The sequence below is a fragment of the Ambystoma mexicanum genome, chromosome 14 (assembly GCF_040938575.1).
Source record: "Ambystoma mexicanum isolate Mex_15411 chromosome 14, UKY_AmexF1_1, whole genome shotgun sequence".
NCBI classification, from domain to species: domain Eukaryota; kingdom Metazoa; phylum Chordata; class Amphibia; order Caudata; family Ambystomatidae; genus Ambystoma; species Ambystoma mexicanum.
Genome location: NC_090940.1, coordinates 18,187,476 through 18,259,564, shown reverse-complemented (window position 1 = coordinate 18,259,564; position 72,089 = coordinate 18,187,476). Strand labels below are relative to the sequence as shown.

Here is a 72,089-nt window from a genome sequence, read left to right as displayed (position 1 = left end):
GTATGCAGTGGGGGGGAGGGGGGTCTCATATGCAGTATCAGTGTGCGGTATGCAGTGGGGGGGAGGGGGGTCTCATATGCAGTATCAGTGTGCTGTATGTTGTAGTGGGGGGTCTCATATGCAGAATCAGTGTTCTGTATGCAGTGATGGGGGAGGGGGGTCTTGCATGCAGTATCAGTGTTCGGTATGCAGTTGTGGGGGGGTCTCAGATGTAGTATCCGTGTGCTGTATGCAGTGGTGGGGGAGGGGGGTGTCATATGCAGTATCAGTGTGCGGTATGCAATGGTGTGGGAGGGGGAGTGTCATATGCAGTATTAGTGTGCTGTATGCAGTGGTGGGGGAGGGGGGTCTCATATGCAGAATCAGTGTGCTGTATGCAGTGGTGGGGGGGTCTCATATGCAGAATCAGTGTGCTGTATGCAGTGGTGGCAGAGGGGGGTCTCATATGCAGAATCAGTGTGCTGTATGCAGTGGTGGGGGGGGCCTCATTTGCAGAATCAGTGTGCTGTATGCAGTGGTGGGGGAGGTGGGTATCATATGCAGAATCAGTGTGCTGTATGCAGTGGTGGGGGAGGGGGGTCTTACATGCAGTATCAGTGTGCGGTATGCAGTGGTGGGGGAGGGGGGTCTCATATGCAGTATCAGCGTGCGGTATGCAGTGGTGGGGGGTCTCATATGCCGTATCAGTGTGCTGCATGCAGTGGTGGGGGGGTCTCATATGCAGTATCAGTGTGCGGTATGCAGTGGTGGGGGAGGGGGTATCATATGCAGAATCAGTGTGCTGTATGCAGTGATGGGGGAGGGGGGTCTCATATGCAGTATTAGTGTGCTGTATGCAGTGGGGGGGAGGGCGTCTCATATGCAGTATCAGTGTGCGGTATGCAGTGGGGGGAGGGGGGTCTCATATGCAGTATCAGTGTGCGGTATGCAGTGGTGGGGGAGCGGGGTGTCATATGCAGTATCAGTGTGCTGTATGCAGTGGTGGGGGGTCTCATATACAGAATCAGTGTGCTGTATGCAGTGGTGGCGGAGGGGGGTCTCATATGCAGAATCAGTGTGCTGTATGCAGTGGTGGGGGAGGGGGGTCTCATATGCAGTATCAGTGTGCTGTATGCAGTGGTGGGGAGGGGGGTCTCATATGCAGTATCAGTGTGCGGTATGCAGTGGTGGGGGAGGGGGGTCTCATATGCAGTATCAGTGTGCTGTATGCAGTGGTGGGGGAGGGGGGATGTCATATGCAGTATCAGTGTGCGGTATGCAGTGGTGGGGGAGCGGGGTGTCATATGCAGTATTAGTGTGCTGTATGCAGTGGTGGGGGGTCTCATATGCTGTATCAGTGTGCTGCATGCAGTGGTGGGGGTCTCATATGCAGAATCAGTGTGCAGTATGCAGTGGTGGGGGAGGGGGGTCTTACATGCAGTATTAGTGTGCGGTATGCAGTGGTGGGGGAGGGGGGTCTTATATGCAGTATCAGTGTGCGGTATGCAGTGGTGGGGGAGGGGGGTCTCATATGCAGTATCAGCGTGCGGTATGCAGTGGGGGGGAGGGGGGTCTCATATGCAGTATCAGTGTGCTGTATGCAGTGATGGGGGAGGGGGGTCTCATATGCAGTATCAGTGTGCGGTATGCAGTGGTGGGGGTCTCATATGCAGAATCAGTGTGCTGTATGCAGTGGTGGGGGAGGCTGGTTTCATATGCAGAATCAGTGTGCTGTATGCAGTGATGGGGGAGGGGGGTCTCATATGCAGAATCAGTGTGCTGTATGCAGTGATCGGGGAGGGGGGTCTCATATGCAGTATCAGTGTGCTGTAAGCAGTGGTGGGGGAGGGGGGTCTTACATGCTGTATCAGTGTTCGGTATGCAGTTGTGGGGGAGAGGGGTCTCATATGTAGTATCAGTGTGCTGTATGCAGTGGTGGGGGAGGGGGGATGTCATATGCAGTATCAGTGTGCGGTATGCAGTGGTGGGGGAGCGGGGTGTCATATGCAGTATTAGTGTGCTGTATGCAGTGGTGGGGGGTCTCATATGCAGAATCAGTGTGCTGTATGCAGTGGTGGCGGAGGGGGGTCTCATATGCAGAATCACTGTGCTGTATGCAGTGGTGGGGGAGGGGGGTCTCATATGCAGTATCAGTGTGCTGTATGCAGTGATGGGGAGGGGGGTCTCATATGCAGTATCAGTGTGCGGTAAGCAGTGGTGGGGAGGGGGGTCTCATATGCAGTATCAGTGTGCTGTATGCAGTGGTGGGGGAGGGGGGTGTCATATGCAGTATCAGTGTGCTGTATGTAGTGGTGGGGGGGTCTCATATGCAGAATCAGTGTGCTGTATGCAGTGATGGGGGAGGGGGGTCTTACATGCAGTATCAGTGTGCGGTATGCAGTGGTGGGGGAGGGGGGTCTCATATGCAGAATCAGTGTGCGGTATGCAGTGGTGGGGGAGGGGGGTCTCATATGCAGAATCAGTGTGCGTTATGCAGTGGTGGGGAGGGGGTCTCATATGCAGAATCAGTGTACTGTATGCAGTGATGGGGGATGGGGGTCTCATATGCAGTATCAGTGTGCTGTATGCAGTGGTCGGGGAGGGGGGTCTCATATGCAGAATCAGTGGGGGAGGGGGGTCTCATATGCCGAATCAGTGTGCTGTATGCAGTGGTGGGGGAGGGGGGGTCTCATATGCCGAATCCGTGTGCTGTATGCAGTGGTGGAAATGGAAACACTTAACTGAGGGATCCCTTTCTTCTTTTGGGCGCGAGGGCTGTGGGGGAAGGGGTGGGGCCGAGGGGTGTGGCTCCAGGCCAGGTCATGCAACACAGCATCACTTCATAGAACCCACGCCTGCTCATTTCCATATAAACACAGAGCATTATGGGAACACGAGAATGCCCACAATGCCTCCCCATTCAGCATGTCACGTGACTCCCTGCTGTGAAGGTCACTGCGCTCCAGTTGCCTCCTCTAAGGTTTCAGGAAGAAGAGTGCTTAGAAGCCTATTCACCACTGCTTCCGTGCACTCACCATTCATCCGTTCATTTGCTGGGGGGCTTCATGCCCCCTTCCCCCACAGCACTCAACGCACCCACACTTAGGAGCTTTCATCCCTCCCCACAGAGCGGTCTTTGCAAAAACTCGTGCACGTGCGCCAATCCCCCTTCCCCGGACCCCAGTACCCCCACTATCGCGCACTACCCCCGGTTTTGGAACGTATTGAAGGGTGCGGAGGGTCCCCAGACCCTGGGGGCCGTCCCATTGTCTTCCAAGGCGTGCTCCCCTCTGGGAAGATGGTTCAACCTGCTGTAAGCCTGAATGGGGGCAGCCCTTGGTAGCGACTCCGGCCTGTAAGGCAGGCAGGTATCTAATGCCATCAGGGGCCTGTTGGCAGCTGCACCCATGTCACATACGCCTGGCGCCATAGCAGTCATTGTGATCCTTCATAGCGCTAGAAACACGTCTGTACAGACGCCTTATAAATGACTGATCATCTCATATTGACTCCCAACTCATTCAGCAGCACTGGAGTTCAGTCCGGAAGTCGGTCGCATCCTGGAGTCATGTAGGGTCAGGAATCGGACTGGACTCTACTTCCTGTGGCAAGGGGCGGGCCCAGCAGCACGCGGCAATTCTTTCTCCAGGCAAAGGAGCAGGGTAGGATTTGGAGAGGTTGATGTTGTGGTAGGAGACATTCTATGCAAGGCGGCGCGGCAGAGGGGTGCAGCGGGGTCCCGTATTGCTCATACCGCACCCTCTCCCCAGCAGCTTATTCTCCTCGTGCACGGGCTTTGTGCTCGACCCGGTGATGCCAGTCACCTGCTTTACTCAAGGCCCAGGTGGAGCTTTATCTGAACACGCAGATTAGGCCCACCTGTATCAATACTCACTCAAGCACCTTAACTATCCATCTCATAAACAGACCCCCCCCCCGCCCCCCTGCCCTACTGGAGACTTTGAGGAGGACATCATTACACTACTATCAGACAATACTAAACCTTCCTCACAGATTTTAATACTAGGTGACTTCAACCTTGGACTCTCAGACTCGAATGACCATGCAGCTAAATCTTTGGCGGACTCTTTCACCGAACTAAACTTCACCCAAAGAATTAGTCAACCTACCCACGAGAAAGGAAGAACGCTTGACTGGCTGGCTGACCACAACTGTGCCTCGTCTATGACCTCCATTGAACCCCTCTCATGGACCGACCACTCCCTTATTTCCTTCTTTATTGATGTCAACCGACCATTCTCCAAAACTAAACCCATTGCCCCCTCTCCCCCCACCAAAAACAAACGCAATATCACGGCTGAGAAGCTGACACCCATCCTCATCCCAATACTAAACTCAGCTAGCTCAGAAGACCCTGAAACCTTCATAGACTTATTCAACAATGCCATGACCTGGGCCTTAGACTCTATTGCTCCTCTCAAACTCCGGAAGAGCAAGCCTAAAGCTCACCTTAACACCTAGTTTACTCCATATTTAAAAGCCCTCAGGCTTGAAAAAAGAAAATGGGAAACCATTTGGAAGTATTTGCCCTCTAAAGAAAACAAAGACAAAGTCACAGAAATCTCCACCTTCTATAAGGCAGAGATCATTCGAACTAAGCAAGAAACTTACAATCACAGGATTCAGAACGCTAGATCCACTACCAAGGAACTATTCGGAATCCTCAGGGAATTAGAATCTCCTATAGCCCCCAACGAGTCACTCCCTAAAAATAAAGAATGGTGCACAGGCATCCAAAATGCCTTAGTCAAGAAAATCACCACACTACAAAAGAAAATAGCGACCAAATGACTCAATATCAGCAGTACTGGGCCCACCCAGAAACTCCAAAAGAAACCAGCCTTAAAGACTCCAAGAATTAAAATGATAGCCTCCCTAAAGCCCTCAAAATGTCAAGGCGACATTTGCCCAGCACAAATAATCAAAGACGCAGCCAGAGACCTTGCCCCATTTATTACTAAACTAATAAATGCTTCCTTCAAGGCCTGACAGGTACCCACTAACCTCAAAGATGCCTGGCTACTTCCACTTTTAAAGAAAGCTTCACTCGACCCCACCATCCCCATCCTCGCCACCACCAACTACAGGCCCATAACAACGGTACCTTTTCTACTTACAATAATCGACAAAGCGGCATACATCCAAATCCAGACCTACCTTGAGACCCGCAACCTCCTTGGAATCAGACAATCTGGCTTTAGGCCTCTTCACGGAACAGAAACGGCCTTAATTGATTTGAAAACACAAATACACCAACTGAAAGACAAGAGACAATGCGCTCTACTCCTTCTGCTAGACCCCTCCGCCGCTTTCGACTTGGTGGCCCACAACATACTCTGTGAACATCTCTCGTTAGCAGCCAACGTTTCACGAGAGGCCGCAACCTAGATAAAGTCCTTCTTAAGTAACTGAATGATGAGAGTCTTCTCTCCTTCTGATGCCGCAGACCCATCCCCCATTACATGTGGAGTGCCTCAAGGTTCTTGTGTCTTCCCCAACCTTGTATAATGTCTTTACCAAACCACTATTTGATAAATTGGATCATCTGGGTGTCATCTACGCAAACTACGCCGATGACACCCAGATACTCATTCCGGTTTCTGGCAACTACGACCAAGACATTGCCCTACTAAACAAAATTTACCTCGTCATTCAGGCATGGATGGCAACCCATAGTCTGAATGATGAGAAGACCGAAATTCTAATTCTAGGCGCCCCTGCCAACATTAACAAACTTTACTCAAAATACCTATCCTTTATTATAGATGGAAATACCATCAAAACAGCAAAGGAAACTAAAACCTAAGCTTTTACCTACACCAACACTGAACCTTAAGAAACCAGTGAACGCAACGGCATCAGCTACTGCCTATTCTTGCAAGCGTATTCATGCCCGCAAAACATACCTCTCCACAGACAGTTGCATCACACTAGCGAGAGCTCTAATCCTGTCTAGGCTTGACTATTGCAATGCACTGTATGCTGGAGCAAATAAGCAAGTATTAAACAAACTTCAAACCCTACAAAATAACTCCCTGAGAACAGCTCTGAGCATCCCTAGGAGAGAGCACATCTCCGAAACCACAAGACAACGCAAATGGCTCTTAATCCAGGACATAATCTACTATAAACTATTCACCCGCTCGTATAAACGCCTCAACAATGCTGCTCTGCAGTACCTGAAAGACAAAATCATTATGAAAACCTTCGAGGAGACCCATAAGATCTGCCAATTCCTGCTCTATTGGTACCCCATGCTTCAACCTTAAAAGAGCCGGAGGCACTAGCTTCCCGGTGCAAGCAGCCCTAGTCAGGAATGCCCTCCCACTTAACCTTCGAACTGCCCAAACCTTCCACAACTTCAGGTCCAATACTAAACCATGGCTCCTTGCGATGGATACCAACCACCAGAACTCTGAGAGTACCTGAGCACATTATCCAACTGCTCCAATCCTTTTGCACTTACTGACTCTGCATTATCTTGAGCCTATGTATGTTCATAGTCTATGCCGTACTCATTGTTTGCCTGTTCATCCAGTATGTTATCTTGAGCCTATGCAGTTTTATACTCTATGCTGGACTCACTGTCTTGCATGTTCACCACAATGTACCTTCCCTTTGCCCCTGTCTAAGTTGTTTATATGTATCCAAATGCCATTTCACTATGCTGTACATTTGTATCCACCTTGCCCTCTCATTATGATGTATGTATGTATGCACCTTGCCCTCTCATTATGATGTATGTATGTAGCCACCTTGCCCTCTCATTATGATGTATGTATGTAGCCACCTCGCCCTCTCATTATGATGTATGTATGTAGCCACCTGCCATTTCACTATGCTGTACATATGTATCCACCTTGCCCTCTCATTATGATGTATGTATGTAGCCACCTGCCATTTCACTATGCTGTACATATGTATCCACCTTGCCCTCTCATTATGATGTATGTATGTAGCCACCTGCCATTTCACTATGCTGTACATATGTATCCACCTTGCCCTCTCATTATGATGTATGTATGTAGCCACCTGCCATTTCACTATGCTGTACATATGTATCCACCTTGCCCTCTCATTATGATGTATGTATGTAGCCACCTGCCATTTCACTATGCTGTACATATGTATCCACCTTGCCCTCTCATTATGATGTATGTATGTAGCCACCTGCCATTTCACTATGCTGTACATATGTATCCACCTTGCCCTCTCATTATGATGTATGTATGTAGCCACCTTGCCCTCTCATTATGATGTATGTATCCACCTTGCCCTCTCATTATGATGTATGTATGTAGCCACCTTGCCCTCTCATTATGATGTATGTATGTAGCCACCTTGCCCTCTCATTATGATGTATGTATGTAGCCACCTTGCCCTCTCATTATGATGTATGTATCCACCTTGCCCTCTCATTATGATGTATGTATGTAGCCACCTTGCCCTCTCATTATGATGTATGTATGTAGCCACCTTGCCCTCTCATTATGATGTATGTATGTAGCCACCTGCCATTTTACTATGCTGTACATATGTATCCACCTTGCCCTCTCATTATGATGTATGTATGTAGCCACCTTGCCCTCTCATTATGATGTATGTATCCACCTTGCCCTCTCATTATGATGTATGTATGTAGCCACCTTGCCCGCTCATTATGATGTATGTATTTAGCCACCTTGCCCTCTCATTATGATGTATGTATGTAGCCACCTTGCCCTCTCATTATGATGTATGTATGTAGCCACCTTGCCCTCTCATTATGATGTATGTATGTAGCCACCTGCCACTTCACTATGCTGTATTTATGAATCCACCTTGCCCTCTCATTATGATGTATGTATGTAACCACCTTGCCCTCTCATTATGATGTATGTATGTAGCCACCTGCCACTTCACTATGCTGTACATATGTATCCACCTTGCCCTCTCATTATGATGTATGTATGTATCCACCTGCCATTTCACTATGCTATACATATGTATCCACCTTGCCCTCTCGTTATGATGTATGTATGTAGCCACCTGCCATTTCACTATGCTGTACATATGTATCCACCTTGCCCTCTCATTATGATGTATGTATGTATGTATGTATCCTCCTGCCACTTCATTATGCTGTATTTATGAATCCACCTTGCCCTCTCATTATGATGTATGTATGTAGCCACCTTGCCCTCTCATTATGATGTATGTATGTATCCACCTGCCACTTCACTATGCTGTATTTATGAATCCACCTTGCCCTCTCATTATGATGTATGTATGCAGCCACCTTGCCCTCTCATTATGATGTATGTATGTAGCCACCTGCCATTTCACTATGCTGTACATATGTATCCACCTTGCCCTCTCATTATGATGTATGTATGTAGCCACCTGCCACTTCACTATGCTGTATTTATGAATCCACCTTGCCCTCTCATTATGATGTATGTATGTAGCCACCTTGCCCTCTCATTATGATGTATGTATGTAGCCACCTGCCATTTCACTATGCTGTACATATGTATCCACCTTGCCCTCTCATTATGATGTATGTATGTATCCACCTTCCATTTCACTATGCTGTACATATGTATCCACCTTGCCCTCTCATTATGATGTATGTATGTAGCCACCTGCCATTTCACTATGCTGTACATATGTATCCACCTTGCCCTCTCATTATGATGTATGTATGTATCCACCTGCCACTTCACTATGCTGTATTTATGAATCCACCTTGCCCTCTCATTATGGTGTATGTATGTAGCCACCTTGCCCTCTCATTATGATGTATGTATGTAGCCACCTGCCATTTCACTATGCTGTACATATGTATCCAACTTGCCCTCTCATTATGATGTATGTATGTAGCCACCTGCCATTTCACTATGCTGTACATATGTATCCACCTTGCCCTCTCATTATGATGTATGTATGTAGCCACCTGCCATTTCACTATGCTGTACATATGTATCCACCTTGCCCTCTCATTATGATGTATGTATGTATGCACCTTGCCCTCTCATTATGATGTATGTATGTAGCCACCTGCCACTTCACTATGCTGTATTTATGAATCCACCTTGCCCTCTCATTATGATGTATGTATGTAGCCACCTCGCCCTCTCATTATGATGTATGTATGTAGCCACCTGCCATTTCACTATGCTGTACATATGTATCCACCTTGCCCTCTCATTATGATGTATGTATGTAGCCACCTGCCATTTCACTATGCTGTATTGATGAATCCACCTTGCCCTCTCATTATGATGTATGTATGTATCCACCTTGCCCTCTCATTATGATGTATGTATGTAGCCACCTGCCATTTCACTATGCTGTACATATGTATCCACCTTGCCCTCTCATTATGATGTATGTATGTAGCCACCTGCCATTTCACTATGCTGTACATATGTATCCAACTTGGCATTTCATTATGATGTATGTATGTAGCCACCTTGCCCTCTCATTATGATGTATGTATCCACCTTGCCCTCTCATTATGATGTATGTATGTAGCCACCTTGCCCTCTCATTATGATGTATGTATGTATCCACCTGCCATTTCACTATGCTGTACATATGTATCCACCTTGCCCTCTCATTATGATGTATGTATCCACCTGCCATTTCACTATGCTGTACATATGTATCCACCTTGCCCTCTCATTATGATGTGTGTATGTAGCCACCTGCCATTTCACTATGCTGTACATATGTATCCACCTTGCCCTCTCATTATGATGTATGTATCCACCTGCCATTTCACTATGCTGTACATATGTATCCACCTTGCCCTCTCATTATGATGTGTGTATGTAGCCACCTGCCATTTCACTATGCTGTACATATGTATCCACCTTGCCCTCTCATTATGATGTATGTATCCACCTGCCATTTCACTATGCTGTACATATGTATCCACCTTGCCCTCTCATTATGATGTATGTATGTAGCCACCTGCCATTTCACTATGCTGTACATATGTATCCACCTTGCCCTCTCATTATGATGTGTGTATGTAGCCACCTGCCATTTCACTATGCTGTACATATGTATCCACCTTGCCCTCTCATTATGATGTATGTATGTAGCCACCTGCCATTTCACTATGCTGTATTTATGAATCCACCTTGCCCTCTCATTATGATGTATGTATGTAGCCACCTTGCCCGCTCATTATGATGTATGTATCCACCTTGCCCTCTCATTATGATGTATGTATGTAGCCACCTTGCCCTCTCATTATGATGTATGTATGTATCCACCTGCCATTTCACTATGCTGTACATATGTATCCACCTTGCCCTCTCATTATGATGTATGTATGTAGCCACCTGCCATTTCACTATGCTCTACATATGTATCCACCTTGCCCTCTCATTATGATGTATGTATGTAGCCACCTTGCCCTCTCATTATGATGTATGTATCCACCTTGCCCTCTCATTATGATGTATGTATGTAGCCACCTTGCCCGCTCATTATGATGTATGTATGTAGCCACCTTGCCCTCTCATTATGATGTATGTATGTAGCCACCTTGCCCGCTCATTATGATGTATGTATGTAGCCACCTGCCATTTCACTATGCTGTATTTATGAATCCACCTTGCCCTCTCATTATGATGTATGTATGTAGCCACCTGCCATTTCACTATGCTGTACATATGTATCCACCTTGCCCTCTCATTATGATGTATGTATGTAGCCACCTTGCCCGCTCATTATGATGTATGTATTTAGCCACCTTGCCCTCTCATTATGATGTATGTATGTAGCCACCTTGCCCTCTCATTATGATGTATGTATGTAGCCACCTGCCATTTCACTATGCTGTACATATGTATCCAACTTGGCCTCTCATTATGATGTATGTATGTAGCCACCTTGCCCTCTCATTATGATGTATGTATCCACCTTGCCCTCTCATTATGATGTATGTATGTAGCCACCTTGCCCTCTCATTATGATGTATGTATGTATCCACCTGCCATTTCACTATGCTGTACATATGTATCCACCTTGCCCTCTCATTATGATGTATGTATGTAGCCACCTGCCATTTCACTATGCTGTACATATGTATCCACCTTGCCCTCTCATTATGATGTGTGTATGTAGCCACCTGCCATTTCACTATGCTGTACATATGTATCCACCTTGCCCTCTCATTATGATGTATGTATGTAGCCACCTGCCATTTCACTATGCTGTATTTATGAATCCACCTTGCCCTCTCATTATGATGTATGTATGTAGCCACCTTGCCCGCTCATTATGATGTATGTATCCACCTTGCCCTCTCATTATGATGTATGTATGTAGCCACCTGCCATTTCACTATGCTGTACATATGTATCCACCTTGCCCTCTCATTATGATGTATGTATGTAGCCACCTGCCATTTCACTATGCTGTACATATGTATCCAACTTGGCCTCTCATTATGATGTATGTATGTAGCCACCTTGCCCTCTCATTATGATGTATGTATCCACCTTGCCCTCTCATTATGATGTATGTATGTAGCCACCTTGCCCGCTCATTATGATGTATGTATGTAGCCACCTGCCATTTCACTATGCTGTATTTATGAATCCACCTTGCCCTCTCATTATGATGTATGTATGTAGCCACCTGCCATTTCACTATGCTGTATTTATGAATCCACCTTGCCCTCTCATTATGATGTATGTATGTAGCCACCTGCCATTTCACTATGCTGTACATATGTATCCACCTTGCCCTCTCATTATGATGTGTGTATGTAGCCACCTGCCATTTCACTATGCTGTACATATGTATCCACCTTGCCCTCTCATTATGATGTGTGTATGTATCCACCTGCCATTTCACTATGCTGTACATATGTATCCACCTTGCCCTCTCATTATGATGTATGTATGTAGCCACCTGCCATTTCACTATGCTGTACATATGTATCCACCTTTGCCTCTCATTATGATGTATGTATGTAGCCACCTTGCCCGCTCATTATGATGTATGTATTTAGCCACCTTGCCCTCTCATTATGATGTATGTATGTAGCCACCTTGCCCTCTCATTATGATGTATGTATGTAGCCACCTTGCCCTCTCATTATGATGTATGTATGTAGCCACCTGCCACTTCACTATGCTGTATTTATGAATCCACCTTGCCCTCTCATTATGATGTATGTATGTAACCACCTTGCCCTCTCATTATGATGTATGTATGTAGCCACCTGCCACTTCACTATGCTGTACATATGTATCCACCTTGCCCTCTCATTATGATGTATGTATGTATCCACCTGCCATTTCACTATGCTGTACATATGTATCCACCTTGCCCTCTCAATATGATGTATGTATGTAGCCACCTGCCATTTCACTATGCTGTACATATGTATCCACCTTGCCCTCTCATTATGATGTATGTATGTATCCTCCTGCCACTTCATTATGCTGTATTTATGAATCCACCTTGCCCTCTCATTATGATGTATGTATGTAGCCACCTTGCCCTCTCATTATGATGTATGTATGTATCCACCTGCCACTTCACTATGCTGTATTTATGAATCCACCTTGCCCTCTCATTATGATGTATGTATGCAGCCACCTTGCCCTCTCATTATGATGTATGTATGTAGCCACCTGCCATTTCACTATGCTGTACATATGTATCCACCTTGCCCTCTCATTATGATGTATGTATGTAGCCACCTGCCACTTCACTATGCTGTATTTATGAATCCACCTTGCCCTCTCATTATGATGTATGTATGTAGCCACCTTGCCCTCTCATTATGATGTATGTATGTAGCCACCTGCCATTTCACTATGCTGTACATATGTATCCACCTTGCCCTCTCATTATGATGTATGTATGTATCCACCTTAAATTTCACTATGCTGTACATATGTATCCACCTTGCCCTCTCATTATGATGTATGTATGTAGCCACCTGCCATTTCACTATGCTGTACATATGTATCCACCTTGCCCTCTCATTATGATGTATGTATGTATCCACCTGCCACTTCACTATGCTGTATTTATGAATCCACCTTGCCCTCTCATTATGGTGTATGTATGTAGCCACCTTGCCCTCTCATTATGATGTATGTATGTAGCCACCTGCCATTTCACTATGCTGTACATATGTATCCAACTTGCCCTCTCATTATGATGTATGTATGTAGCCACCTGCCATTTCACTATGCTGTACATATGTATCCAACTTGCCCTCTCATTATGATGTATGTATGTAGCCACCTTGCCCTCTCATTATGATGTATGTATGTAGCCACCCTTCCCTCTCATTATGATGTATGTATGTAGCCACCTTGCCCTCTCATTATGATGTATGTATGTAGCCACCTGCCATTTCACTATGCTGTACATATGTATCCAACTTGCCCTCTCATTATGATGTATGTATGTAGCCACCTGCCATTTCACTATGCTGTATGTATGAATCCACCTTGCCCTCTCATTATGATGTATGTATGTAGCCACCTTGCCCTCTCATTATGATGTATGTATGTAGCCACCTTGCCCTCTCATTATGATGTATGTATGTATCCACCTTGCCCTCTCATTGTGATGTATGTATGTAGCCACCTGCCATTTCACTATGCTGTACATATGTATCCACCTTGCCCTCTCATTATGATGTATGTATGTATCTATCCACCTGCCACTTCACTATGCTGTATTTATGAATCCACCTTGCCCTCTCATTATGATGTATGTATGTAGCCACCTTGCCCTCTCATTATGATGTATGTATGTAGCCACCTTGCCCTCTCATTATGATGTATGTATGTATCCACCTGCCATTTCACTATGCTGTACATATGTATCCACCTTGCCCTCTCATTATGATGTATGTATGTAGCCACCTGCCATTTCACTATGCTGTACATATGTATCCACTTTGCCCTCTCATTATGATGTATGTAGCCACCTGCCATTTCAATATGCTGTACATATGTATCCACCGTGCCCTCTCATTATGATGTATGTATGTAGCCACCTGCCATTTCACTATGCTGTACATATGTATCCACCTTGCCCTCTCATTATGATGTATGGATGTAGCCACCTGCCATTTTACTATGCTGTACATATGTATCCACCTTGCCCTCTCATTATGATGTATCTATGTAGCCACCTTGCCCTCTCATTATGATGTATGTATGTATCCACCTGCCATTTCACTATGCTGTACACATGTATCCACCTTGCCCTCTCATTATGATGTATGTATGTAGCCACCTGCCATTTCACTATGCTGTACATATGTATCCACCTTGCCCTCTCATTATGATGTATGTATGTAGCCACCTGCCATTTCACTATGCTCTACATATGTATCCACCTTGCCCTCTCATTATGATGTATGTATGTAGCCACCTTGCCCTCTCATTATGATGTATGTATGTATCCACCTGCCATTTCACTATGCTGTACATATGTATCCACCTTGCCCTCTCATTATGATGTATGTATGTAGCCACCTGCCATTTCACTATGCTGTACATATGTATCCACCTTGCCCTCTCATTATGATGTATGTATGTAGCTACCTGCCATTTCACTATGCTGTACATATGTATCCACCTTGCCCTCTCATTATGATGTATGTATGTAGCCACCTGCCATTTCACTATGCTGTACATAAGTATCCACCTTGCCCTCTCATTATGATGTATGTATGTAGCCACCTTGCCCTCTCATTATGATGTATGTATGTATCCACCTGCCATTTCACGATGCTGTACATATGTATCCACCTTGCCCTCTCATTATGATGTATGTATGTAGCCACCTGCCATTTCACTATGCTGTACATATGTATCCACCTTGCCCTCTCATTATGATGTATGTATGTAGCCACCTTGCCCTCTCATTATGATGTATGTATGTATCCACCTGCCATTTCACTATGCTGTACATATGTATCCACCTTGCCCTCTCATTATGATGTATGTATGTAGCCACCTGCCATTTCACTATGCTGTACATATGTATCCACCTTGCCCTCTCATTATGATGTATGTATGTAGCCACCTTGCCCTCTCATTATGATGTATGTATGTATCCATCTGCCATTTCACTATGCTGTACATATGTATCCACCTTGCCCTCTCATTATGATGTATGTATGTATCCACCTGCCATTTCACTATGCTGTACATATGTATCCACCTTGCCCTCTCATTATGATGTATGTATGTACCCACCTTGCCCTCTCATTATGATGTATGTATGTAGCCACCTTGCCCTCTCATTATGATGTATGTATGTAGCCACCTTGCCCTCTCATTATGATGTATGTATGAATCCACCTTGCCCTCTCATTATGATGTATGTATGTAGCCACCTTGCCCTCTCATTATGATGTATGTATGAATCCACCTTGCCCTCTCATTATGATGTATGTATGTAGCCACCTTGCCCTCTCATTATGATGTATGTATTTATCCACCTTGCCCTCTCATTATGATGTATGTATGAATCCACCTTGCCCTCTCATTATGATGTATGTATGAATCCACTTTGCCCTCTCATTATGATGTATGTATGTAGCCACCTTGCCCTCTCATTATGATGTGTGTATGTAGCCACCTTGCCCTCTCATTATGATGTATGTATGTAGCCACCTTGCCCTCTCATTATGATGTATGTATGAATCCACCTTGCCCTCTCATTATGATGTATGTATGAATCCACCTTGCCCTCTCATTATGATGTATGTATGTAGCCACCTTGCCCTCTCATTATGATGTATGTATGTACCCACCTTGCCCTCACATTATGATGTATGTATGTAGCCACCTTGCCCTCTCATTATGATGCATGTATGTATCCACCTTGCCCTCTCATTATGATGGATGTATGTAGCCACCTTGCCCTCTCATTAATATGTATGTATCCACCTTACCCTCTCATTATGATGTATGTATGTAGCCACCTTGCCCTCTCATTATGATGTATGTATGTAGCCACCCTGCCCTCTCATTATGATGTATGTATGAATCCACCTTGCCCTCTCATTATGATGTATGTATGAATCCACCTTGCCCTCTCATTATGATGTACGTATGTAGCCACCTTGCCCTCTCATTATGATGTATGTATGTAGCCACCTTGCCCTCTCATTATGATGTATGTATGTAGCCACCTTGCCCTCTCATTATGATGTATGTATCCACCTTGCCCTCTCATTATGATGTATGTATGTAGCCACCTTACCCTCTCATTATGATGTATGTATTTATCCACCTTGCCCTCTCATTATGATGTATGTATTTATCCACCTTGCCCTCTCATTATGATGTATGTATGAATCCACCTTGCCCTCTCATTATGATGTATGTATGTAGCCACCTTGCCCTCTCATTATGATGTATGTATGTACCCACCTTGCCCTCTCATTATGATGTATGTATGAATCCACCTTGCCCTCTCATTATGATGTATGTATGAATCCACCTTGCCCTCTCATTATGATGTATGTATGTAGCCACCTTGCCCTCTCATTATGATGTATGTATGTACCCACCTTGCCCTCACATTATGATGTATGTATGTAGCCACCTTGCCCTCTCATTATGATGCATGTATGTATCCACCTTGCCCTCTCATTATGATGGATGTATGTAGCCACCTTGCCCTCTCATTAATATGTATGTATCCACCTTGCCCTCTCATTATGATGTATGTATGTAGCCACCTTGCCCTCTCATTATGATGTATGTATGTAGCCACCCTGCCCTCTCATTATGATGTATGTATGAATCCACCTTGCCCTCTCATTATGATGTATGTATGAATCCACCTTGCCCTCTCATTATCATGTATGTATGAATCCACCTTGCCCTCTCATTATGATGTATGTATGTAGCCACCTTGCCCTCTCATTATGATGTATGTATGTAGCCACCTTGCCCTCTCATTATGATGTATGTATCCACCTTGCCCTCTCATTATGATGTATGTATGTAGCCACCTTACCCTCTCATTATGATGTATGTATTTATCCACCTTGCCCTCTCATTATGATGTATGTATTTATCCACCTTGCCCTCTCATTATGATGTATGTATGAATCCACCTTGCCCTCTCATTATGATGTATGTATGTAGCCACCTTGCCCTCTCATTATGATGTGTGTATGTAGCCACCTTGCCCTCTCATTATGATGTATGTATGTAGCCACCTTGCCCTCTCATTATGATGTATGTATGAATCCACCTTGCCCTCTCATTATGATGTATGTATGAATCCACCTTGCCCTCTCATTATGATGTATGTATGTAGCCACCTTGCCCTCTCATTATGATGTATGTATGTACCCACCTTGCCCTCACATTATGATGTATGTATGTAGCCACCTTGCCCTCTCATTATGATGCATGTATGTATCCACCTTGCCCTCTCATTATGATGGATGTATGTAGCCACCTTGCCCTCTCATTAATATGTATGTATCCACCTTGCCCTCTCATTATGATGTATGTATGTAGCCACCTTGCCCTCTCATTATGATGTATGTAGCCACCCTGCCCTCTCATTATGATGTATGTATGAATCCACCTTGCCCTCTCATTATGATGTATGTATGAATCCACCTTGCCCTCTCATTATGATGTATGTATGTAGCCACCTTACCCTCTCATTATGATGTATGTATGTATCCACCTTGCCCTCTCATTATGATGTATGTATGTATCCACCTTGCCCTCTCATTATGATGGATGTATGTAGCCACCTGCCATTTCACTATGCTGTACATATGTATCCACCTTGCCCTCTCATTATGAAGTATGTATGTAGCCACCTGCCATTTCACTATGCTGTACATATGTATCCACCTTGCCCTCTCATTATGATGTATGTATGTATCCACCTGCCACTTCACTATGCTGTATTTATGAATCCACCTTGCCCTCTCATTATGATGTATGTATGTAGCCACCTTGCCCTCTCATTATGATGTATGTATGTATCCACCTTGCCCTCTCATTATGATGTATGTATGAATCCACCTTGCCCTCTCATTATGATGTATGTACGTAGCCACCTTGCCCTCTCATTATGATGTATGTATGTATCCACCTTGCCCTCTCATTATGATGTATGTATGAATCCACCTTGCCCTCTCATTATGATGTATGTATGTAGCCACCTTGCCCTCTCATTATGATGTATGTATGTAGCCACCTTGCCCTCTCATTATGATGTATGTATGAATCCACCTTGCCCTCTCATTATGATGCATGTATGTAGCCACCTTGCCCTCTCATTATGCTCATTATGATGTATGTATGTATCCTCCCTGCCCTCTCATTATGATGTATGTATGAATCCACCTTGCCCTCTCATTATGATGTATGTATGTATGTAGCCACCTTGCCCTCTCATTATGATGTATGTATGTAGCCACCTTGCCCTCTCATTATGATGTATGAATCCACCTTGCCCTCTCATTATGATGTATGTATGTAGCCACCTTGCCCTCTCATTATGATGTATGTATGTAGCCACCTTGCCCTCTCATTATGATGTATGTATGTAGCCACCTTGCCCTCTCATTATGATGTATGTATGAATCCACCTTGCCCTCTCATTATGATGTATGTATGAATCCACCTTGCCCTCTCATTGATGTATGTATGTAGCCACCTTGCCCTCTCATTATGATGTATGTATGTAGCCACCTTGCCCTCTCATTATGATGTATGTATGTATCCACCTTGCCCTCTCATTATGATGTATGTATGTAGCCACCTTGCCCTCTCATTATGATGTATGTATGTACCCACCTTGCCCTCACATTATGATGTATGTATGTATCCACCTTGCCCTCTCATTATGATGTATGTATGTATCCACCTTGCCCTCTCATTATGATGTATGTATGTATCCACCTTGCCCTCTCATTATGATGTATGTATGTAGCCACCTTGCCCTCTCATTATGATGTATGTATGTAGCCACCTTGCCCTCTCATTATGATGTATGTATGTAGCCACCTTGCCCTCTCATTATGATGTATGTATGTAGCCACCTTGCCCTCTCATCATGATGTATGTATGTAGCCACCTTGCCCTCTCATTATGATGTATGTATGTAGCCACCTTGCCCTCTCATTATGATGTATGTATGTAGCCACCTTGCCCTCTCATTAGGATGTATGTATCCACCTTGCCCTCTCATTATGATGTATGTATGTAGCCACCTTGCCCTCTCATTAGGATGTATGTATCCACCTTGCCCTCTCATTATGATGTATATATGTAGCCACCTTGCCCTCTCATCATGATGTATGTATGTATCCAACTTGCCCTCTCATTATGATGTATGTATTTACCTTGCCCTCTCATTATGATGTATTTATCCACCTTGCCCTCTCGTTATGATGTATGTATGTACCCACCTTGCCCTCTCATTATGATGTATGCATGTATCCACATTACCCTCTCATTATGATGTATGTATACCTAGCCCTCTCATTATGATGTATGTATCCACCTTGCCCTCATTATGCTGTACATATGTATCCACCTTGCCCTCTCATTATGATGTATGTATGTAGCCACCTTGCCCTCTCATTATGATGTATGTATGTATCCACCTTGCCCTCTCATTATGATGTATGTATGTACCCACCTTGCCCTCTCATTATGATGTATGCATGTATCCACATTACCCTCTCATTATGATGTATGTATACCTAGCCCTCTCATTATGATGTATGTATCCACCTTGCCCTCATTATGCTGTACATATGTATCCACCTTGCCCTCTCATTATGATGTATGAATCCACCTTGCCCTCTCATTATGATGTATGTATGTAGCCACCTTGCCCTCTCGTTATGATGTATGTATGTATCCACCTGCCATTTCACTATGAAGAACGTTCCCAATGTGGCCATAAGATAGTGTGCAGGGGACGTATGTTCCCACACTGGGAACTTTCTTCTTTCATTGTCTAACCACAACCTAGATGCCAAGGTTGCTTTTCTCACCCCCACCTGAAATTCATCAAATTACTCATTAGTGATTGATTCCAACAATAATTATAGACTGAGTTCTTAAAATCTAAATTAACTAATCTAGAATATTTTTTGGTGTGCATTGTGTCAATCTGGAGTAGTCAATCTTCATACCCAGGACATTCTATGTACCAGGAGCCTCAGTGCAAACCAGACATGTAGAAATCCAAACGCTTAAGCACACATTTCATTTTTGTCCTGCTGTGGCCATGTTGAATTCTTCATCGACTATGTGCATGGTGTCATTTATTTATCTGTATTGTCATTCTGGTGTCGCATTTTTAGGGGGTGACCGACGCCTCTAATAATTAAGGCAGTGACCTTTTTAAAAGATGTTGAAACGATTGATGATTTTTAAAGTTCTTTAGGATATATGCTCTTTTAAAATGCTTTGGGAATGTAAAGAAATAACCCTTTAGTCAGTATTAATGCTTATAATATCTATTACATTTTTGTGGAATTAATTATGTTCATTAAATGATTGTGTATATGTGTTTGAATAAGGTTGGTAACAAACCAATACATAATACAAAATAAAAAAATAACATTCAAATACATGTCTTACAGACAGGTGTTCACAGCATTTAATATTGCCTTCAAGTGGTCCCATATGTGGCAGAAAATGCAAAAGAGGCCTGGGGCGATAAAGTGATGCGCCAAAGATCACACTACTTGCTCAAGTGGAGAAGCCGGGATTCGAATGCAGGGGTCCTGGTGCCACGGCCAGTTATCCAGCTACGCGAGCACATCTGCTCTGCAATATGCATGATTTAAAACACCAAAACAAACCATTAGAATTCATAATGTTTGCTGTGAACCAGGTTTATATGGTGCGTTGTAAAAAAAAATGTTAAAGCTTTGAAATAAATCGAACATCAGGGCCCTGCAGAGGTGAGGGCTGGGGGGATTCTACGATTGAGAAAGAATGGACCCTCCCCGAAGCATCATTGTTAAAACCACACGTCATCCCGGACACTCTTCCCCTTCATTTGCTCTCAGCGTTTTATTTTTGAATCCAGAAACATTAGAAACATGTATCGCCTCCCTGCTGAGCTCCTCCTTGCAGAACCGGAGTGGTGCATTAAGTCTGCTTTGATCCTGTTAAGGGGCAGCGCACCCACCTGCAAGTCCGAGTGTTTTGTGGTTTGGGCAACCCGAGTGCTGGAGACCACAATCCCCCAAAAAGCACAGCATTTACCCTGGGGGTAGGGGGTCGGGGGAGAATTGGCGGAGTGCTGTGGGCGGGACAGAAAGGCAGAGCTAGGTAGTGAAAAATGCAGGTGACCTGAAGGGCGGATGCTGGCTCCTTGGCATACAAACAAAGTGCATTCTGGGAACATAAGAGTGACAGCCAATTTAGCAAACATGCCTTTGATAGTCATTCGAGCATGCATTCCTTCCCAGCATGCAACGCACGCTGGGTATGGTGCTCATTTCATCGCTCAGAAAACTCACCATAACAGTAAAATATGAGCAAGGTACCAGACATATATACAGCTTCCATAGAAGCAAAGCAGCGATTGATACTCACTGAAGAGTGAGATGCATTCGCCTGAAACAGTGTGTTTGCCCTCTAAATGCTTGAATAATTCATTAATTTTCTTCTTTTTCCCGAAAAATCTTTTGCTTTTAGTTCTTTGTATTAAAGTAGTGTGGGGTAGAAAGACAGCCTCAGACCAACAGAGATGGAGAGACCATGCTAGGCCCCTGGTGTGAGAGTGAAGCTGGCTAAGTGTGGAGGTCCATTGAAATATAAAATCCAGTGATTTTCAACATAAGGCCTAGTGAAATGGAAAGAAATGGGCCTAGTCAACTCCACTAATATGCAAGTGAAGGAGTGAAGGGGAATCTACATGTGAGCGTATAACGGCTGATATGCCCAATGAATGGGAAGTAACATGGGGTCTGCAGAGGCTGATTCTGTATACTGGGAAAAGCCACCTTGACAGATGTAAACCTGCAGCAGCGCACGTGGGAAGAAAGGATGCATTAGAAACACAGCATATTTGGAAGATAAAAAGTAGGAATGATGCCTGACATTTAAGAAATAAAGTCAAGTGGCAGATTGCGTTCATCAGGAATAAAGAGACTTCATTTTCAAAATAACAGCCTGTAAAGAGCAAGGCCTATTTCATTTTTGTGGCAGTGACACAGGTTTCCTATGTTAACTGTGGCCTATTTGTGTGCATTAGAAAATAAATTAATGTACCTCTGTTCTAAAATAGTAGAAAAGAAAGATTGTATTTTAAACCACATGCCCAGATATAATGCTAAAATGTTACATGTAAGCACATTTGTCGATGTAAAGCTGTATTTTCTGAAGTGAGCATGCAGCTGGTGTTTTCCCCACTGAACTGCAAGGTCTGTGCCTTTGAACATTTGAACTCAAGACCTTTTGGCTGGCCTTCCAGTAAAACCAGGCTTGGTTCAGTTAAGAAATACAAAGAATGATGAGAGAGAGATCAAAACTATGGGAATCACAAATAACATGACCAACAGAAAGGACCCTTAAGGTCAAACCTCCCCATAAATTGTGAATTAGCTCCGGGCAAAGACCTTTGAAGCCAAGTAGGAAGAGGGTAGAATAAACATTGACCGCAGCAGATGGCCTGGTCACATGTTTAGAGATAAATACAACTTAAGGGAAGACATGGTGGGGGTCATAAGAGTGAAACTGGGAGTACCTATTATGCAGTGCCATTGATCAAAATGGGACTCCTTTTTCCCTATTAAAAAGAGAATCGTTTGTTCCAGTGAGCCCAGCCTGGATTCATATTAAGGGGTATGAAGAGTCTGTTGGGACCATGTAAAAACAAAATGTATGTGATGGATGTAATTTGGGTATTTTCATACATCTGAGGAACTGGAAAAATTGAAAGAGTGATAGACGGTGAAAATAATGTTGGAAGTATCTAGTGTCAGAGTTGTAACTATTATGGTGCAGCCACAAAGAATGAGAAACAATAGCTCCACCCAGGAAGGGCATGCTGAAATAAAATTAATATTGTCAAACTTGCCTTAACATGTAGAATCCAAAAATATATATATTCATGTAGTTATCTGAAAAATCAGGGTAGCTGCCACGTTGTGAGATTTGTCAACACGAAAAGGTAAAACCCACCTGTCATTTTTGAATGATGTATTTTTCCTCCTCCCTTAGCTTCCATAACCCATACCTCCCCACTTCTGATCAGCAGCCATTGGGCATCTTGGTGGGAAGTGAAGGGAGAGTGCTAGCCAATCCTTAGCGTGGGAATTATGCAGTGTCATAAACCCTATAAAAGGTCAATTTTGCATCAGAACAGGGCTTTTTCCACTTTATTCCTGGAGGTAGTGTACTGCTGGACTCATGCGAGGAACAACTAGCAGAGAGGCCTCAATCCTTGCATTGGAGACAGCAACAGGGAAATTTAGAAGCTAGCTGGGAACCCCATCAGAGGAGCCAGAAGAAGTTTGGGTGCAGGAGAAAATCCTTGACTGAAGCCCTTGGCCAGATCTGTGTTGTCCCCAGAGGAGCCCTGCTGTTTTTTCCTGGATGCCCCATAATCAAGGCCTCCATGTAAGTAGATTAATCTAAATGCCAGCAAAAGTGTGAGTGGGAAACTGCCACCCTTAATTTCCATCTCGCATAGCGGGTAGGTGGGTGGTACTGGGAAGACCCTTCACACATTTTATCAAGTCTAATTCAAATGAATTCCACTATAGAAAATCCCCCTATCAATTTAAATTGAATTGTGTTGGGAACCACCTGCCTTAATCCTTTCCATTACATTGTAGGCGGGGGGAAGCTGTGTAGATCCTTACCGCATTGAATTGAGGTTAAATCAATTAATTCCCATATGGAAAATCACAGGATGAGTGTTGTTAGCGTTCAAAACTAACAACGTTCATGTCCAGTGTGTTAGAGCCGGTATAGACAATAAAAACTTGGGTGACTGTCCTTCTGAAACCCCCGACTCCTGTCCAGAAAGAGGGGTCCTGAATCCCAAAAGAAGTCATCCTAAAACGCTACCTTTCAAGTGAATGGTGAGGGGTTGAAGCAACATTTCCCATTTATTCCCTGGCACCCCAAACTAGAATTACCAAGCATTACATCTCAATTGTATGTGTTTTGTCAGACACAATTTCTAATGTATTCCTGTGCATCCCAAACCAGAATCCCAAAGCACTGCATGTCCTTTCAATGTGTGTTGAAAAATGATTTCCCCATTTGAGTTCTTTTTATAAACCTTGCTTTTCAAATCAAAGCCCAAAACGATTTTCCCAATGAGTAACTTTTCGAAACATTGCCCTTCTCAAAATAAAGCCAAAAAACGATATTTCCATTGTATTGTGAATGTTTTCTATTGGTTAATTTGCAATTAAATCTGATGTAAGTTGTCACTGCATATTTAATAATCGAAAGTAATTTAGAGCTGTGATATGGTGTAGTGCCACAGTATTGGTGGTTGGGGTTTTTGGTTGATATTCCATTTTGTCAAACCTTAAATAAATGTATACATTCTTACTATACACCAGCCTGGTTCCTAGCTCATTGGTGGCATGGAGCGTATATGTTGGGGTGGTGCAAGACAGGTTGGAGGCCACACTAAAGTTGAATCTGTAGAAGCACTTTGGGTGTGCTAAACCATGACAGTAGCGCACTTCATATGACCTTTTTTCATATTACCGGCCACTACATGTACATCTGGCAGGTCGTCATCATGTGGCTGACAATAAGCAAACTATATCATTTATTCATCTGAGCCCGGGATCGTGCTAGGCTCGTGACAATTAGAGCTATAGACAGTGTTTGGCTGTTTGCTATTCAGCCTTGGACTAAAAACAATTTGCATATTGGCACACGCCTCGAGATACATGGAGCAGCGATCTGGCAAGACAATTAATGCCAGAGCGCAGCTCTGTCTTGTTCCGGCCCAATTCTGCCCCGGCTCTATGCGTATTTTCAAAACGCATATCCCTTGAAGAGTCGAGTGGGCACCAGGCCTGCTGTCCCTACCCACTATGTTTTATTTTTTTATTTATATGTGTATAACGCGCCAGAAGCCTGCCCGCATCAGGGTGCAACAAGAACACAGGTAGGACAGAAGAAAAATAATGGGACAAAAAGGGAGAGAGAGAACAGTAGACCCGGGAGAGAGAGAACAGTAGACCCGGGAGAGAGAGAACAGTAGACCCGGGAGAGAGAGAACAGTAGACCCGGGAGAGAGAGAACAGTAGACCCGGGAGAGAGAGAACAGTAGACCCGGGAGAGAGAGAACAGTAGACCCGGGAGAGAGAGAACAGTAGACCCGGGAGAGAGAGAACAGTAGACCCGGGAGAGATAGAACAGTAGACCCGGGAGAGATAGAACAGTAGACCCGGGAGAGATAGAACAGTAGACCCGGGAGAGATAGAACAGTAGACCCAGAGGTAGAGTAAAACAGCAGACATTGCGGGACTCCGGGGGAGCTTGCTGTCAAGCTCTGTGGAAATGCCTCTTTGGCAGGGTAATAATAGTCTGATTTAAAGGCCGGCCGACTTTGCACCTCAATTTCTAGCCTGCCACACTGCTGCTCTCATGACCCCAAGAAAAGGCAACAGTACATGTAGGCCCCGCCCACCACAGCACCCAGACAACTGGCTACACTTGAGGTACAGAGAGCCAGTGCCAACAGTGAGGGGCAGGAAGATAGGGCCCACCTCACAGATAATGATACGATAATTGTATCGACTGTGACGAAAAGAGCAAGACATGACCCTGTGGAAGGCCATGTGCCCTGAAGCCTGGGCACAGCTGAAAGAAACAGTGAGGGCCCATGGGCACCCCCAGGCTGTGGGCAGAGGAGCCACGACCTGCAATGGGCACCCTCAAACACACACACCCTCCCACAGTGTCTTGACGCCCTTCACCTACCCATAAAGGCCCCACCGAATCCCAGAAGTCTGGCGCTCCCGGGGGCTTGTGATGGTCCTCTCCACATGCCAGCGTTGCGGCAGGACTAGTTTAAATTGGGCTTTGCCACCAGACGTGGATTTCGGGAACTAGTCAATGTGGTACTTCGAAGATCTCATAATGATTATTCATTAATTTTTCAATCCAGTTCCTCCATCGTTTTTATGATGGAAATTGATTCTGAAAAGTAGCGCATCACACTCCTTCTGTGTGATTTTAAATCACTCACTGAGGGTGATAACCCTTCACTGCGTTACAAAAAACATTGCTCGCAGATTCATTTCTTTTGACAGTCAAAATAATCCCCATCTGTAGCCTCTGAGGTAACAGTTGCTAGTTGGCACCAAATGGTCAAATAGACTTTAAAAACGAATGCGATCATGCAAGTGTCGCAAAACAACTTTCACCTTCACATCATCACGCAGTCAGATGTGAAGACGTGTTCAAGTGTCTGAGTTGCAAGCTGCTGTCAAATCCCTACTTTGGCACTGAACCAAAATGTGTGGTCCTGGGCAAATCATGTTATCTCACTGGGCCTCGTCTGCCACAAGCGATTCAGCGCACACTGCCCACTAAACTAAAAAACTCACTTATTGCATTGACCCATAAAAAGTAATGCGTGACCATTCATATACTGTGCATCGCGGAGTCTATTTGGTGCCTTGCTGACCCCGGCAGCTACTTTCCAGGTAACTTCCCATGCTCCCCCGAGTTTCAAAGGCTCATTCTGTGATGTCATTTTACGTGATGTCACTGCATATGCAGATTAGGAACACCAAAAATCCTTTGCCACCCAGATCCCCGCAGCGCCTGCGGCAGTGGTAACCATACTGATTGCCCCATTAAGAAAAAATATGCTTTCTACCCCCCACACCTCGGGGTTGGCCCCCCTAGTAGCCCCAAAGGATGTCCAGGAGGCCCCAAGCTCTTTAAAAAAGGATTAAGGTGACTACCTTTGATAGAAAATATAAGCAATAGAAAATCTGCTTACACTTTACATTAAAACAGTCATCTTAATCCCTTTTTAAAGAGTCTGTCCCCCACTGCCCCACACCAGGCCTCATTCGCCCCCCCCTGAGGGAGACTGCCACCCAGTTTGAAGAACATTGCCCTGGGGCCAGCCCTGCCACAACCTGCCTTTGGTTGTCCTATGTCTTTCTACAAAGTGCTGGCTCTAAACATGTGACACCTCTCTCCGCATTTCAACCTCCCTCATGCCATATCTCTCAACCCTCTAATATGTAGATTGGTACTGTAGCTACAGGCACACACTTCACACCCTGCAACACTACTACCTTACAATCCTCACTGCCACTAACATCTTGGGCAGATGCCTGTGACCAGTGGCAGAGCTAGAGGGGGTGCAAAGGGGGTGACCACCCCCCTGAGTTCCCCCTGGTGCCCAAAGCACCCCCCGAAGCCTCCTGCAAGGCTGGTGCCTGATTTGAAAGAAACAAAAGAATCACCCTGTGAGTGGTGCGCTAGGCGACACAGGACAGCATGCCACTCACAGGTTTTTTTATATGTAATATCCGTGTTCCAAGGAGGCAAAACCATAAATAAAAACCTCACTCTCCCTTTCTCTTTCCTATGAGTGACCCGAATTAAAGAGTCAGGGGGGAATATGCGGGGTGTAAATTCAGGCCCCGAGTGACAGAGACTGAGAGGCCATGCAAGGCCCTATTATGAGAATGTAGCTGACTGATGTTGAAACCCATTGGAATATGCAGGCCACTGCAAACATTGATTTCCGACATAAGGCCTAGTGAAGGAACACAAATGGGCCTAGTTAAACTTTACTAAAATGGACGGCGCTCAAGTGAAGGAAAATGTGCCTGAGAACTGAAAACTGCTGGATGTGCCCAATACATTGAAAAAGACCTGTGTGGCTGAAAACTCTGTTTTCATAAAATATTAAAAGCTATCATTTCATTTAAGGAGGCAGATAGCAGCACGCTATATTGACATCAATGCAGCACAAGACTGTGATCTAGAATCTAAAGTGAAGCCAAGCACGTTGCAGTCACAAACCCAACACTTACTGTTCAACGTTCAAAATGACATAATTTAAAAGGGGAGGCCTGCTTGTAGACATGAACACTAGTTTCCTATGTTAACAGTGGCCTATGTGTGAATAATACAGAAAGTGAGACTCTTACTTTTTAATTATTGTAGTAAAGAATGATTTCATTTGTGGACAGTAGGCCGAGATGCAATACAAATTGTTACATGTTAAACACATCATTTCAATTAAAAATGCTATTTTGTTAGAATTATGTAGCTTGTCTTCCCCACGGAACTGAAAGGTCTGTGCCTCTGAAACTTTGACCCTAGGACCCTGGCTGAGGCCCACAGGGAAAACAGGTCTGTTTCTGTTAAATGCTAAGAAATACAGCATTTGAGATCCAATCCATGGAAGGATTGGATAGTGAAAATCAAGCCCTGACCTCTATCCCCATAAACTGTGCATTAGCTGCTAACAGAGGCTGTTGAAGACACTTAATGGCAGGGCTGGAATAACATGGAGCCAGGCAGATGTACATGTCATGTGACTTGGGAGAAATGGAAACTCATCAGGGGTTGAGCTAGATGTGGAACTGAAGGGCCCATATTATGCATTGCCATTTGATTAACATTGGACTCCTTCTACCTAATAAAAAGAAAATAATGCATCCCTCTGAGCTCAGCCAGGATTCATATTAAAGATCAAAAAATGACTGTCAGTTCTAGGTAAAGATTAACCATATGTGATGGATAGAATTTGAGTTAGGAAGAAGTCCATGATACTGGCCTTCTCATAATTCAGAGGAACTCTGAAGTTGTTTAACTGATAGAATGCAAAATTAATGTTTGGATTGTGAAGTGTCATATTTGTAATTATTTCAGCTCAGGAACAAACCACAAAAAATAAAAGCTTCTGCCAGGAAGGTCATGCGAAATAAAATTAGTATTCCCTGATTCACCATAAAATGTACAATTAAAAAATATATATGTTTCTGCAGTTATCTGAAAGGAGACGATAGTGGCCATGATGTGACGCTCAGAGAAAATCCAACATGTAAATCAAAAGTGTCATTTTAAGAATGCATTTCTCTCCTCCCTTCATCATCCATAATCCATACCTCCTAAACTCCTGGTCCTATCGGTTGGCAGTGGGTGGATTAGTTAGTGGTAGGGGGAGGAAGAGAGAGGTCAAATCCATAGCGTGGGTCTATTCATAGTATGTAAGTGCACCCTATCCTGGCACACAACGATGCCTGAAACAAACAACCTTTCCACCATGGTTGATCTTTACAGCCAGCCCGTCCTCACTGCCATTGATAATATAGCTCCTCTCTTCATGTGTAAAGCTAAGCCAGTAGCCCATATAAACTCATTGTACACGCCAACACTAAAAACTCTGCGAAATGCAAAGAGAACGGGTGAGACCACATGGAAAAAATCACCCAATGACACAAAATAAAATTTGTTGTGGTGGCCAAAAATTACAAACAGGCTGTCATCCAGGTGAAAAGCTCTGCTTACAATGAGAGAATAACAAATGCAAAATCAGTAAAGAAGGAACTGTTCGCCATCCTGAGAGACCTAGAATCCCCAGTACCACCATTAGAGGTCTGTAACAAAGATACCAACTGGTGCACTAGTATCCAGCAAGCATTGTCAGGTGAAATAACACTCCTACAATCTAAAATCGAACTTTAAAATTCACTATCCACCTTACCTGACCGTTTCAACAGACTCCTGCCCACACAGGCAGTAGCACTGGCACGCAATATGAATTCACACCAGTCACCAACTCAGAAGTCTTCAAAATGATCACCAGTCTCACCCCTCTAGATGCCAAGGTGACCCATGTCCGGCGGCAGTCATCAAAGACTGTGCAACTGACCTAACTCCCTTCATCACAACGCTTATTACTGCTTCCTTCAAAATAGTACTGTCCCACCCAACTTGAAAAATGCATGGGTACTCCCCTCACTAAAAAAGAATTTGCTCGACCCGGAAATTCACACAAACTATCTACCCATCTCAACAGTGCATTTCTTACTTAAAATACTAGGTAGAGTAGTTAATCTCCAGATCCAAAACTATTTGAAAGCTAACAACCTCCTTGGCTTTTGACAATCTGGTTTCTGCTCCAGACATGGGACGGAAACAGCACTACTGGATTTGAAAATTCTAACGGATGAGCTCAAAGACAAAGGCAAATTAGCTCTGCTCCTCCTACTTGACCTTTCTGCAGCGTTTGATCTGGTCAATCATAACATGCTTTGTAAACATTTAGCCTCAGCGGCCCACTTCTCTCCGAAAGCCATTCAATGGATACCGTCCTTCTTGACAGACAGAACTATGAGTTTTCTGACCTACTGCAGCAGCGCAGCCTAGCCCAGTCAACTGTGGTGTACTACAAGGCTACTGTGTCTCACTGACCCTATATAATATATTTACAAAACCCTTATTCGACCGCCTGGGTGACTTGGGTGTCACCGACACTAACTATGCAGATGACACCCAAATACTCATCCCTATCTCTGCTCTGGCTCGCATGACATCAACTCTGCTTCTCTGAACGTCATCTACCAAACTATCCAAACTTGGATGGCCCATTATAGTTTATGCTTGAATGATGAAAATACGGAACGTCTCCTCTTAGGGTCTCAACTGTGCATGAACAATTTGGATGAAGCCTTTAAGGCCTTCAGTATCAATGGTAACATAATAAAGGTGTCTAAAGAAGTAAACACCTCAGGGTTCTAGCTAGACTCAGCCCTCACACTAACTAAGCAAGTCAATACCACCGCTTCAGCCCCATCCTATACTTCCAAACTGATCAATGCCTGCAGACCATTTCTGTCTTTCGACAGTTGCATTACACTAGCTAGAGCACTCCTCATGTCTAGATTGGACTACTGTAATGCCCTCTACGCAGGCACCCAAAATCACACTATAACAAAAACTACAGGTGATACAAAATGATGCCCTCAGAGCAGCTCTAAACATACCAGAAAATGCCCATATCTCCACGTTAAGAAGGAATACTTACTGGCTTCCTGTGCAAGAGCGCGTAGCCGTCGCAACTCTCACCATGACACACAAATGCCTGCACAAAGCAGCTCCCACTTACTTAGCTGACAAAGTCTCTAGATCACAATCTAACAGGCACACGCGATCTTCACATATGCACTTACTCTCCACACCGAGATTCAGATTACAGAGAGCCGGAGGTAATAGCTTCCCGGCAATAGCCGCTAGACCTTCGAACACTGTTCCAGCCAAACTAAGGTCTAAATACTCCTTTTGGACCATCTGGCTTTTCACAGAAGAAATATGTCTCCAAGGCATGTCTACCAGCTTATAACCCAACTATACTTGCAACCCCCCATGTCCAAGTTTACGTTACAGACCAGCCTGTATCTTCTCACTATCTGCCTAGCATAGATGCAAATATGTAACTTTGTATTAATTTCGACCATGCATATCTGTAATCATGTAACTACTGTATTAACCATTGTCAAGAACAGCGCCCAGATGCCTCAGGGTTCGGTGCGCTATTCAAATTGAAAAATAAATAAATAATATCAACACTATATAATATCAGTTTTCAGGGAGACAGATGGGCAAAAAGAGGAGAGCAGACTGACAACAACAGAGAGCTGACAAAAAGGAAGGCTGACACCCAGGAGAGCAGATAGACAGGACACCCTGGGGAACTTGCTGGGGACTTTTTCCTGGAAGCTGGGAGCCCTATCTGAGAGAGAGTCCTACAATCGGGAAGTAGGGACCTTGATGTGAATAGGGGCCTGAGGTGTGAGCTGCCTACTGAAAGAGGGTCCTAAAATCTGGCAGGCCTCCTGAGCTGAGAACAGAGATCTCTCACCTAAGTAGCTATATCCCAAACCTATTCATTGTGTGGGGAGCTACCTGCTTTAATCCCTTTCCATTAGTGGGTGGAAGGAGCGAGGGGCAAAACTGCGTAGACCCTGGCCATATTTTACTAAAAATATCACTTAAGAAATTCCCTTAGAGAAAAACCCATATCCATTTTAACTGGAAGTGTGAGGGGACACTGTCTGTTTTAACCCATTGCTTTTCATTAGTGGATGCTCTTCCATTAGTGGGAAGGGGGTAAAAGCGCTATACCCTTAGCTTTTTTAACTAAAGAATATTATTGATTTAATTACCATAGGGTCAGCTACCACGGGGTGAAGTTTTCGAAATTGACAAAGATTATCCCAGTGCACAGTCAATGACTCTAGTATATAATGTAATGGGGTAACCCTGATATTCATTTGAATGTGCTAGTGTCCCCGAAATGAAAGATCCCAACACCTTACATTGCCTGTGAAAAGGAATTGTCCCAAACACATTTCCCCATTCATTCCAAATTCCCCAAACCCGGCATTTCATTTGACTGTGTGTTCCCCAAACGATTTTCCCATTGAATTCATTTCCCAGACCTTGAATTTCTAATAAATAGCCCAGTACTTAGACAAGCAGAAGCAAGACTAAGCTGCAAATTGCATACTACAGTTATGGGTTTAAATTCAGACAATGAAATGGCATCCTCCCTTTGAGCTAGTTACAACAGGCGATCACGAATATGAAGGATGAAGAAACGTAATATTTCACTGTACACAACCAGCATTGTCGTAACTACTAATAGTGAATATAATTGAAATCTATCCTGATGTTCCACATGGATCGCATGAGAAATGCCAGATCTAGGACAGAAGACAGTCAACATGAGAAGGTACACGGCCCACGTATCTGAAGCAATTTATGAATTCTGTTTATTGTTATTTATTATTTGTTGCTTGGGATTTGTGGTAATTGGTTATGTATGTGATCTTGTAGTACAAGAATGCGGACAGTGTAGGAACTGATGCAATCTGCCAAATACTTCGGCTAGAATAAAGTGGAGGAACTGAACCAAGTACGCGCATGCTCCACACGCGTGAGAGCAGATATGAATTTACAGAACTTAAATAGCTCATACTCAAGGGGCAGTACTTTATAATAAAAGTGAGAGCAACAGTAAATAGGTATACTAAAATGCAATGGCAATATAAGTTAACTAACTCTCGACGTGGCAATAATCCAGCATTGCAATTTAAATATAACACATTGGGTAAATTAAGACTTTCCTAGGATATTTACACAGCTGGATCTCAAAATGTATTAAACATTACAAGATTCCTAATTCAAAATCCACTTATTATAGTGCAATAGACTGGGCAACACGTGCATTGCCGTAAGATCATAATAAAAGGCAGAACACTCAAAGATGGCAGTGCTATTAAACAAACAGAAAGCGAAGGCGGCAAGCCGACTTTGTGGTCACCATGATGACCAATCACAACAGTGTACGAACACCATGACAACAGCTACATACATATTAACTCTGTGGCGGCGGCATCCCGCAAGGAAAAGAGCCAACGCGTATGACAGCAGCAATTACGGCTGCGATCGACTTAACAATAGAACTAACAACTAAGATTAAAACATTAATTTACTGCTATAATATCCAATTGGAATTAGGAATAGTGAAAATATCAGAAGAGTAAAACGTATGATGAGTTTATGCATTAATCAGAACACGCCACACTAAGGCGTAGCTCGAACTCACAATCATGGGGAAATCACAAGAAGAGCATTTAAGAACTTTGATCCGTAGTACATTAGGAATGTGAATTGTGAATATCAATGATACCTTATTTTTGGCTAATCTAATAAACTTATCCAGGTATTGTGGCAAATGTCGGAACCTTATAAAAGGCAACTCCGAGCATACGCGTGTAAGAAAGCATGTGGTTCTAAAGTACAACATCAATTAAGAACGCAAGTATAATATGAGATTAGCTGGTTAGAATTATTTTAGAGCTAAGGATTCACTCAATCAAGAAGTATAATATTAGGCAGGCAGATATGATACCTGGGTGCATGCAGGGCAATATGCAACCTATTTCTTCCATGTTTTACGATCTGACCCATGATAAGTGCGAAACTTGAGAGTAATGAATCTAGAATGACATACGGTAAGAAGTTTTGAATAAAATGTCAAACTCACTGATTAGTAAATGCAATGGAACAAGCAACACATTAACTGACACCGTTTCTTTTTTGTTCTTTTGTCTCCCCCTTTCTTCAACCCGTAACAATCCTTCCCTACACCCACCCTTAATGTCGGTCTTACGTATTTTGGCTATAATTATATAGTTTATGAATTAATGGGAAAATATCCATTTCTTTTCCACATGATAACATAATATATGTTCACTTTAAAATGTACATTTATGTGACAAATATAATGTGATTACAGAGAACTTGCCCTGATTTGATAAAGGCAATCTGCCGAAACACGTGTCATTAGGAGGGGCACCCTGTAAAGTGTGTGATTAAACTTTGAGAATGTTAAACTAACTGGTGCAGGTCTCCAGGAGTATTCCTTTTCGTAAACATAATGAGTGCTATTACGCTGCTAGACTAAAACAGCCAGTCTAGCTACCATTGCTTACTGTGGCTTGGTAATTATGCTCGGCATCAATCATTAAGCAAACATGATTGCTATACAAAGCTAGCCTGCCATACTTTAATGCAGCCAGTCTACATCTACTTTCTTACTGTGGCATGGCATTTATAGTAGAATCAAGGCCTTGATGCCTCGTCTGAGGTTATTTGTTGTGATTTCCAAGATTTCTACACACCTAAAGCAAACATGATGAGTGATATTACATAGCTAGTCTAACCTTCATTGGAACAGCAGCCAGTCTAGTTATGTTTTCTTACAGTGGCATGCCATTTTTTTATGACATGAAGGGTAAAGCCAGCAGTCAGTGTGGATCTACTTTCTTACTGTGGCATAATATTTTCTACTGGGCATCAAGGGTAAATGAAACAAAACATGATGAGTGTTATCACATAGCTAGACTGGCCTACATTAGAGCAGTCAGTTTGGAAATACGTTCTTACTATGGCATTTTTTACTAAGCATCAAGGATAAAGAAAACAGGTGTTATTAGAGGGCTAAACTGGCCTCCATAGATGGTGCCTGTCTGGCCATATATTCTTACTGTGGCAATGGATTTTGTTACTGGGCATGAAGTTTAAAGCAAACATGATAAGTGTTATTACATGGCTAGAATGGCCTGGTGCAGTCAGTCTGGACATGCTTTCTTACTGTGACCTGCAATTTATACTGCCAAAGCCACCAGGAGTAGGTTTTTTATGGTAATAATGGCATATATTACCACAAAATTTGGCAGAGGAAGCCAAACAGGAATTCAAATCAATATCCAAAATCCATAATGCACGCCAAAGCCACATCCTTTCAAACTAGAATCCAAGAAGCCCAATCCAAAACCAAAGAGATATTCTCTATCTTCAGAGACTTAGAGACCCCCACACCTACATCACATAATCTCATCAAAGACAGAACTTGGTGTGACAAAATCCAATCAGCCATGAACGACAAGCTTAACACCCTCCAATCCAAAATCCAGGCAACTAGGCAAACACTCAACATCTCGTCCCCCTCCTCCATACCATCACACCAGCCAGATACCACTAATTGCTTCACCTTCAAGGAAATCAAAGAAAGCGACATGACCAACATCATGAAGTCTATCAAACCTTCCAATTGTAAAGGGGACATCTGCCCTGCCGCACTCATCAAGGACTGCGCTAGCCAACTCACCCCGTTTCTTACAGCCTTTGTGAATGCCTCCTTTGCCACTGGCACAGTCCCATCATGCCTTAAGGAAGCCTGGGTCTGCCCGCTCATCAAAAAACCCACCCTCGATCCCGCTACACCTACCAACTACTGACCCATCACGACAGTCCCCTTCCTCCTCAAGATACTGGACAAAGCAGCCTACTTACAAGTACAACAATTTATTGAAGAGAACTAAATCCTTGGGTTGTGTCAGTCAGGTTTCCGCCCAGGACACGGGACTGAGACAGCCTTACTTGACTTCAAAAACCAAATGGACGACGCAAGAGACTCAGGGAAACCCACCCTCCTCCTCCCTCTAGACCTATCAGCAGCATTCGACCTTGTCGACCACAAGGTCTTATGCCACTACCTCTCCACCACAGCTAACTTCTCTCCTATCGCTACCGCATGGATCACCTCCTTCCTACAAGGTAGGACCATGCAAGTATTCTCTGACATGGCCTCCGCCACACCCACCATCATCCTATGTGGTGTCCCACAGGGATCATGCATCTCACACACCCTCTACAACATCTTCACACAATCGTTTTTCTTCATCCTAGACTCCCTGGGTATCACATATACGAACTACGCAGGTGATACACAGATCATACTCACACTTACAGGGGACTAGGATGCCGACTCCAAGATACTTAGCAACATTTACAACACGATCCAAGCCTGGATGGCAAGCAATGGGCTCTGTCTTAACTCAGACAAGACAGAACTACTAATGGTTGGCTCAAAGGAAACCCTCAAGATCCTTGACCCCAAATTGAGCCACCTTATGATCGACAACATTAAAATACCTGTAGCCAGTTCAGTAAAAACACTGGGTGTCTATCTCGACTCTAACCTAACAATGACAAGGCAAGTCAACGCCATTGCCTCATCAGCGGCATACCATGCCAAGTTCATGACAGCAGCCAGGCCCTTCCTATCCAAGGAGAACTGCATGACCATCTCCAGAGCTATCACAGAACACAATACACAAACATGCTCACAGTCCCCAGAGTCAAGAGGGCCAGATCCGAGGGTGCTAGCTTCCCTTACCTTTCAGCTCTGCAATGGAACGCACTGCCACCACCCTTACGAGGAGGAACCTCCCACCTAGCTTTCCGTAAAGCCATAAAAACTGTGCTCTTCACCTAAATCCTGCCCAAACGCAACGCTCTGAAAAACTGCACCATCCTTTTGTACTGTTCCGCTACCATGTACTTTGAACCACTTGAATATGCTATGCCAAAAGCACTGCCAACTGTATTGTAGTTGCTACTGCTAACTGTATTCTACCCCATGTCAATTTTTTAACTAAGCATGACACAGCAGACTGGATGCAAACAAGACCACCTGAGACAAGCCGGCTCGAGGGATGTTCAAGTTGTGCAGTGTTGTGTAACTTGCTTGACACTTTGCATTGTGTGAGCTGGCGGCGCCCTTAAACTGCAGCGCCCCATGCAAAGTGTCAGTCAACTTTTGCATTCTGGCATTGTGTGTAGCCTACAAACAACACCAGTATGCAAAGATGCAGCGTGGCCACGCCTCTGCCTCTCACTCACAAATTATAAAGGGGGGCAAGAGTGGCCGGCCGGCAGTGACCTGAGACCATGCTGGGCGACCAGGACCTCAGCCCCTTGATGTATTGTTTGTTGGGGGCAGGTGGCCCTTGCCTGAGCCACTGGTCCCTCCTTTAGGCCATGCCCAGCGCAATTTGGCCACACACTCTTTCCAGTGCCCCCTCAACTCCGAATCTCATATTCATGCCTACTGATCCGGCAAGAAAACTATCAGTGCCAGGAGGTTGTGCAAATGGCAAGGCTGCGCTTTACAAATCCCACATAACACAACCTAACAAACTGGACAGCACCTTTGACAGAAAAGGGCGGCATAGGCTCAGCTCCAGGCTCGGACTGGCTCACAGGGCAATAGGCCCGTGGCTGAACCAAAAACACAAAATGCTGGTGTGGGCAGAGCCAGCCTTAGGGCATGGCGGGCTGGGTGGCCACCCGGGGCTCCCTGCCATCAGATCCCTGTCAGGTCAGCTCAAGGGAGTCTTTCAAGGTCTCCCCAAGCTGACGTGGTGGGAGAAGGCGTGGCAGGCGCCCAGTTGCAATTAAGGCCCTGATTCATGGAGTTAATTGCATGGGAAATAGGGGACTTGCGTGCCAAACTGTATGCAAATCCGCGTTCGTCGATTCATGGAACCGACTGCCTTGGGACTTCTTTGGCACTTGGGTGTAGTCTGTCTGTGCGAGCGTGGCTGTGGCTTGCGCAGAGGGATGGGACGGGGGCAGAACTCAGAAAATGGGGAAGAAAATGCGAAAAAGTGGGTTTTATGGGAGACAGCCCGCAGGCAGTCCTTCGCTTTCCCACATTTGCACCAAACGACATGCATTTATGAAAGCACCTGTGCCGCCTCTCGCATAGGAATGGCCACGCAAATCCCTCCTGCACTACGCCACCAGAAGGCAGGTGAAAGTACACTTGTGCATAGGATTTGCAACGCAGAGGAGGGTTTGCATGTCGGTTTTAGGGGTGTATGTATGCAACCAGGGTTCTGATCTAACTTAGAGGTGTGTGCATGCAGTGTAGTGGGGTCAAGGAACGGTTTACAGGGGTTTGCATGCAGATTTTCCGAGTTTAGAGTTCTGATTTTTCATGCGCATGTGGTCGGGTGCCCGGCAAGAGATACGGGGTACCATACGGGGTACCATGATCAGGGTCCCCGAGATGGAGGCCTGCTTGCGGGGGACCCCATGCACTGTTTGAAAGTTGTGTGTATTCACACCTGGGGTAGCGTGCAAAGGTAGCTGTTCTGGCTGCTTATGCTTTGCTTGGGGGCATATTGGGGGCATTCCGCCTACGACTTGAGAATACGGTTACTTTGCACAGTATATTTCATGGATTCACGGGACGTGCACTTTTTATTCTGCGTGTAGGTTTGTGCAGTGTCCTTCCTGGCGCGCTGCACTCAGCGCCTTCTCGCATTCATTGGCTGTGCTTCTGGGGACTGCAGGGTTGCTCTGCAGGATAATGCACCAACAGGCCCGTGGGTGCAATCGCCCACCCTGAGGGCTCGAATTGCCCTAGGGGCGCATTTACCTCGGGCGCGATTGCTCGAGTAGAGGCAGCAGGTGCTGGCGGTGCCTCTGATGTGCTCACGTTAGGTGCCGGCACATCAGGGGCAGCGCCAATACCTGCTGCCTCTACTCTAGCAATCACTAACAAACGACCACCAATTAACTTCCCTCAGCCTTCATTTCAATCCCAGCAGCAGGGGTCACTATCAGACTGGGGCCACAGCGGGTGAAGTGAAGAAACAATACGCCACGGGGAAGTGTACTCCTTTTTCAATCATGTTAAGAGTTAACTTCCCCGTGACTTATCCCAGGGGCTCGTACCAGGAGCGTGGGGCAGGCTCCATTGGCACGCTCTTCCGTGGGCTGCTGTCGGTTTTGCATGGCTGGCTTGGCTATCGTGCCGCTGAGTTGCCTTCCAAGGCTAATCTAGCGCGTGTTTCCGGGCCACCGTGAATCTCAGCCCAATGCTGACCTGACCCCTGTGCAGACTTAGGCGCGGCGCTCTTCAAGGGCACGGATGTCACCGGCCTAATGATCACGGTATTCATTGGCCCATTCAATCACAAATTCCCTTTACCAGTCCCTCCAAAATCTTGCGCACATTCACGCAAAAGTTCACTGATATATAGAAACAAATGACGCCACCACGAAGGTATGCTGCCCGGCCGCGCATGTGGTAATTACAGCCATAGGTTTGCCAGGTGGCTTCTGTCCCCATGCATATTTAAAAACTGCCATCACACTTTGCACTTAAAGTGACTGCCAGTGTTTTTTCAAAGCAGTCTTGTGAGGGTCAGCAACTTGACTGAAGCTGTAAACCCACTACTGTAGCAATACAAATGTCAACTAGAGCCGCCTTCAGCCATTCAGTCTATAAGCACTCTGCGTGTTCTTCACTGAGGTCTTGTAACAAACAAGTATTGGTAAAGCCAACAGATTTGGCTTGTGTACAAGTATTTCGTCATTTGCCAGGCACTGCTATTAGATGCCCAGGTACTCGCACCATTTTGCGCCTGCTACCATCAATGGCCAGTTAATACCACTATGGCAGAGCCTGGCAAGTGCTTTTCCAATGCCTGCACAAAAGCCCAACCTGCTGGCATTGCCCGTGCTGATTTGGAGATGGGTGTGGTGGAGGAGTCGCAAGATGGCTGAAAATAAGCAGTTGGCTGGACACCAAGGTTCTTGCGTTTATTCCTGGTTATCTTCCATGAACCCCACTACCCCACTCCCCTTTACCAGTCTATGTGGTGCAGCTCTAGGAGCAGGAAAGGGATGCATGGGGAAGGTAAAGGGCCGGTGTGCCCCCCGAGTTGTTGTGTTTCTTGGCAGCAACAGTCCACACTAGGGCATTCTTTCTACCAGGGTGGATGCACCATATTAACATTCACTTCCTGCGTTTTCAAAAGGAAAGGGAACTGGGGAAATTGCAGAAAACACGTCCATTACTACTTTTTATGACCTGGGCATCTATTAGCAGTACCTGGCAAATGCCTAAAACATATACACAAGCCAAAAACTGTTAGCTTTGCCAATGATTTTTTTTACAGGACTTCACTCATGGACATGAACAGTGCTTATAAATCGATTAACTAAAGGCAGACCTGGTTAAGACATTTTCACTACATCAGTAGAGTTTATAGCTCAAATTAAGTCATTAACTTCCAGAAGACTGCCTTGAAAAAACACTGGCATGTACTTCAAGTGCAAAGTTTGATGTTAAGGCTTGAATAAAGAGAGCTGAAAGAGTTTCCTTCATGCTCAGTACATTGACAGGCCAACTCTAGCGTGAACCAGACAACTGAATCCTTTCGCTAGTACTGCCATAGCACCTGGCACTTGCCTTGTTCACTTGGGGGAGTACAAGTGGACGCTTTGTAAACACTATTCCTCCCTTATTTCACCAAAAATGATCCTCGGTAACCACCGAGGTAATTTATGATTACATCAAAATGTGAGGAGTGATGAACTAGAGGAGCAACTCATGAGGGAGCCAATGACCATAGGGGGGGGGGGCATATGAACCAAGGACCAGAGGAGTGATGGACCAGAGGAGCAACTCATGAGGGACATGCTGCCAAGTGGGGGGCCCATGCCATGCGTGACGCCATGAGCCAGTCCTGGATTTTCACTTTGCATGGTGGTCTTTCTAGGCCCATACTTATAATGGAAAGAACACAAATACCAGTCCTAGCATTTAACAGGAGATGCCTAGGCTGGCTCAGTGTCACGAAGGACATGGCAATACCTGGCAGGTATGCAAGGGAGTCAAGGACCAGAGGAGAGTGACGAATTAAGAACCAGTTGGATGATGGACCAGAAAGGATGCAAAAAGTCAATGATGTGCTTTTATAAGTCACACATACAAGAAATTAAAAAAGACACGCACCAAATGGACTAGAAACTGCCCTGTGCACCAACCACAAATCAATGTATTCTTATCTCTGATGGTTAAGGAAAGCGTGCTCGTGTGCGCGCGCTTGCGTGCTCGTGCATCAGTGTTGTCCCGAGAGCCGCATCCGCACTGCTATTAATACGCCTTGATATGAATAAATCGGGGGGAGAGGGGTGACGCGCAGGAAGTTCGCGGGCCCGGGCACAGGCCACAGCCTTACTGGAGTACACATCATTTTGCCACAGTATACGAGCGCTGTCTAAATACGTGGTAACCAGGGCTTAAGTCGAGGGTACACGCGGGGGGACGGAGTCCACCCACTTTATTCCGAGGGTGGACTCAGTCCCCCCTAGCTAAAAGGGAAACATTGGATGTCCTCAGGTTTGTCGGCCAGACACTTCACCACTGCACTATATAACTTGATGAAAAATAACAAAAATATTAAGTTGAAATAACATTCATATTGGTTCTTGGAGTTTAAAACATGTATACCTTTTAACGTATTCAAAAACACTATTAGAAGAAAATATTCTCTCTTGGTTTTGTGTGTGTGTTGATTTTATGAAAGGCAAATGCCATTCGTCTTGTTCAATTTGGGTGGTTACGCAAAGCCATTTTGATGAAATGTGCATATTTCGCCTTGATATGCTAATTTCTGGTGACATCACATCCCATGGCGTTTGTTGATGGGTCCCCCCACTTTAATTTTTAGGACTTGACCCCTGGTGGTAACAAAACAGATAGCAGTATATAGGACCGGTCTCCCTGCATATCACCCCCTCCTCAATCCCCCCGCCCCCCTCCCACCCCTGAGCTCCGTCTGACCCGCCCCCGTCCCCGGTCGATGGGTCGTGTTTTACGCTCCACCCCCGCGCCCCCATATGCTCACGTTAACCTCTGTCGTGCACCCCCAGTGACTATTGTGACTGTTGTCCGATTTTCTTGACAACGTACAATTATTGCAACAAGTGCAAATCATTCTTAACATGTGTTTGTATGAAACAGTGGCTTATCGCCATGGAGGCTTCATCAAGTCAGGGACTAATACCCCCCCCCACCCCCGCCGCCCCCGGACACCTCCTGCCAGCACTTCAGAAAGCCTGGCATGAAAGTCAATCAAGAAACACAGAAATCACTCTTTAAGACCAGGGAAAATAGACTCGCTTTTATTATTTTAAATAAACTAAAGCTCTGTTTTAAAAAATAAAATCTTGATATAGACATACGTGGCATAGAAAGTGTGTGCGCAAACATACATGTACGCGTGTGCTTCTCTCGAGGGTGAGCCCCACCCTTTGTCCTTTTTGAGGGTCCTTGTAAGAGGTTAGCTTCTTGGTGTCTGATCACCACCACTTGTGCTTTGTTGATGACCCTTGTAAGAGGTTAGCTTATTGGTGTTTGAGCCCCACCCTGTGTCCTTGTTGAGGGTCCTTGTAAGGGGTTAGCTTCTTGGTGCCTGAGCCCCACCCCTTTGTCCTTTTTGAGGGTCCTTGTAAGAGGTTAGCTTCTTGGTGTCTGATCACCACCACTTGTGCTTTGTTGATGACCCTTGTAAGCGGTTAGCTTATTGGTGTTTGAGCCCCACCCCGTGTCCTTGTTGAGGGTCCTTGTAAGCGGTTAGCTTCTTGGTGTTTGAGCCCCACCCCATGTCCTTGTTGAGGGTCCGTGTCGAGTTTAGCTTCTTGGTGCCTGAGCCCTACCCCCTTGTGCTTTGTTGAGGACCCTTGTAAGAGGTTAGCTTATTGGTGTTTGAGCCCCACCCTGTGTCCTTGTTGAGGGTCCTTGTAAGGGGTTAGCTTCTTGGTGCCTGAGCCCCACCCCTTTGTCCTTTTTGAGGGTCCTTGTAAGAGGTTAGCTTCTTGGTGTCTGATCACCACCACTTGTGCTTTGTTGATGACCCTTGTAAGGGGTTAGCTTCTTGGTGCCTGAGCCCCACCCCTTTGTCCTTTTTGAGGGTCCTTGTAAGAGGTTAGCTTCTTGGTGTCTGATCACCACCACTTGTGCTTTGTTGATGACCCTTGTAAGGGGTTAGCTTCTTGGTGCCTGAGCCCCACCCCTTTGTCCTTTTTGAGGGTCCTTGTAAGAGGTTAGCTTCTTGGTGTCTGATCACCACCACTTGTGCTTTGTTGATGACCCTTGTAAGCGGTTAGCTTATTGGTGTTTGAGCCCCACCCCGTGTCCTTGTTGAGGGTCCTTGTAAGCAGTTAGCTTCTTGGTGCCTGAGACCTACCCCTTGTCCTTGTTGAGGGTCATTGTCGAGTTTGGCTTCTTGGTGCCTGAGCCCTAGCTCTTGTGCTTTGTTGAGGGTCCTTGCAAGAGGTTAGGTTAGCTTGTTGCTGCCTGATCACCACCACTTGTGCTTTGTTGAGGACCCTTGTAAGAGGTTAGCTTCTTGCTGCCTGAGCCCCACCCCCTGTGCTTTGTTGAGGGTCCTTGTAAGAGGCCTGTTTCTTGGTTCCTGAGCCCTATCTTTTGTGCTTTGTTGAGGGCCCTTCTAAGAGGTTAGCTTCTTGGTGTTTAAGCCCCACCCCTTGTCCTTGTTGAGGGTATTGTCGAGTTTAGCTTCTTGTTGCCTGAGCCCTAGCTCTTGTGCTTTGTTGAGGGTCCTTGCAAGAGGTTAGGCTAGCTTCTTGGTACCTGATCACCACCACGTGTGCTTTGTTGAGGGCCCTTGTAAGAGGTTAGCTTCTTGGTGTTTGAGCCCCACCCCTTATCCTTGTTGAGGGCCCTTGTAAGAGGTAAGCTTCTTGGTGCCTGAGCCCCACCCCTTGTCCTTTTTGAGGGTCCTTGCAAGAGGTTAGCTTCTTGGTGCCTGAGCCCTATCTCTTGCCCTTTTTGAGGGTCCCTGCAAGAGGTTAGCGTCTTGGTGCCTGAGCCCTATCTATTGTGCTTTGTTGAGGGTCCTTGTAAGAGGCCTGCTTCTTGGTGCCTGAGCCCCACCCGTTGAGGGCCCTTGTAAGAGGTTAGCTTCTTGGTGTCTGAGCCCTATCTCTTGTGCTTTGTTGAGGGTCCTTGTAAGAGTCCTGCTTCTTGGTGCCTGAGCCGCACCCCTTGTGCTTTGTTGAAGGCCCCTGTAAGAGGTTAGCTTCTTGGTGCCTGAGTCCCACCCCTTATGCTTTGTTGAGGGTCCTTGTAAGAGGGTAGGTTAGCTTCTTGCTGCCTGATAACCACCCCTTGTCCTTGTTGAGGGCCCTTGGAAGAGGCTTGCTTCTTGGTGCCTGACCCCACCCCTTGTCCTTGTTGAGGGCCCTTGTAAGAGGCTTGCTTCTTGGTGCCTGACCCCACCCCTTGTCTTTTTTGAGGGTCCTTGTAAGAGGTTAGCTTCTTGGTGCCTGAGCCCTATCTCTTGTGCTTTGTTGAGGGTCCTTGTAAGAGGTTAGCTTCTTGGTACCTGAGTCCCACCCCTTGTGGTTTGTTGAGGGTCCTTGTAAGAGGGTAGGTGAGCTTCTTGCTGCCTGATAACCACCCCTTGTTCTTGTTGAGGGCCCTTGTAAGAGGCTTGCTTCTTGGTGCCTGACCCCACCCCTTGTCCTTGTTGAGGGCCCTTGTAAGAGGCTTGCTTCTTGGTGCCTGACCCCACCCCTTGTCATTTTTGAGGGTCATTGTAAGAGGTTAGCTTCTTGGTGCCTAACCCCACCCCTTGTCCTTGTTGAGGGCCCTTGTAAGAGGCTTGCTTCTTGGTGCCTGACCCCACCCCTTGTCATTTTTGAGGGTCATTGTAAGAGGTTAGCTTCTTGGTGCCTGAGCCCTATCTCTTGTGCTTTGTTGAGGTCCTTGTAAGAGGTTAGCTTCTTGGTGCCTGAGTCCCACCCCTTGTGCGTTGTTGAGGGTCCTTGTAAGAGGGTAGGTTAGCTTCTTGCCGCCTGATAATCACCCCTTGTCCTTGTTGAGGGCCCTTGTAAGAGGCTTGCTTCTTGGTGCCTTACCCCACCCCTTGTCCTTGTTGAGGGTCCTTGTAAGAGGTTAGCTTCTTGGTGCCTGAGCCCTATCTCTTGTGTTTTGTTGAGGGTCCTTGTAAGAGGTTAGCTTCTTGGTGCCAGGAGCTCACTTCTACTAGTACTTGGGTACTTGTGAAATACTCTGCCTGCCCACAGCGGGGCAGTTCGCCAATCAGAAGTCATTAGCAGTGCATATGGACTGCCCTACACCTCATAGTGCCGGTCTGGCAGTTCCAGGACAGGATGGCGCTGCCAGGGTGTGTTAAGGCCTGGTGATGGTAGCCTGTGAAGAGACCCAGGGCCCCAGAGGGCTGCATGGAGGGGTAACTGTGCAGTTTGTCCTCTGGCTGGCCTGGGCCAGGAGGCCTGAAGGTTTGGGGGTAGGGCGTTCCATCGTGGACCAACACTGGCACAAGGACACGCTTGAGCAGAGGGGGTGCAGCACTGAGCTCGCTCTTGGCCCGCTTCATCTTGTAGCGGTGATTCTGGAACCAGATCTTGACCTGGGTGGGCGTCAGGTGCAGAAGGTGAGCCAGGTGGTCCCGCTCGGGGGCAGACAGGTAGCGCTGCTGCCGGAAGCGCCGCTCCAGCTGCAGAGTTTGGGCCTTGGAGAAGAGCACCCGCCGCTTCTTCTTCTTCTCAGCCCCGGGGCAGCGGGCATGGTCCAGGTCCTGGGTAGAGTCTGGTAGGACCATCTCCGGCCCACTGTCCTCCGATGCTGCGCAGAGAAGAGGGGAGACAAGGCAGAGTTAATGCCGAGGAATGCAGGGTAGAATCTGCCACAGAGGCAGGGCGCAGCTATTCACATGCATGCAGTGGAACATGGGAATGTGCCCACACTCAGACACGATCCAGCGCCTGGGCAGAGAGAACCCTGCTAACCTCACGCAGAGAGAGGGAGAACCCTGCTAATCTCCTGCAGAGAGAGAGAAAGGAAACCCTGCTAATCTCCTGCAGAGAGAGAGAGAGAGGAAACCTTGCTAATCTCCTGCAGAGAGAGAGAGAACCCTGCCAACCTCATGCAGAGAGAGAGAGAGAACCCTGCTAATCTCCCGCCGAGAGAGAACCCTGCTAACCTCATGCAGAGAGAGGGAGAACCCTGCTAATCTCTTGCAGAGAGAGAGAGAACCCTGCCAACCTCATGCAGAGAGAGAGAGAGAACCCTGCTAATCTCCCGCCGAGAGAGAACCCTGCTAACCTCATGCAGAGAGAGGGAGAACCCTGCTAATCTCTTGCAGAGAGAGAGAGAACCCTGCCAACCTCATGCAGAGAGAGAGAGAGAACCCTGTTAATCTCCCGCCGAGAGAGAACCCTGCTAACCTCATGCAGAGAGAGGGAGAACCCTGCTAATCTCCTGCAGAGAGAGGGAGAACACTGCTAACCTCATGCAGAGAGAGGGAGAACCTTGCTAATCTCCTGCAGAGAGAGAGAACCCTGCTAATCTCCTGCAGAGAGAGGGAGAACCCTGCTAACCTCATGCAGAGAGAGGGAGAACCCTGCTAATCTCCTGCAGAGAGAGAGAGAACCCTGCTAATCTCCTGCAGAGAGAGAGAGAACACTTCTAACCTCATGCAGAGAGAGGGAGAACCCTGCTAATGTCCTGCGGGGAGAGAGATAGAACCCTGCTAATCTCCTACAGAGAGAGAGAGAGAGACAGAGGAAACCCTGCTAATCTCCTGTAGAGAGAGATAGAACCCTGCTAATCTCCTGCAGAGAGAGGGAGAACCATGCTAATCTCCTGCAGAGAGAGAGAGAGGAAACCCTGCTAATCTCCTGCAGAGAGAGAGAACCCTGCTAATCTCCTACAGAGAGAGGGAGAACCCTGCTAATGTCCTGCGGAGAGAGAGATAGAACCCTGCTAATCTCCTACAGAGAGAGAGAGAGAGAGAGAGAGACAGAGGAAACCCTGCTAATCTCCTGTAGAGAGAGATAGAACCCTGCTAATCTCCTGCAGAGAGAGGGAGAACAATGCTAATCTCCTGCAGAGAGAGAGAGAGGAAACCCTGCTAATCTCCTGCAGAGAGAGAGAACCCTGCTAATCTCCTACAGAGAGAGAGAACCATGCCAATCTCCTGCAGAGAGAGAGAGAGAGGAAACCCTGCTAATCTCCTGCAGAGAGAGAGAGCCCTGCTAATCTCCTACAGAGAGAGATAGAACCCTGCCAACCTCATGCAGAAAGAGAGAGAGAGAGAACCCTGCCAACCTCATGCAGAGAGAGAGAGAGAACCCTGCTATCTCCTGCAGGGAGAGAGAGAGGGACAGAGAACCCTGCTAACCTCATGCAGCGAGAGAGAGAGAACCCTGCTAACCGCCCTCAGGGAGAGAAAGAGGACCCTGCTAACCTCATGCAGAGAGAGAGAGAGAGAGAGAGAGAGAGAGAGAGAGAACCCTGCTAACGTCCCACAGGGAGAGAGAGAGAACCCTGCTAACCTCATGCAGAAAGAGAGAGAGAGAGGAAACCCTGCTAATCTCCCGCAGAGAGAGAGAAACCTGCTAATCTCCTGAAGAGAGAGACAGAACCCTGCTAACCTCATGCAGATAGAGAGAGAGAACCCTGCTAACCTCCTACAGGGAGAGAGAGAGAACCCTGCTAACGTCCCGCAGGGAGAAAGAGAGAACCCTGCTATTCTCCTCCACACAGGGAGAACCCTGCTATTCTTCTTCACACAGGGAGAACCCTGCTACTCTCCTCTACACTGGGAGAGCCCTGCTATTCTCCTCTACACCGGGAGAGCCCTGCTAATCCCCTGCAGGGAGAGAGAGAACCCTGCTAACCTCCCGCAGGGAGAAAGAGAGAACCCTGCTATTCTCCTCTACACAGGGAGAGCTCTGCTATTCTCCTCCACACAGAGCGAACCCCCTTATTCTCCTCCACACAGGGAGAACCCTGCTATTCTCCTCCACACCGGGAGAACCCTGCTACTCTCCTCCACACAGAGAGAACCCCGCTATTCTACTCCACACCAGGAGAACCCCGCTATTCTCCTCCACACAGAGAGAACCCCGCTATTCTCCTCCACACAGGGAGAACCCCGCTATTCTCCTCCACACCGGGAGAACCCAGCCATTCTCCTCCACACAGAAAGAACCCTGCTATTCTCCTCCACGCCGGGACAACCCCGCTATTCTCCTCCACACAGAGAGAACCCCACTATTCTCCTCCACACAGGGAGAACCCCACTATTCTCCTCCACACAGAGAGAACCCCGCTATTCTCCTCCACAGTGGGAGAACCCTGCTATTCTCCTCTACACAGAGAACCCTGCTATTCTCCTCTACACGGGGAGAACCCTGTTATTCTCCTCCACACCAGGAGAGCCCTGCTATTCTCCTCCACAAAGAGAACCCTGCTATTCTCCTCTACACAGGGAGAACCCCGTTATTCTCCTCCACACCGGGATAACGCTGCTATTCTCCTCCACACAGAGAACCCTGCTATTCTCCTCCACACAGAGAACCCTGCTATTCTCCTCTACACAGGGAGAACCCCGTTATTCTCCTCCACACCGGGAGAGCCCCGCCATTCTCCTCCACACAGAGAGAACCCTGCTATTCTCCTCCACACCGGGAGAGCCCCCCTATTCTCCTCCACACCGGGAGAACCCCGCTATTCTCCTCCACACCGGGAGAGCCCTGCTATTCTCCTCCACACAGGGAGAACCCCGCTATTCTCCTCTACACAGGGAGAACCCCGCTATTCTCCTCTACACAGGGAGAACCCCGCTATTCTCCTCCACACCGGGAGAGCCCCGCTATTCTCCTCCACAACGAGAGAACCCCGCTATTCTCCTCCACACAGGGAGAATCCTGCTATTCTCCTCCACACAGGGAGAACTCCGCTATTCTCCTCCACACAGGGAGAACCCTGCTATTCTCCTCTACACAGGGAAAACCCTGCTATTTTCCTCGACACAGGGAGAACCCCGCTATTCTCCTCCACACAGGGAGAATCCTGCTATTCTCCTCCACACAGGGAGAACTCCGCTATTCTCCTCCACACAGGGAGAACCCTGCTATTCTCCTCTACACAGGGAAAACCCTGCTATTTTCCTCGACACAGGGAGAACCCTATTATTCTCCTCTACACAGGGAGAACCCCGCTATTCTCCTCCACACCAGGAGAGCCCCGCTATTCTCCTCCATAACGAGAGAACCCCGCTATTCTCCTCCACACAGGGAGAACCCTGCTATTCTCCTCTACACAGGGAATACCCCGCTATTCTCCTCGACACAGGGAGAACCCTGCTATTCTCCTCTACACAGGGAGAACCCTGCTATTCTCCTCCACACAGGGAGAACCCTGCTATTCTCCTCCACACAGGGAGAACCCTGCTATTCTCCTCCACACAGAGAACCCTGCTATTCTCCTCCACACCGGGAGAACCCCGCTATTCTCCTCTACACAGGGAGAACTCCGCTATTCTCCTCCACACAGGGAGAACCCTGCTATTCTCCTCTACACAGGGAGAACCCCGCTATTCTCCTCTACACAGAGAGAACCCCGCTATTCTCCTCCACACCGGGAGAGCCCCGCTATTCTCCTCCACACCGGTAGAGCCCTGCTATTCTCCTCCACACCGGGAGAACCCAGCCATTCTCCTCCACACCGGGAGAGCCCCGCTATTCTCCTCCACACCGGGAGAACCCAGCCATTCTCCTCCACACCGGGAGAGCCCCGCTATTCTCCTCCACACCGGGAGAACCCAGCCATTCTCCTCCACACCGGGAGAGCCCCGCTATTCTCCTCCACACCGGGAGAACCCAGCCATTCTCCTCCACACCGGGAGAGCCCCGCTATTCTCCTCCACACCGGGAGAACCCAGCCATTCTCCTCCACACCGGGAGAGCCCCGCTATTCTCCTCCACACCGGGAGAACCCAGCCATTCTCCTCCACACCGGGAGAGCCCCGCTATTCTCCTCCACACCGGGAGAACCCAGCCATTCTCCTCCACACCGGGAGAGCCCCGCTATTCTCCTCCACACAGAGAACCCTGCTATTCTCCTCCACACCGGGAGAACCCCGCTATTCTCCTCTACACAGGGAGAACTCCGCTATTCTCCTCCACACAGGGAGAACCCTGCTATTCTCCTCTACACAGGGAGAACCCCGCTATTCTCCTCTACACAGAGAGAACCCCGCTATTCTCCTCCACACCGGGAGAGCCCCGCTATTCTCCTCCACACCGGGAGAGCCCTGCTATTCTCCTCCACACCGGGAGAGCCCCGCTATTCTCTTGCACAGAGACAGGGCCACGCTGTTCAGCTGCACACAGACTCGTCGCAGCCATGTACCCGCTGTACCCGCTGTACCCACTGTACCCGCATACAGGCAGAACTCAGCTGTTCAGCTGCACACAGACTCGTCGCAGCCAGTCGCCTACACACGAACAAGATGCAGCGATAACAGCGGTCTGCACAGGAGGGGGGCGCCCTATGGACTCGAACCAAATGCAGCGCTCTCTGCCTGGGAGTGACCCCCCCACCCCCAACGCCCCCCCCCCCCCCCACACACACGTCCTTTTTGGCAGGTAATTGAAGGCGGATTGGCGGGGACAGCACAACGTGTTAAAGGGGAGACGCCGGGATGCGGCATTTTCTTTTGTAATTTAGGCGGATGTTCTGCTAAAAACGCGTGCTATAAATCGGTATTAAACTTGTTCGTAAAAAAAAAAATATTCGTTTCTGTGTAAACCTTTATTACGAAACTGGCGTAGTGAAGCGCTTCGAGCCAAAAGATACATAGCATTACTCGCGGCGCTTTTCGTGCACACCTTGCTTCAATACTCGATAACTGCAGAGAGCAAGGGGTGCACCGTGTGTTCATGCACAGAGCTCTCAAGTGTCCTGCCACCATACGTGAGAAGGCCGTCCACTTCTTTTGACCCCCCCCCCCCTTTGAACTCTGGGACTTGCAGTTTTTTCCCATTTTAAACTTAGGAAAACTACACGTTCCAGAGCTCTAGACAAACACGGGAGCGGGTGGCCTTCTCGCGCATGGGCACGCCCGGGAAACGGCTGCACACATATGTGCAATTTCCCACAATGTCTGTCTGTGAATGTGGAGGTCACGTGCTGCTGTGCTGCCCTTAATAGTAACTCGTTTTTCAATGGGTGTATCTTATTTAAAGCGGTCTAGGAATCCGGGGCTGGGTGCCTGAAGGCAGCGGAGAGGCCTGCCCGGGGGTCGGTGTGTGTACCCCATGCAGACAGCTCTGGGTGACCCGCATAGGACCTCTTCCGTGCGCACTGCACTCCCCGTGCACATGCATGCAGGGGGCACGCGCCCACCCGCCAGTATTAGCCCCAGGCCTGAGCTCTTCTGTATTGTGGTGCAAGGCCTGTTTGCAGGAAGTGCTTCGTAAAGTTGCACCTGCCCCGGGGTAAATGAGGGGTGCATTCCTGCGGGGCGCTGCGCCCAGCCGCCCGGAGTAAATCTCCGCGACTCAAGGCGCCTCTTCTCCTCTGCGTCGGCACTGGGTCCCCTATAGCCCGCCTCTACCATGTCCAGGGCTTCTCGGCGCTTGTGGAGCTCTCCAATAGATGGCGGGGATAGTTGGGGGGCAGGTGGGTCTGATCTGCGGGTGCGCTCCTGCGGCGCAAGGATCGGTCGGACGGCTTGGGGGTACCCCGGCACGTGTGATGTGGGGTGGCAGGTCACGTGGCGGGCCACAGAGGGCTTCTTGCACGCGTGTTTGGATGGAGCATTTCACACTTACACGCAGGACGCTCTCGGGTGGGAGCAGAGAGGCGCCCCCCACCACCGTCCCTCCCCCACCAGGTGAAAGCGCATTCTGAAAGGTGAAGGTGAAGGCAGAGCTGGTGCTGGCGACTCGTGTTGTGCAGCTGCTTAAAGTGCGGAAAGTGCGGTGCTGCGCGGCTGTTCGTCATTCACCCCTAAAGTGCGTCTGCGGAGCAGGGGGAGCGCTCGGCTCTCATGGCAGTGGCCGCCCTGGGGTGCCTTTTCTCGCTAAAGAAGAAGGAAGGCGCTGCGCAGAGAGAAGGGGGGGAAAGTACGGATGGTGGGAGCGGCGCACAGGTGGATGGACCTGCAAAGGGACACGCCGCGGGGGCCATATACCGGCCACGGACAGCTGGCAGGTGCCCACTCTGCCCCCGGCGGCTTTGTACAAGTAGTATTCTGTGCGTAATATATATATATATATATATATATATGGACACACACACACACACACACAAATAAAGCGACACGTCCACAGAGACCCTCGGCGACACGTCCACAGAGACCCTCGGCGACACGTCCACAGAGACCCTCGGCGACACGTCCACAGAGACCCTCGGCGACACGTCCACAGAGACCCTCGGCAACCATTAGAGTTCATCTCAACGCTTTATAGTGCGGAGGTGTTCGCTTTTTAATTTATTTTCCCCGGTGCCCCCTCTGCCTGGGCCGATGCTTTGAAATGACAGCCCGGGGTTTGAACCCCAGTACGCGCCTTGGTGATGTCTTCGGGTCACTCTGATTGAGCGTCTCGTGTGATGCCGCTGTGCTGTTCCACCACTTTGCTGTTCTACTGCTGTTAATCTGCCCTGCTGTTTCTTCTCACTAATCCCAGAATGCCACGCGTGAACATGTATACATGTTGAACCCAGTAGCACATTACAAAGGGTGACGTTGAAAGGAGGCGCTCTAAACTCCCAAAGGTGGTGTTCTGAATTAATGGAGTGCACCTTTTATTACAGGGAACACATCTACACGATATTCGCAATGTAGACGTGATGGCAAGCAACCGGCCTCTGAAATATGACATATTAATCTCTCTCTCTCTCTCACACACACTCACTCACTCGCTCCCTCATACTGTACTCACATAAATAGCGCCGTCGCTCCACTTCCAGCCATGCTCGGTAGGGTGAGGTCCTGGGGTATCCCCCCGCCGAGGGCGAGTCCTGCTGGGGGCTGCCCCCCTCCGGTTCCGGTAAATCCAGCAGTCTCCTGACCGTGAAGCTGAGCCGGCTGCTGGCGGCCATACTGGGGTCCCTCGGGAGGAAAGCGTCCTTCTCAGAACGCCCCCAGGTGATCCAGGAATCTCTCAAGTGCACTGCAGGGTGGAGGGCACTCTGAAAAAGAGATACTCCGCGGGAGCTCCCAAGGCAGGGCTTTTTGCAGCCAGGCCCTCCAGAAAAGCTCCTGGAGTGGGCACTGCACCCCAACTCCCCAGAAGAGGGGTGCCTACTCCGGGCAGAGAGGGAGACTGTAGGTAGCTGTGCCTTGCGACCTTGAAGAGGGACAGTTGCGCTCCTCAAAGCTCTCTGGAGGCGGCGGGACACGGAGGGAGGAGAGGCAGGGAGGGGCCGCGACGCTCCCTGAGGCCAGCACTCAGCGCTTAGTGTCGCTTACAAGAGGGTCCCTGTTTATATAAACACCCTTGGGCCAGACCCACACAAACAGGGGCCACAGAGCACACACACACTCACAGAGAGCCCTTTCAGAGGAGGCCGGGCCAGCACCTGAATACAGGGCTTCGCCCCCCTCCTTATCCCCGGGACAGCAAGAAGCGCCTCTTTCCATCAACATGTTGTGCCCGATTAGCCCAAAGTGGCCGCAGACAATGGGCATTGTGTGCTGTGAATAACATCTTGGGTGGTATGCGGGCTCCCCCCGCTCCGCCCCAGCAGAGAGTCCGCGCTGCCTCTGGGACAGTGCCAGGCCCGCGCCAAGCCCCGCACTTGTCCCTGCTCGGCATTTGCACCCCATAATTGGGGGGAAGCTGGGGTTGGGGGGACCCCGTGTGCTCTGTATTCACCTTAGTTTGGGAATCCCTCATGTCTGAGACTTACTCAAGACTCTTCTTTCAGCTTCAGACCCCCCACAAAATGTGTATATTGTTCAGTCCAAGAATACGGGTATTGCCCCCCGAAAAAATAGCCCCATCTATGCGCACCTTCCACCAAACGTACTGCCCCCCACCCCCCCCCACAGAGCTTGCAGAATTCCTTCCACGCTTAATAAGCAATTCAGTACAAGCACTGCCCCCAGGGCTATTCCAGGGGTGCGGTGTGTTCTTGCAATGTTCATGTTGTGTAACATGGCAGGGTTCAAGCAGCGCAGCAAAGCGATGTTTGCATCGAAGGGGGCTTAGCACCGTGCACACAAAGGACTGCTTAATGCTTATGTGCAAAGCGCCAAGCAAACCAGCGCGATAGTCCGCGGACCCAAGAGGCGGGCCCAGCGCAGCCTGTGCGCAAACACCGGCGCATTTCCGGCACGCAGAGACGCGTCGTTTTATTCCCTTTGCGAGAACTGGGAATATGTATGCAAGAGCCCTCTCTACACACAAGACCGTGCCACCGACTCCCCCACCCTCTCTCTCCCAGGAGATGATTTATAAATCCGTTTAAATCGATGACTTTCCGGGATGAGTCGGTTTTATGGACAGCGCACACCAGTCTGTTAACGAAAGGCAGCGTTTTTCTATTTCAACCAATTGGCTTATGTATAATGTATGTGCCTTCACGTGGCAATAAATAGCGGCTTGACGCGGGCTCTGCGGGCGAATAATGCCCGCCGGTGTCTCGAGGCCTACTAGGCGCAATCGGACTGAATGGCGTAACGCCCGCGAACCTGTTCATATTGGAAATGACCGGGTGATCCTTGCACTGCGTGGAGTGAGTGTCCCGGAGGGGGGGGGGGGGGCTGAACTCCTAATACACAGACAATTCGGGCCATTTTACGGCGTGGGTTTCACGCACGGCCCTTTCAAGTGGCGGTGTCCTGCGGTGCACTTTAATGTCGGCGAAAGTGAAGTACGCGCCTGGTGTGCGTGTTATCACACCTGCGGCCTGATTTACACTTCGTTTCCCCTCGTACCTTTACCATAAGAAGAGGCTTTTGTAAATCAGGCGTCTGGTCCTGTGCTGTCCGTGAATCGTATCATTTTCACTAGTGAAATAGAGCTCTGGGCATATTTTTGCCGCCAGGAAATTGAAAACATGAATCCACTTGTGTGATTAATTTCCCGCGAAGTGACACCTTTGAGACATTTTCTGTGAATAACTCATCTACAGGGTTTTAAAGGTGCTACTTCTATGGAGAACTCTGGCACAGAGTGTCCCCGAATGTGCAGGCGAAGTCGCCGCTGAATGGAAGGTGCTTCATGTCCAGCCTCCCAAGTGCAAACCCCGTGCTTGCAACACTCATTGCTTGGGAAGTGTGTCATGTGTGGCCGATGGTGTTAAGTGTGGGCACTTTAGAAATGTTACAATTTTGCAGATGCAAGACTTTTAGAGTCACTTTTGGGAAATCGTTTGTATTCACTGGAATTTTCCCTGGAGCTCAGACATTTCATTTAATGGTCGGATTAAAAAAAAATGCGGTAAGATTAGGTTGGAAAGAGGTGACTCGCGCGCTGCCTCCCAGTAAATTCACAATAGAATTGAAAAATGACGTATTGCAGATTCTGCTCTCAAATCTGAGTTTATTCCTGATGCAATCAGCCCACACGTGTTTCGACCACAAAGGTCGTCGCCAAGGCTGCTCGCTGCATTGCATGTACATTTTATTGGAAACCACTGAAATATAATAACGCTTTGGATAAAGGCGCTGTATAAATAACACGTCCTTATCTTAATAACGAAAAGGGCATGCAAAGCATATTATCATATGATTATGGAAGCAAATAAACAAACCAGTATCAGGATTTGGTTTGAAAGGAAATGCCAATGACAGATGAAGTTGGAATATTCGGCATTTAGAAAAACGATGAGCAGAAGTCACAATAGTGCAAACATGTTTTGAATAAAGAAACATAACAAACCTCACACCAGTTTGTAGATTGAGGTTATTGCGGAGAACGGAAACACAATGAGAGCAGAATAAGAAGGAACGCTCAGAAACATATCAATATCACTTTACTACTGATCACTAGATCTTGAATTAGGTGTACCACCTCACCTGCCCCCATTCCATTATGGTGAAACATTCTCCTTTCCACTGCTTTCCAAGCTATATGTGCCTATAGGGGTCAGTGATACGTGGGAGCAACAGGCAGGCAGTTCGGTTCGAAGTGATTAGCGTGAAAGATGGGACCACGTGAACTGTATGTTGTGTTGGTACTGTCTCCTACGCACACTTCCAGAGGTATCACGCACCAACAGTCCAAAGTGCAAGCGGACCCCTTCTCCTATAGACTTGCTATATGGACCTCATGAGGAATGATGGCTTGTGTAATGATTAGGGCACTCTGCATATTGCTGCTATGTCTCTAATTAGAGCAGGTGAAACAAGGCGGAACACATTAATATAAAGTCAATCACACCATAAATGACTGTCGCCACCCGAATGATAATAGTGGTAGATTCTGATTCTTAAAGAAGAATCTTGTGTCCTAGCACATCTGGAAAAAGAGAAATCGCCACTAAGTATGAAAAATGAACCCTGCTTGCAAGTTGGATAAAAATGGCAAAAATGGCCCCTCACCTTAAGTCGAAAGGTGAGGCGGTACCTCCGATTCACAAGGCATCTTATCCCGATCGCTAATGGTGAAAAATCCCCACCTGTTGAGTTCAAGGGATAGTCACTGAGTGTGTAACGATTAATAGTTAAACTATTGACATATAAGTTTGATTCTGTCATAGTGCATGGCACGGATTGGAGTGCATGGCACGGCGGGACTTACATGGAATGGTTTGGAGTGCATAGAACGTCTGAAAGAGCATGGAAAGGAACGGTTGTGAATGCTTGAAACGGTCGTAAGGCATGGAACAGTCGGAATTCATTGAACGGTGGGAGTACATAATTGGAGTGCCCGATCCCAAACACCTGCGGTAAACCAACATATCACATCGTCACGCTTACTCTCTTCTTTACACCACCACTCAACTAGAACACAGCGATACTATGACACCATTCGGTATAGCTGTTCCCATACCATCATCTGACGCATACTCCCCATCATCCTAACTAAACACTGCTGGTTACCCACCCCCCCGCCAGGCGTTCTCCTCAGGCCTAACGCAGCCAGAACAGGTCTGGATAAAACCTGCCAGAACAAACACATACCCCTGATCTCTCAACCACCACACCTACCGCTAAGAAGCAGCTATCACACAAATGCCACACCAGCTGCACACATATCCGGTGCTCACACGCACCTTATGACACTCTCTACTCTCTCTACTGACTTGAACTTCGGTTCGCGAGGGCGTTCAACCTACCAGCGCCTTGAGACCATACCAATGGTACATAAGGTGCTATATCAATGCAAAGTAACATAACATAACATAACATACTGGTGTCCGTGCTAATAATAAATGTGATTATTCAGAGCCATAGTAAAATTGCCACGTACTGTAGCTTAAACAGTGATATAGCAAATGCGAGTTGTTAATGAGAACAAATGATATCAGTGTTTCAAAATTTAATGTTATTCACCCAGATGCCTGAGGGTTAGGCGCGCAAAACAAATGTAATAATACATAAATAATGTGATAAAATACATTAGCAAATATCCTGTGATCACGACTAGTCAGTCATTAATGAAATGAAATAATGTTGTTGGAACTATATCCAAAGCGTACGAAAATCTATAATCGAGATTATCCCTCACTAAAGCACTCAAAGAGATGTATAGTTAACTCACCTCTAATGGCGTGTCCACGTTCCTAGGTTTGGACCCTCCCAAAAGTCTCGATTGGTTTAAAGGAGCCATCTAATGTAGATTCCGCATTGTCACAAACAGTGAAATACATGTCGCGTGATGTGATGTGTATGCGTAAAGACGTCACGCGTATTCGAGCGCACGGCGTCATTAGTAAACAAAATGTCACAAAAGGCGATAATTGGACAGATGTTTAGCGATCCCATGTGATAATGGTGATATATTAGGATTGGACATTAAGAGTTGGCCTGCAAAACACAGTTTGAAAAGACTAGTCTAGTAAAAAATAATTTCAAGTTTTCTAACTACATGACCATAATATTGCTTTATGTGTTAAAGTGGTTTTGTCAAAAATGATTAACATTATGGTAGTAATAATTATATTATTGGACAAAATGCAGTGGTATCTATAATACAGAATAAAGAATGTCCTGTATACGATGAAACAGAAGTGGGTTGCTAAGTGAATATTTAAAATGAGTAAGCATGGCTGGTTATATATTGAAGTGATTTCTATATGGGAAACCCCTTTAAGTGCTGTCAGCACCTTTGACCTGCGTATATTAGCTTGCGCACCAATTAAGGTTGAACATAGATTACCATATCACGTAAATAAGCCTGCTCCTTTACTGCGCCTTGAATGATAAAGAACTAGAATACAATCCTCATCACTGGACATATATACATGAAATAGTATCAGAAATGTATGTGACATTATGTTACACCAGTTACATATTCCCCAAAATGTAAAAGGTAAAAATAAGTAATCTCCTGTATTGGCTTCAAATTTCACAGAAATGGTGGTAACAAGTGAGGTGTAGTTAACCAGCACTGTTAAACTTAACAAATAGAGTAATAGTCGAAAACGATAAATTGTTGTTGACATGAACAAAATATTCGTAAACTTGATCCGTTGGGCATTTGGCGACATGCATTGTCTTACAGGAAAACATTCATTTCATGGTCTGTACTGAGACCATTGATGGTACAACGTAAAAACCAAATCAATTTGCATTCCATTTGTCTGAGTTTCATTGTATGTTACAACCTCTCTTCCTCTTTTCACTCGCATTTGCCCCACAAATCTCAAATCTGATTTGTCTACTAATTGGTGGTTAAGTTGCCAATGTACAGCAAGATGTAATCTTGGGTCAGTGCTGTTCAAGCTACCAAATGTTCTCTTATACGTACACATAATTGTCTGATAGTACCGCCTATATACAGTCTACCACAAACACATATCAGAGCGTAGACAACATACGTCGTTTTGCAGTTGATAAAGTCCTTGATTCAAACAGATATACCTGTAGCATCTGTAAATTCTTCACAATCCTTGTATGCATGTTTGCATAACCTACAGTTCCCAGACTTATGGAAGCCCTTTGCAGGTTTGAGGCAGTTGCTATCAATGGATTGATTGACAGTGCTTGTGTTAAGAAAAGAAGGACTCTGTGTAGTCTTGATAGTAGCTGCTTTGGTGTATATGAATGGATTTTATTCAGAAGGAAGGAAATGGAAGCAGATCAGTATCCAGATGAAGAATATGTCAATGTCTGGAAATTAGTTTACGCAGGGTAGGTGAATCTTTAGAAAACTGAGTAATGACGGCTACATTTCTCTACTTGAAAAGAGAAAGGGAAACCGAGAACAATGGCCACCAGATACTGCTGTCCCCCACCCTGGATCCAGTATGTGCTGGGAGCAGACTTCCTGTGTCTCCCAAATCACATCCTCTGTCCCTCTGAAAGGGGTCTGCTCTGTAGGGACACCTGCGGCAACTGCTGGACCCAAACAGGCCATCCACTGCCTTTCATACAGAGAGGTGGGAACTAGCTTCAAGATAACACATTGCATACCATCGGGGTGTTATTCTGACCTTCCTGTTGTCTTCTCTGGCCATCATGCCTCTTCAGGCTTGCTTTAATTATCTCTCATTAGTATGTACTGCCAACACCAGGAGGACAAAGGAAAGGCAGATCCATGGAGCCTTTGATGTTTAAAGTAGGCTGCTCATGGCTGGAGAAAAGTGTCCCTTCCCCCTTCTGGAGATGCTTTGATGTACCGGGGGCTGTCACATTCTAGCTGAATATGACAGGGGAAAACGACTCCTGTAGGCTTTGTCTTCCCGGAGCACATGTGACTATGCGTTTTGTGCAGTAAACAGATGGACATGTGACTATGCGTTTTGTGTGGGAAACAGATGGACTGTGTGCAGAATGGTCTCACACAGTCCTTGGAGGTTGATCTCCCATCATTCATTTTCATTTATCAAAAAATCAAAAAGCCCAGGTGAGCGCACTCTCCCTGTGCGGATGGTCAACGTCCTCACATGCCCCCCAGCCTCAACATATGAACCACCACCCTACTGAGGGTCTGGTTCGTCATCAAGGTGAAAGTACCAGCTGAGACCATCTGCATTTCCATGCTGGGAGCCTTGCAGGGGAGTTGCTAGGTCTGGAAAAGACCTGGGTTCTACGCTGATGTCGGAACTGTTGGGACTGGGGGCTAGCTAGTCTTTTGGCTGTAGCTCCTGAGATTTTATCCAGAGCTACAAGCAAAAGATCAGGGGATATAGCCCCCTAAGCCCACCTTAGCAACGCCCCTGGAGTCTGGCTTGTTCTGGATGTCAATACCTAATCCCTGAAGGGATATGGCCCAATGCAAAAGCTTAGCGTTCTACCCTTGCATGACCATTAACCATCGAAGAGGCCGGTGGTGCGCCTGGATCATAAAGTGAGACACAAGGATGTAGGGTTTCAACTTCTTTATGGCCCACATGACCGCATCAGGCCTCTTTTTCTATGACAGCCCAGTTCATTTCCCTTTTTGTCAACCGCCTGCTAATGTAGGTGACAGGTTGCTCTACCCCTTCAGAGTTCAGCTGTGCAAACACTGCTCCAATGCCAAAATCACAGGCGTCTGTCTGGATAATGATTCCTGACCAGAGTCTGGCACTTTCAGAACTAGGGTGCTGCACAATCCTTCCTTTAAATCCTGAAAGGAGGTTTGACAGGCGGGGGTCCGAGTTAACTTCTTTGGCTTTTTCTTGGAAGTTACATCATTCTGGGCAGGGCAATGGTCCCATACCCTCTGATGAACGACCGGTAGTACCCGGTGAGAAGGGCTCTCACCTGTGTCTGTGTGGTGGGGATGCCCCAATCCTTCACAGCCTGTAGCTTTGCTTCAAGAGGTTGGTTCTTACCTCCACTGACCAGGTGGCCTCGGTTAGTCATGGTACCCTGCGCTATCTGACACTTTGTGCCCTTGATAGTCAGGACTGCATTCTGCAGCTCCTGAAACACTTGTTTCGGGTGGGATAAGTGATCCTCCCAGGTGTGGCTGAACACAGCAATGTCTTCTAAATAGGCGACACTGAAGGTTTCCAGTCAAGACAAAATCTGGTTAACCATTCTCTGAAAAGTGGCAGGGGCATTCTTCAATCTGAAGGGCGTCACAGTGAACTGATAACAACCTTCCTGGGCTGAGAATGCTGAGCTCTCTCTCACTCCATCTGTCAAGCCGACCTGCCAATGCCCCGCTGTGATGTCAAAAATACTCATGTGCTTGGCAGCTGTGAGCTTGCCAATGCGCTCATCTGCCCGAGGAATGGGGTCAGCATCTGTCTTCGTGACAGAATTGAGCCCCCTGTAGTCCACACAAAAGCAGACTTCAGTCTTCTACCACTGGTCTTTTTAGGGACCAGTACCACTGGTCCTGTGGGATGGCTCTCTCACTCCTAGGGAAAACATATTGGAAACGTTCTCCTTGATATTGCCCCTGACCTTATCGTACATCTGGTGAATCCTACTCTTAACTGGCTTACTGTCTCCAGTGTCCACAACATGGGCGCACCAACCTGCGCAACCTGGAGTCAGCGAAAAGAGACTGGCAAACTATCCCAGTCACTGGAAACAGTCTGTCAGTTGCTGTTCTGACATGTCCTTTGCAAGTTTTACACCCTCAACTGACCCATCTGTGGGTTCAGTGTGCAGGAGGTCTGGGAGGGGATTCGTCTCCTCCTGAGTCTCCCGTCAGCCACTAAAGCCATAACCCAGTCATCACGGCTATTATGGGGTTTTAGCCGGTTGACGTGAAAGACCCTGCACATCTGTTTAGGTCCTTCCACGTCAATGAGATCATTTACCTCACTGACCTTTTCCAGCACACAGTAAGGCCCAGTCCATGTGTCCTGTAGTGCACTGGGTTTGACAGGCTCCATAATCCACACCCACTGGCCTGGAGAATAGACTGTCACACAAAGGGGAGTCCCCGAAATGAGCCACTTAAAATTCAGATTTAATGAAGCCACTCCCTAGCTAGAGCACGTGCCTGTAATGAAATCTATCAGAGTAAATCTGTTGGAAGGCATACAATGAAATATAAAAAAGTTAATTCCAGACTGTCACTGTGACCACAGTCCGTAAGAAAAGATCCTTAGTCAGCAGGAGGAGTAACGGGATCAAAACTTGAGCCGAGCAGGATGAGGCAAGAGGTAGTCCGTGATACAAAATCCGAGGTCAGAGCTTGAGCCGAGTAGGATGAGACAAGAGGCGGTCCGTGGTACAAAATCCGAGGTCAGAGCTTGAGCTGAGTAGGATGAAACAGGAGGCAGTCCGTGATACAAACTCCACGTGATACAAAATCCAAGGTCAAGAGAAACAACAAGAGCCGTAGTAACCAGGACGCTAGACGCTGAGAAAAGCAGCTGAGAAGCACAGAGCATCGGAAGCCCAGCTGATTTAAGCATCCCGCCATGGGTCCCACGTGATGTGACACTGTATACGTGCATCACGTGTCAGCAACCGCAATGCCTGGTTGGCCGCAGGATCCATCCCGCGTCCCGAGTCTAGTGTCATGGGACCCGGAAGTAAGAAGGCTATCGAGCCGGGTGAGTGATGGGTTACGGAATGGGACCCCATGTCACGAGACTGCGGACAAGCTGGTGCAAAGGACTGGGAGGCTGTGTTGTCCATCGGTAAACGCAGTACTCGCTTCCTAGGAGGGTACCGATGGCTACCCAAATGCCATAGCAGACACCACTTGGGGTACAGCAAATGCTGTACTTGTGAGGTAACGGGGCGTTTACTCCTTAGTGAGGACCATGTTTTAAGTACTCTTGGGGCACTACCTAGGCGTGATGGGGCATGTTTGGCAGAATTGTGTGTGAATCTCGTTTCACATACTTTTGGGGCACTACCTAAACGTGATGGGGCATGTTTGGCAGAGCTGTGTGTGCACCTTACTTTTGGGGCATGCGTGACAGAGTCCCCCCCCAGGGGCCCACGACCTTGTGGGCAAGAAGGATTATCGCGATGGAAACGAGATACAAGAATGGGGGCATGGACATCAGAAGCAAGCTCCCATGACCGCTCCTCAGGACTGTAGCCCAATCAATCAACTAAGTAGTACAATCGACCCCTAGTGATACCAGACCCCAGAATGGCACTAAGCTCATACTCACAGGAACCATCCTGTACCACCAGAGTGGGTGGTAACACAAACCTAGGGGAGGCAGGGCAGGGCTTGAGTAGGGAAGAGTGAAAAACTGGGTGTATGTGCCAGGACGAAGGTAGGGCCAATCGAAAAGCTACTGGGTTAACCACTCTGGTGATTTTGAAGGGACCCACAAAACGAGGCAACAATTTACGAGAGCCTGGCAGTCTTAGATGATGAGTGGATAACCACACCCTGTCGCCCAGTACATAAGGTGGGGTCGGCTTACGGTTTTTATTGGCGGAGTTCTGCATGGTCTCCTGTGCCTCACGGAGATGGGTTAGTGTTTGACTGTGGATTAGAGCCTTGTCCCTCACACAAGCAGAGGCGGCAGGCATGCTAGACAGAGACAGATCAGGAGCAGGCAGTGTACGTGGGTTTTGCCCAAACAAGGTGTAAAAGGGTGAACAGCCAATAGAGGAATGAGGAGCATTGTTATATGCAAATTCTGCCAGGTGTAACAACTGATACCAGGTCTGTTGATTCTGGAGTGATAGGCAACGTAAATACTGTTTCATTACCTGGTTCACTCATTCGGTTTGCCCATCTGTCTCCAGATGGTGGGAAGAGGAGTACCTAGCATCTATACCCATCAATTTGGTGAGCGCCCTCCAGAACTTGGACGTGAATTGAGATCCTCTGTCTGATATAAGGATCATTGGTAACCCAAAAGAACAAAAAAATTCCCTAAAGAATAAGCCAGCTAGTTGTGGAGCCGTGGGGATACCGGAGCAAGGAACAAAATCAGCCATTTTAGTGAATGAATGGACCACAACCCATACAGTATCAAAACCCTTTGTTTTGGGTAGGTCAGTGACAAAATCCATTGTAATGGTATGTCAGGGTCGTGGTGGTATGGGTAAGGGTTGCAGTAGACCGAGTGGATGCCCCTTTCTGTTTTTACATTGCGCACAAATGGAACAGGTATTGACGTAAGTGTTGACGTCTTTCCGCATTGTGGGCCACCACATGTGCGATTTTGTCCTGGATGACCATTTATGGGGGCGTCGTGAGACCACTCAAGGGCCTGGCTCTGTGCGTCTGGGGAGGGTAAAAAGAGTTTGTCTTGGTAGTACGGTAGACCATCCCTTACAACCAGGTCCTAATCTGACAATAAATCTGGGTGTAGGGACACCCATTGCCGAATAAAACTGAGTAGATCAGAAGGAGGTGTGCAGAGACAGACCAGATGTTTCCTGTCTAGTAAGGTGTCAGGGTAGAGAGGGAGAGAGGTCCCTCCTGGAGAATAGGGCAGGCCATTGGCTTTACCATGTAAGTTTCCGGGTCTGTGTTTCACCACAAAGTCATATGTAGAAAAAAATAGATTCCATCTGACTTGTCTGCTGTTAGTACATTTCATGGAGGCCATGTCCTGGAGTTTCCGGTGATCAGTGAAAACAATGGTTTGGTGACTAGCTCCTAGAAGATGATGTCTCCAGACATGAAATGCTCCTTTATGGCCATTAACTCTTTTTCCGTGATGGTGTAGTGCGTCTCTGCTACTGTGAATTTGCATGAGTGGAAGGCCACGGGATGTAGATTGCCAGTGGTTGGGCAAGATTGGGACAGAACACCACAAATGGCAGATCGGGGTTTGGGTGCTGAAGGACAGGAGCAGAAGTGAAGGCAGTTTTTAGACTCTCAAAAGCATCTTGATGAATCGAAGTCCATAGAAAAGGAACCTGTGGATTAGTGAGAACAGTGAGGGGAGCTGCAAGTGACGAAAAGCCAGAGATGAAATGGCGATAGAAATTGGCGAACCCGAGGAACGATTGGAGAGCTTTAACAGAAGTGGGTGTTGGCCAATTCAACACTGCTCAGACTTTAGTCACATTCATAGACAGGCCCCCCGGTGATATGTGGAAACCTAGAAAATCCACGCTATCCACATGAAATAAGCATTTTTCGGGTTTGGCAAACAAAGCATGAGAACTAAGCCTTGATCGTACCTCACGTACATGTACCACGTGTTCTGAAATGGACGGTGAGAAAATCAGTATGTCATCCAAATAGACGATAACGTAAGTATCCAAGATGCCACTGAATACCTCGTTCATAAAACGTTGGAATGTAGCAAGGGCGTTACAGAGACCAAAAGGCATGACTAGGTGTTTGTATAGTGGAAAAAGGGGACTCAGGCTACCCCACCTGTCTGGCTCTGGCCTGGAATGGTTTCCGCACACGTGGTACAGATCCCTATCAGTGATTTGTGCATAAGAGAACACCCACATTACTCTTCATATAATGACAATTTTATTCATGTGACTAAAAAACATTAATGTGACTTAAACAGCACCGTATGGAAGTACAAAAGCTTCACAAATTGTCTAACCAAATGGAGTGTATACATGATCTAATGTCCCTGCGATCTTCTATACATAGGGAAAAGCAAACGCGAAGTAAGACAAAGAATCTGTGAGCACTGATCGTGCCTGAAAAACAAAATTGAAGATAAACCCATGGTGGCCCATTTCTCAAAGAAAGGACACAAACACACAGAACTGAGGTGGTGTGTGATTCAAACTATAGAAGTGAAAGCCAGGTGGGGAGACAGAGATCTGGAACTGAGAAAACTCAAGCATAAATGGATACACCGGCTGGACACGGTGAAAAAACGGCCTCAATGTGTCCATAGAGTGGAACTTGTTCTTCTGAAAATACAGTTTCTCTAAATATAGCAAATCATCCAGAACACAACAGGAGCTCGTTTGCCACAAACAACATGAGGGCACATGCATATCAAAGCCACACTATGTTGCACTGCATCCTTATCTAACACCAGGTGTCAGCACCTTTGTGATAACGGTCACATCTGAAAGTACTCTATCTGATATTAAGTTTGACTAATCACAATATGGAAATAACAGGAATGCTACCATGCTTTTGTGTGCCAAAAATATTAATAAATGCCGAAATGTCAAACACGACAAGAGAAACAATAGTATATGCAAAACAAAGTGTAATTGAGTAAACAATGGTTGTGATCAACTGCCAATACGTCTTTACACTGTACGTGACTAATAGAGTTTCTACCGCCTACTACTACTTTACCTACGCAGTGGTATATTCCACTAACAAAGAGGGGGAATTTACAAGTTGCTACTATGTGGTTTAAGATGTACTAAGAAATATTTAAGAATGCCAGATGTTAAACATGACATGACAAATTATTGCAGATGTTCAACATAATGTGAATGAGTAACCCATGTATGCAACCAAATGCCATGACGGTCGTGCATTGAACATAACTAACAGAGCTTTCATAGCCGTGCACACAACGTCTTTGCAGGCGCACGCCATCATGCTCGGTGCTGAAACACTAATCATGTCTCTAAGCCACCCATAGACACTGATCTAACGAGCATGCGCGCTGTAGCCTTGTACGTGCTCCCCCATCTGACGCGCATACAAATACAATGCGCATGCGCCCAGCTACAGACAGCGCCATTGCCACGCCGAGCTGTAGCTGAGCGGAAAGGTAAGCGAGATTATGCCACACAAGGTGGCTCACGATGGACACGGCAACCACGCCGTTACACTATAATAACAGACTTTGCCACCACTGCTAGCATATCTATAGGCACTCACACGGGCCTAGTCACCCACACGATTCGTTTTAGAATCACGAAGGCACCCGTGAATAGATACCTCTGCATGCATGCCGACCACGCTATGTCACAGCAGATCACTGAGCATACACAGCTCAGCAGCAAGCAGAGCAAATACTTTCTGCATCTGCCCAATATGCCCCTGCATTTAATGTACCCTCTTAGCACGAGGCACCGGGTCTATAGCTGGTCTCCTACACTGCACCATAGCCTACCCCAGGTACCGTAAATCAGAACATTACACAGCCAGAAATGGCGGCACCTGCACTGTAAATGCTAGTGCACCAAATTGCTTTTAATGAAATATTTCACTAGATATTTACTATCTTGTCCCACAGTTACCCAGCTGCGGACCCAATCCTAGACACACAGGATCAAATTCAACAACAGCGCACTACCGGCGCTGGGAGTAAAGAACTCGCCCTTTTCTTCCCCACCTGTGACTCTGTAAAGAAATGCCTCAGGTAGGACATAGCTCAGCACACACCCAGGCGCCTCGGTCCCTGAAGAGACACACCCAGTCCCTAATTTGTACCTCCTTACCTTTAGATGTCCCACCACTGTGACACATCGCGGACACTCCAATGTGCCCCACATTTGTCCTGAAGACGGCACCTGAACACCAGCTACCTACAGGATGCCAGAAACACCACTCAGTGTCAACTAGAGAGATGTGAAGAAAATAATACCACATTTAAAAGTCAGCAGATGTACTAACCACACCGCATAAACTGTATGCAAATTTTCATTGTATGAGGTTGATTTGAAAAGCCTTCAATAGTGTATTACTACCCAGTAATTAAGTGACAAACAAAAGGTTTTGGACAATAGCTTTATAACGCTATTTTTAAGTCACATGAATGTTTTTTAGTCACATGAATAAAATTGTCATTATATGAAAAGTAATTTGGGTGTTCTCTTATGCACAAATCACTGATAGGGATCTGTACCAAGTGTGCTGAAACCATTCCAGGCAGAGCCAGACAGGTGGGGTAGCCTGAGTCCCCTTTTTCCACTATATTAGACTCCCTCATGACTTAGGCCCCCTTATCAAAAAAGAGGGCCACACTACCCCTAATATTAGAATAAGTATTCGTATAGGCCATAACGTGTACAGAACACTCGTCGCCCTTGCGTGCCCGAACCAGATTATAGGTCCCCCTGAGGTCTAATCTGGTGTACACCGTGGCGTGGGTTAGTTGATCCAGCAAAGGGCCGATGAGAGGTATAGGACAACAGGTTTTTATGGTTATGGCATTCAGACGCCTAAAGTCGATACAAGGACGCAAGTCCCCCTCCTGTTTAGGAACAAAAAAGAGGGGGCTGGCTGCAGGGTATATGGAAGGCCATATGTGTCCTAGTTTCAGAGCTGTCTGTATGTACTCCCTAAGTGTCTGATCCTCTGGGGAGATAATTAGTATATACGACCCTTGGGTATAGGTGCATTGGGTTCCAGGTCAATAGGACAATCATAGGGCCTGTGTGGGGGAAGGGTTTCTGAACACCCCTTATTGAAAACCTCCAGGAAGTCCAGATACTCCGACGGAATGCCTGTTGTTGTGGCACCCACCAGATGGTGGGGTGGATCCAGATCCATCGGAGTTGGGTCATTCAATGTGAGGTGGGCAACAGCCCCAAGCAGTTGTGACGGAGAACCGGGAGCATCATGGTGTGTTAGACAAGTGGTTTGGCAAAAAGCTGATTCAAAATACAAAAGACCAGAACCCCAATCGATCACTGGATTGTAATGACGTAGCCATGGAACTCCAAGAATCAAGCCATACTGAGGAGTAGTGATTAATTCGAACATGATCTGCTCAGTGTGAGTGTCTTGGATTACCATCGTTAAGGGGGCGGTTTGTTGCTTGATGGGACCAGAAACTAGAGATGTTCCATCTACCGCTTGCACTGGTTCGGGTTGCTTCTTGTTTTGTAGTGGTAAGTTAAGCGTGGCTGCCAATGAAATGTCTATGTAGTTTCCTGTAGCATCAGAATCTATGACTAACTGGACCTTGTGCACAGTATCAGTAGAAAAGGACAATGAGGCTTGAACTGATATGGGTCTTAACACTTCATAAGTGGGCATGCTGATTAAGGGGGTCAGACCCGGGCCCTTCCGTGCCCCTGGAAAACTGTGGTCTTAGGTTTTGGTCAGCGTGGGCATTCCCTAACATAATGCCTGTTAAGGCCACAATAGAAACAGGCGTTATCAGTCCTTCGGCGTTCCCTCTCTGTAGCCGTGATAGGACTACGAACTCCCCCTATCTGCATGGGCTCACTCTGTGAGTCCGGAACTGGGGTGGACCGGGAGGGGACAAAGCAATCCTCTGCTTTTCGCTCCGCCCTCCTGGCATCGACTTGCAGGGCCAGATCCACGAGCTCATGGTATTGAACGGGTAAAGAAGGCACTACTGCGAGAGCGTTTTTCATTGCGTCATTCAGACCCCTGTAAAAGAACACCACTTTCTTGCTTTCAGGCCAAGCTGTTTCAACGGCCAATTGGTTGTATCGAGTGATGTATTCAATGAGGGGAGTTTTACCTTGAGAGAGACTGAGCAATTCTAAGTCTCGTGACTGAGCCTTGTGTCTTATACCAAATACCTTGGTCATTTCGGTTATCAGAAGATCAGAATCATAAAGGGCAGGGCTGTCGCTCTCGAGTAAAGGATTGGCCTAAGTGGCGGCTATGCCAGCCAGATGTGACAATGTTAAAGCTGCCTTGGTTGTTGAATCCGGGAAGGCCTGGGGTTTGCACAAGAAATGTAGTTTGCATTGGTTTAAAAAGGTACGGAATTTACGTGGGTCCCCCTGAAAGTTCTCGGGAGCGGCCAAAGGAAACGTCGTACACATTATTACTTTTGTGGTTATGGAAGGAGCTGCCTGCGGTGCACTGGGTTGTTCTGTAATATCGCCAAACTCGGGGTCTGCGGGTGGGGCATGGCATTCGCTTTGAATGGCGTCCAGCCTTTGGTGGATAGCTGCGGTGGCTGTTGCCATGTCAGAGCGTAGTGCCACAATGTCCTGGGCTAACGCAGCCATTGGGTCCCCTACGGAGGCATCCATACCCCAAACAAGCAACGGCTTCTCAGTCTGTCAAGGTTTGCCGAGACTTGAGACTTGAGGCTTGCGAAGAGTATGAATAACTCTGTCCCTAAACAACCAACAGCAAGATAGGAATATACTTGCTGTTCGAGGATTAGGGCCACAGGTGGCAGGAACAGGAACACCAGATCCTCCGAATGGCTGCTGTAAAGGCAAGGTGCAGGTTAGGTGAATGCAGAAATAATCCAGACAATATAGACAAATGAACCAGAAACAACAAAGAGGGGAACACCTACCAGAATGGTATTATGCTGTTCGTGTAAAGTGGGAGGAGCACTGTATTGAGGTGATGTGTCAGGAGTAAAGCCCGTTCCCTCAGCAGGTTCAGGCGACAGCCGGAAGGATAGTAAACAACAGGCCGGTTTAAGGAACCTACTGGAAGCACCTTGAACAAAGCGGAACATCCGGACGACTTCAACCCAGAGGTTGTTGCAGAGCGTGATCAAACACCAAGCGACAATGCCAAAGGGAAGAACGAAACACAGTCCGTGAGAAAATATCTGCAGTCAGCAGGAGGAGTAACAGGATCAAAACTTGAGCCGAGCAGGATGAGGCAAGAGGCAATCCGTGATACAAAATCTGAGGTCAAGAGAAACAACAAGAGCCGTAGTAACCAGGATGCTAGATGCTGAGAAGTACAGAGCATCGGAAGCCCAGCTGATTTAAGCATCCCGCTATGGGTCCGCGTCACGTGACACTGCATACGTGCATCACGTGTCATCAAACGCAATGCCTGGTTGGCTGCAGGATCCGTTCCACGTCCCGAGTCTAGTGTCATGGGACCCAGAAGTAAGAGCGGCTATCGAGCCGGGCGAGTGATGGGTTACGGAATGGGACCCCATGTCACGTGACTGCGGACAAGCTGGGGCAAAGGACTTTGAGGCCGAGTTGTCCATCGGTAAACGCAGTACTTGCTTCCTAGGAGGGTACCGATGGCTACCCAAACGCCATGGCAGACACCACTTGGGGTACAGCAAATGCCGTACCTGTGAGGTAACGGGGCATTTACTCCTGAGTGAGGACCATGTTTTAAGTACTCTTGGGGCACTACTTAGGCGTGATGGGGCATGTTTGGCAGACTGTGTGTGAACCTTGTTTTACATACTTTTGGGGCACTACCTAAACGTAATGGGGCATGTTTGGCAGAGCTGTGTGTGAACCTTACTTTCGGGGCATGCGTGACACTCCTTCGCTAGACTGAGGGGACCCCGGACAGGGTGTCCAACCAGAAGCTCAAAGGGGCTAAACCCTACTCCGCTCTGTGGCACCTCCCTGTAGGCGAACAGAAGGAATGGCAGGAGAATATCCCATTCTCTCCTCGGGTGCTCTCCCAAGCCACCTATCATGCTTTTCAGGGTGTTGTTGAACTGCTCAACAAGCCCATTGGTTTGTGGATACAACGATGTAGGTAACCTACAGGCAACTCCACACTCTTCACACATACGGCCTCATTACGACCCAGGCGTTAAGGGTTTAACGGCGCCGTAGGCGCCGTTAAACCCTTAACGCCTGATTATCATTTTAACGCCTGCTTTTAGCAGGTGTTAAAATGCAAGGCGCTAACCCGCCTTGGTGCTAATTACGGCACCGTAATTTACGGTGCCGTAATTAGTGCCTTCCCCACTCCCATTATGCCCTATGGGGCAAAAATGGGAATGGGGAAGGGTAAATTGGGAATGGGAATTTACCGCCCCACTCACCTTGGAATGGGGCGGTAAATCACCATCCACTATGGTGTAAACAGAGTTTACACCATGGTGGTAAAGTAGGGAACTTACCGCCTGGGTTGTAATGAGGCCCATAGCCTTCATATATGATGAAATGAAGTTTGATCCCCTGTCAGAAATTACTTCCTTGTGGAATCCAAAATGGGAGAATATCCCAATCAGAGCCTTCACAACCACAGGGCTTTGATGCTCCTCAGAGGTACAGCCACAGGGTATCTTGTGGTGTGGTCCACCAACACCAAGATATATCTGTTCCCTGAGCTGGTTTGGGGATCCAAAGGACCCACAATATCAATGCCTATCTCTCGAAAGGCCACCCAAACATGGGTAGTGGAATTAAGGGGGCCTTTGCAGAACCACCTGACTTGCCAGAAGATTGACAAGTCGGGTAGGACTGGACATATTCCTTAACTTTTACGCCAAAC

General features: G+C 47.0%; 1 protein-coding gene across 1 annotated transcript; it reads right to left on the bottom strand.

Annotated features, from left to right (window-relative positions):
- Positions 1 to 45,160: 45,160 nt before the first annotated feature.
- On the bottom strand, positions 45,161 to 53,449 carry NKX2-8 (NK2 homeobox 8). Its single transcript, XM_069638423.1, has 2 exons — positions 52,947 to 53,449; positions 45,161 to 45,834 (listed from the first exon to the last, which is right to left on the bottom strand). Exons 1-2 carry the CDS (start codon positions 53,104 to 53,106, stop codon positions 45,299 to 45,301), a joined length of 696 nt encoding a protein of 231 aa, XP_069494524.1. The 5' UTR covers positions 53,107 to 53,449; the 3' UTR covers positions 45,161 to 45,298.
- Positions 53,450 to 72,089: the final 18,640 nt, after the last annotated feature.

What these genes read in the sequence shown, in the direction of transcription:
- NKX2-8 (XM_069638423.1), bottom strand. Translation starts at nt 53,106, where the DNA reads ATGGCCGCCAGCAGCCGGCTCAGCTTCACGGTCAGGAGACTGCTGGAT. An exon ending in GGAGCGACGGCGCTATTTAT is followed by an intron (nt 45,835 to 52,946) that starts GTGAGTACAGTA and finishes TTCTCTGCGCAG; the next exon opens with CATCGGAGGACAGTGGGCCG.